The sequence below is a fragment of the Delphinapterus leucas genome, chromosome 11, assembly GCF_059928025.1.
Source record: "Delphinapterus leucas isolate spDelLeu-1000000601 "Yukka" chromosome 11, BTC_Dleu_Yukka2, whole genome shotgun sequence".
Classification (NCBI taxonomy): Eukaryota; Metazoa; Chordata; class Mammalia; order Artiodactyla; family Monodontidae; genus Delphinapterus; species Delphinapterus leucas.
Window position 1 is genome coordinate 53,370,111 of NC_143139.1, and position 72,089 is coordinate 53,442,199.

Here is a 72,089-nt window from a genome sequence, read left to right on the forward strand (position 1 = left end):
TTAGAAAGTGAGATAGGGGAGGTGAGAGGCATTCCAGGTAGGGAGAGGCATTCCAGTACAGAGGTTTGGAGTATGGGCTCTGAAGCAACACTGCCTGGGTTTTCATCCTGACTGCTCTTTATCGCTGATCTTTGGCAAGTTACATAACCAGTCTGTGCCTCTCATACTTAAAAAGCAGATTAAATTAGTTAATGCAGCACCTCACCTATAAGTAAGTGCTTATTATAATGATGACCGTAATGATGTACAAAAACTTGGAGCTGGGTCTTTGAGGTACTCAAAAAAATTGACCCGAGCAATTCCTATACTGTATTAGAATAGTGGGAGAAAGATCAGAAAGGGTTAGGGACAGATGAAGGAGGTCACTGATTGCAAACATTTGGACTTTATTTGGTAGCAGAAACCTGCTGAACTTTTAAAACTGGTGAGTAGCCCTATAAAAACAATGTTTTGGGAAACTCTAAACTGGCTATGTAGGATGGTTTGGGATAGGGACAAGACTGAGAATGTAGTGATAATAACAATAGCCAACTTTTATTAGATGTGTTCCGTGACCTTTGTAAGTATGCAAAAAAATTAGTTATAAATATTATTATTATGTTCTGGACAATGTGCTGAGCACTTTATATGGGATATCTGTTATGGACTGAATTGTGTCATTCCCGCCCCCCATTCATATATTGAAGCCCTAACCTCCAGTATGACACTATTTGGAGATAGGGCCTTTAAAGAGGTAATTAAGGTTACAGGAGGACACAATAAAGGCTAAATGAGGTTAAAAAGGTGGGGTCCTAATCCAGTATGATTGGTGTCCTTATAAGAAGAGAAAGAGATACCAGGCTGTGGGTGCATAGAGAAAAGGCTTTGTGAGAACAAAGGAAAAGGTGGCTGTCTGCAAGCCAAGGCCTCAGGAGAAACCCACCTTGCTAGCTCACTGACCCTGGACCACCAGCCTCAAGTGAGAAAATAAATTTCTGTTGTTTAAGCCACCCAATCCGTGGTATTTTGTTATGGCAAACCTGGCGGACTAAGACAATAGCTAATTTGACTCTTAAAACAGCTCTATGAGGAAATACTCTGATGATCATTGTGTTACCCATGAAGAAAGAGAGGTTCAGAGAGCTTAAAATGAATTGCCTACGACAGCTAATAAGTGGCAGTAAACAGGATTTATATTTAAGCTAACTACAAATATTATAGTTCAGTTGGAAATTGATAAATGAAAGATTTGTACATACAAAAGGAAAAAACATGACTTGGTTCTCATTAGATTCAGGCTAAAAAAAAGGGTTATCACTAGATGATTGAGATTTTAGGCCTTGGGGTTCACACAAGATAAATGACTGGCTTGTTTGTGTGTGATGTGTCTGGGGTGTGTGTGTGTATAGTTTATATTAAATACTGTGAAAAGGTTCAGAGCAGAATGGAATTGTGGCTGAAGCACTCATGGAACCTAATAATAGCTAACTTGGGTAAAGTACAGGATACATGTGGGTAAACGAGTAATGAGGGGAAATTTAAATATGAATTATTAGGTCAGAAAGTGTTTCATCTATTTTGTTATTGCCTATAACTATGCCTGTCTTTTCTAAGACACTAAATAACATTTGGTGAATATAGGAAAGAACAAAGAAATGTTGAGATTTAATACCTGGAAGAAAGGAGCTATTTAAATTCTTTTTTCCCCCAACTAGAGCAATAACAGATTTAGACTGAATTTTCCTCGTCTCTTAACTGGGCTTTCGCTCTCTCTCTCTTTTTAAATTTTATTTTTAGGAAGGCCAGCTCCAATTCGAATGAAGGAGATAAAAACATGGATACTGAAACACATGATTCGGTATCTCCGATTGCTGTCTGTGTATGTTTTAGGGAACAATAAAATAGCTGCAGGATTATTAATTCCACAAATGCTGAATACAGAGAGTAATCATTTAGCTATTCCAGATAAAAGGAATAAGCCCTGAATACAATCATCGGTCATCGGCCCTTGGTCTTACTATGGTCCTTATTGCTTTAGGGGGCTGGCTCTTCAATGCACGTTGGGAGTGCCCAGAAGAGGCTCAGCTGCCTTCAGAGGATGAGGCGACCATCACTCTCATGGATTAGTGCTAGGAAGCCGCTACTAGGCCTCCGCCAAGAACATCAACTCATCCGCAATGCGCCTGCCCAGACCGCAGCAGCCTAGCTCTGCACACACCCCACAACAGCCAAAAACAACTGTAAGAGAAAATTCGAATCTGCTGCAGAAATCTAATCCACCGTACTCCGAAGGATTTACTCAACACAGCTGCCTCGCCAGACTACAAATCCCAGCATTCAGGCCTCCCATGGAGCCAATGAGGAAGCTACAAGTTCCTTCAGCCAATCATATCTTGACCCAGTGTAACGTGCGGACTGAATTCTGGGATTTGTGGTTTTCACGTGGCAACTTGCACCATCGTGGTTAAGGCAATGCAGGCCACGCGTCCAATTCAGAACGAAAGCTCCTTCTAATAACTCTTCTGTTCGCCCCGAGTCTAACCTGTTAATTAGCTTTACTCCTAGGCCTTATGCGCCTTAAAAATCGTAATCTTTTTCTCTTACTGTCGAACAGGAAAAACAAGTCATTTTCGGATGAAGGTATCCTCCTCCCACTGGCCCCCAATCCTTTAACCGCCGCTTTCAAGTCTCGCGAGAACAGCCCCTTTTGGCCGTTGTCATGCCTCCTGAAGGGCGGGTCACGCGAAGATTGACACAGGCTTCAGCCAACAGGATTGTCCTTTACCTAGCGTCTCAGCAGCGTGCGTGGGGAGACTTCCTTGAACCCTGACCTCAGCTTTCCGTAGCGTCCCGCGTCTGCCGCGCCCTCCCCCGGAGCGAAGGAGGCGGGTTTTGGCCTCTTGCCTTAGGGAGCGAGTGCGGAGGGAGTGGGAGTGGGACTGCCCCGAGTGGAAGTGGCTGCCTCTCCGGAGAGAGCCTGCTGTACTCCTCGCTGCTCATGAACTCGTTTTCCGGCGAGCAGCGCCGTCGTTAGGCCGGCCCCGTAGCCTCTGCTTCCCCCGGGACAGGCCCACGCCTCGCCGGGGAGGGGGCAGCCCGTCCAGGCGCCTCCCTTGTCAGCGTCTGCGTCGCGCTGCGACCCTGGAAGCGGGAGCCGCGGCGAGCGAGAGGAGGAGCCCCAGCGGCGGCGGCGGCGGCGGGCAGCAGCACGAGCAGCGCCGGCGGGCGGGATCGAGGCCGGCAACATGGCGAGCGCCTCGTACCACATTTCCAATTTGCTGGAAAAAATGACATCCAGCGACAAGGACTTCAGGTGAGGCCGAAATCCGACCCTCAGCTCCCCTCGGGGTCCCCCATCCGCGGCCCTGGCCCTCACACAGGCCTTGCCCCACCCCTTTGGCCTTAACTGGTTGCTCGGCTTTGCGGAGGTCTCCAGGCCACCCTCCGCTCCCCGATCCCGGCAGGTCCCTTTCCTCGCCCACCTTCTAACCCCCTTCCCCCGTTCTTTCCTCTAGGCCGTTGCCCGTCTCTGGTCCTAGGCCTCTTCTGCGTCCCCCACCGCATGCTCTGCCCTCCCAGGACGTGACTTTCGCGTCCCAGGTAGCGTGAAGGAGCGAGATCACGCACCATTGTGAGCAAGGGAGTCGCTCTACGCTTGGAGACCCGGAGGCCAGGCCTACCCGCCGGCCTGCCCGAGGCGCTAGGCCGCCCTGCTCCCGGGGCCAGAGCTGCTGCTGCTGCCCACTCGGGGTCCCAGCTGCCGCCTCCTTTCTCGCAGATGTGAGCGGGCCTAGGTGCATTCAGCTCGAACGATTTGCTTTCTTTTCCAGCCCTTCGGGGATTGGGCTATAAACTTTCTTTGGATTATCCCTTTCGTCAAGGTGGGAAGAAGGTGGAGGGGGAGCCAGGAGGGTGGAAACTTGACTCGTAGGGTTTTCCCGCCAGCATTTCTTGTCATTTTCCCTCGTCAGGCAAAAACCCAAGCAGGATCTCGGGGTTTCAGTCTCATTTCTTTATATCCAAAATTACTGCCAGAAAGGTGAATTACTGAACCTGAAACAAAAAGGTGCAACAAGCAAATGGGTCTTATTGAAAGGCGTTTTCTAATATGGGGATGGTGAATGTGAAGGTTTGTTATAAAGTTCTGTTCCAGGAGACTTGTACGGTTGGTTCCAAACCTTGGTCACATGCATATTGAAGAATTGTTATATTTTCACGGGTAATCTTGGTTTCTCTCCCTCTTTTTTTTTTTGCACTACAGTAATTGTTACATTCTTTCCTTCCCGCCTTCTATCCCATCACAAAATCAATCAACTCCCGATCTAATTAGCTTTTTATAGCTTGGATACTTGTTTTGTTCTCTAGTGGTTTTATTTTCTGTGCATTTTAAAGGGAAGAAAAAATAGTCTTCAATTTAAATTGTGGCTGACGGGCTTATTTGGTTTTTTTGTATGAACGGTACGTTTTAACATCTGAAAACACGCCCAAACCTTATGTACTGGGGAAATATTTTTTGATTTGTGAAAGGAGAACCAAGAAAAATGTAATAATCTGTTCCTAATTAAATTAATATGCTGGCATATTAAAATAGCCAATGAAATACATTTTGGTTCTGTGACTTCATAGCCAGAAATGATTCTCAAAAAGTTTTGCAATCTAGGGAGTTTTTAAGTATTGTATTCAAAAGTTTTAAAATTAGTTTGCTAATAATAAAGGTTCGAGTGTTCGTTTTTGGAAGAGACGTGTTTATTTTGGGCATTAATATTTTTAGATTTGTGAGTTCTAGGGTCAAAATCAAGATTAAAATAAATAAAAGGTTTTGTTTGTTTTTTAAAGGATTAGAATGCTGTTTACTTCCCTTTGGAGCTTTGCTTGCTCCCAATGCAAGCCGTTAAAATTTAAATAAACATTTGAATGGAACATACATAAAAAACTTTAAGTAGGTAGAATGTGTGGTGTGATTTTTACCCCCTGCCATTTCTGTCAGTTTGGCTCATTCTGTAAAAGTACTGACTTTCATTCTGATTGTGTTCAGTTTTAGTCTAAAGATAGGACTTTCCCTATAATAGTACAGTTTTGTTCCACTAGTCAGACTTGTGCGTGGATAATATGTTTAGAATAAAGAAGTCAAGTCATGTGATAATACTGCATATGTGATTATTGACTGAAGCTTTCTTTCTTACATTTCCTCTAAAGGAAAGGTAATACGTACGTGCTTGAGGAGTTTTTTGTTTTTTCTAATTATATGGAAGAGTAATGCTCTGATGTTAAGGTATACTAGTGTTGAACTTGATAAGGATTTTCTACCAATTTGGGCTTGAATAAGTTAAAACATTGCTTGGAGGATTACTCCTAAAAATGTGATACTGATAATATTTTTAATAGTTGGTGAATATTATAGAAGATATGCCTAAGAACAGTAAGTGACTTCCAGTAATTTGTCATTAAGATATTTTTAACAACTAAGTTTTTAAGACTTAATACGCTCAGACCATTCAGTAATAGACAAGTCTTGGGAACCAAAGCACTATATATATTAAATTACTGACACTTAAGAGATTAATTAAAATAACGTTTGCGGTCAAGTGTTTTGAAGATTTTTCCGTATTTGAATACATGTGTTCTATTTTTAAATGATGCTTTCGAATTTCTCGTTAGAAATTTATTGTTTATTTTGCTGTAAATATCATAGTTATTGTTACATGTTTTAAAATACCTAGTGCTAGAAGGATCTTGAGGACAAGATTAACGTTATAGAAAATCTAACATGTGCAGACCACTCTACCTTGTGCTAAGGGGAGAAGAAGATATTACATCCAAAAGGAAGAAAAAACCATTTTTCTCATGGTGGAATCCAAAGGGAATATGACCTACCAGTTACAAATATGGGTTCTAGTCCTGTAGGATTCTTTGCTGTGTACTATCTGATATCTTGGACAGGCTACTTAGTTTGGGATTAAATTCACTTTTGAGAGACTTGTACATGGGTAATTACAAAAGGTCCCTTATAGGCCCAAATTTTCAGGTCTCTGAATAACTAAATAGATTTTTAATGTAAAGAAGGTAAAGAAATGGATGCAGACTTCAAAATTTTGGAATGTCAACGTTTTTAAAGATTTTTTTTTTTTTTTGGTAGGACTTAAATTATAGGCGCAATTTATTGGGGGGAAAAAACCTAGTGTCCTTTTTTCTTTCATGTTTTAGTGTTCTTCGAAGGTAGGATACTATGGTTTAGTGGCAGTAAGTAGTGATTCTGTAGATAACAGAATGAAAACTTTAATGTGTATAAACAAAGTGAATGCTGCACCTATAAATATTAATACTGAATATTCAGTGGGTTGAGGTAACTAATAAGGTTCTGCTTTTATTTCATATGCTTCATCACCAGCTTTTATTTTCATATGCTTCATCACCAGCTGAGTTCCAGTATTCCAAGGAATCAAGAGCTAAAAAAATTTTTTTACTGTTCTTTTATTTCTCTGTACATAATTGTTAATGCTTACTGTGGACTTTATACACTTGATCCTTACAACTTTAGTAAAGTGGATACTAGCAATCTCTGTTTCAGCTGAGGAAACTTCAATCTGGTGATGCTGAGTGCTTGCCCAAGGCCAGTTAAACAGTAGTAGATCAGGGATTTCCAGATACCCCCAGAGCATGAACTTTAAACTACCATATTCTACTTCTGCAAGCTTTTGACTAGGGTACATTAAGAGTAAGACCTTAAATTTCAGTTCCCTCTAAGTTAGGCTTAGGGAGTATTTTGTGCTAGAAGATTAAATAATTCCCTGAGAGGGACGACAAAAAGTTGAAGATAGTGCTTGCCTTCAGTATTCTCTGCATGCTTGTTGAGTGGTTAAGGCATTTGTAAAAACATAAATAACCCAGGGCAGTATGTAGTGTTCAGGCTTAAGTGGCAGAGAAGATGAAAGCAGGGAGATTCATTCATGTTCAAGGAGTGATCTGAGCTAGGTCTTGAAGTTCTAGGTAGGTGTGAAAGCACACAATACAAACAGCACTCTTGGGGTGGGGATAGGAACGGTAGGGACCTTGTCTTACTGAACTGGATCCTCCACTTTATTCAGTGCCTTGGCCATGTGGGTTCTCAATAGATAACTTGTTTTAAATTCCAGAGTTAAAAAAGCATGTAAGGATTGGGGAAGTTTAAGAAGTCATTGTAAAATCTACCAATCTATTATTTTTAAATACCATTTGATACAATCTTAAAATAATTCACTGCATTGTAGAATTTCCTAGCTTGATTATGGTTTATGTCACCAAATATATTTATGTGTTTTGACTATTGGAAGGCATTTGCCCTTGGAAACTGTTTAAAATGCTAATAAAAATCTCGGGCCTGTTACAGAATCATCAGTTTTCAGAGTTGGAAGGGAGCTTAGAGATCCCATAACATAGCTGAAAGTACTGTATGGGCATTTACAATAATGTAACAGGAAAGACTACATTATCTGGACTGCTTGTGCTTGAAGAAAAGTAAGTTTAATCCGAAGAAAAAGATTTGCAGAGATTAAGAAGGTGATTTCTGAGCATTTTCTAAGTTCTTTGTACATTGATGGCATTAAGTTACACGATTTCACTTGTGATTTGGTGGGGAGGGATACAGGTATAGTACTGCTAATGCTCATTATCAGCAATGATTAGGGCTCACTACTGAAAAAGAGGAGAAAGGGACCTCATTGAGGAAACTGAAGAAGAAAGATGACTAAAAATTAGTTTTATTTACGTGAACGATATTAAGACTGTCCCAAGTTAATTCATAACTCTAAGAGAATAAATGAGACAGCAGTGTGGTGTGTACAAGATATATGAAAGATAATTGGTTCACTGGGTGATGCAGTTGGCCCATAGCATTTAGCTTTCTGTTGGAAACAAGGGTAAAATTGTGTTTATATATTAAGGGAACGGTTTTGGAAACCACTCTGTGCAGTACAAAGGATCTATTTCTACCATTATTATTTTTTTTAACATCTTGATTGGAGTATAACTGCTTTACGATGGTGTGTTAGTTTCTGCTTTACAACAAAATGAATCAGTTATATATATACATATGTTACCATATCTATTCCCTCTTGCTTCTCCCTCCCTCCCACCCTCCCTATCCCACCCCTCCAGGTGGTCACAAAGCACCCAGCTGAGCTCCCTGTGCTATGCGGCTGCTTCCCACTAGCTATCTACCTTACGTTTGGTAGTGTATATATGTCCATGTCTCTCCCTCGCTTTGTCACAGCTTACCCTTCCCCCTCCCCAAATCCTCAACTCCATTCTTTAGTAGGTCTGTGTCTTTATTCCTGTCTTACCCCTAGGTTCTTCATGACATTTTTTTTCTTAAATTCCATATATACGTGTTAGCATACGGTATTTGTCTCTCTCTTTCTGACTTACTTCACTCTGTATGACAGACTCTAGGGTCTATCCACCTCATTACAAATAATTCAATTTCGTTTCCTTTTATGGCTGAGTAATATTCCATTGTATATATGTGCCACATCTTCTTTATCCATTCATCCGATGATGGACACTTAGGTTGTTTCCATCTCCGGGCTATTGTAAATAGAGCTGCAATGACCATTTTGGTACATGACTCTTTTTGAATTATGGTTTTCTCAGGGTATATGCCCAGTAGTGGGATTGCTGGGTCATATGGGAGTTCTATTTGTAGTTTTTTAAGGAACCTCCATACTGTTCTCCACAGTGACTGTATCAATTTACATTCCCACCAACAGTGTAAGAGGGTTCCATTTTCTCCACACCCTCTCCAGCATTTATTGTTTGTAGATTTTTTGATGATGGCCATTCTGACTGGTGTGAGATGATATCTCATTGTAGTTTTGATTTGCATTTCTCTAATGATTAGTGATGTTGAACATTCTTTCATGTGTTTGTTGGCAGTCTGTATATCTTCTTTGGAGAAATGTCTATTTAGGTCTTCTGCCCATTTTTGGATTGGGTTGTTTGTTTTTTTGTTATTAAGCTGCATGAGCTGCTTATAAATTTTGGAAATAAATCCTTTGCAGTTGCTTCATTTGCAAATATTTTCTCCCATTCTGAGGGTTGTCTTTTCACCTGGTTTATGGTTTCCTTTGCTGTGCAAAAGCTTTGAAGTTTCATTAGGTCCCATTTGTTTATTTTTATTTCCATTTCTCTAGGAGGTGGGTCAAAAAGGATCTTGCTGTGATTTATGTCATAGAGTGTCCTGCCTATATTTTCCTCTAAGAGTTTGATAGTTTCTGGCCTTACATTTAGGTCTTTAATCCATTTTGAGCTTATTTTTGTGTATGGTGTTAGGGAGTGATCAAATCTCATACTTTTACGTGTACCTGTCCAGTTTTCCCAGCACCACTTATTGAAGAGGCTGTCCTTTCTCCACTGTACATTCCTGCCTCCTTTATCAAAGATAAGGTGACCATATGTGCATGGGTTTATCTCTGGGCTTTCTATCCTGTTCCATTGATCTATCTTTCTGTTTTTGTGCCAGAACCATACTGTCTTGGTTACTGTAGCTTTGTAGTATAGTCTGAAGTCAGGGAGCCTGATTCCTCCAGCTCTGTTTTTCGTTCTCAAGATTGCTTTGGCTGTTCGGGGTCTTTTGTGTTTCCATTCAAATTGTGAAATTTTTTGTTCTAGTTCTGTGAAAAATGCCAGTGGTAGTTTGATAGGGATTGCATTGAATCTGTAGATTGCTTTGCGTAGTTGAGTCATTTTCACAATGTTGATTCTTCCAATCCAAGAACATGGTATATCTCTCCATCTATTTGTATCATCTTTAATTTCTTTCATCAGTGTCTTATAATTTTCTGCATACAGGTCTTTTGTCTCCTTAGGTAGGTTTATTCCTAGATATTTTATTCTTTTTGTTGCAGTGGTAAATGGGAGTGTTTTCTTGATTTCACTTTCAGATTTTTCATCCTTAGTGTATAGGAATGCCAGAGATTTCTGTGCATTAATTTTGTATCGTGCTACTTTGCCAAATTCATTGATTAGCTCTAGTAGTTTTCTGGTAGCATCTTTAGGATTCTCTTTGTATAGTATCATGTCATCTGCAAACAGTGACACCTTTACTTCTTTTCTGATTTGGATTCCCTTTATTTCCTTTTCTTCTCTGATTGCTGTGGCTAAAACTTCCAAAACTTTGTTGAATAAGAGTGGTGAGAGTGGGCAGTCTTGTCTTGTTCCTGATCTTAGTGGAAATGGTTTCAGTTTTTCAGCATTGAGGACGATGTTGGCTGTGGGTTTGTCATATATGGCCTTTATTATGTTGAGGAAAGTTCCCTCTATGCCTACTTTCTGCAGGGTTTTTTTTTTATCATAAATGGGTGTTGAATTTTGTTGAAAGCTTTCTCTGCATCTTTTGAGATGATCATATGGTTTTTCTCCTTCAGTTTGTTAATATGGTGTATCACGTTGATTGATTTGCGTATATTGAAGAATCCTTGCATTCCTGGAATAAACCCCACTTGATCATGGTGTATGATCCGTTTAATGTGCTGTTGGATTCTCTTTGCTAGTATTTTGTTGAGGATTTTTGCATCTGTGTTCATCAGTGATATTGCCCTGTAGTTTTCTTTGTTTGTGACATCCTTGTCTGGTTTTGGTATCAGGGTGATGGTGGCCTGGTAGAATGAGTTTGGGAGTGTTCCTCCCTCTGCTATATTTTGGAGGAGTTTGAGAAGGACAGGTGTTAGCTCTTCTCTAAATGTTTGGTAGAATTCACCTGTGAAGCCATCTGGTCCCGGGCTTTTGTTTGTTGGAAGATTTTTAATGAGAGTTTCAATTTCAGTGCTTGTGATTGGTCTGTTTATATTTTCTATTTCTTCCTGGTTCTGTCTCAGAAGTTTGTGTTTTTCTAAGAATTTGTCCATTTCCTCCAGGTTGTCCATTGTATTGGCATAGAGTTGCTTGTAGTAATCTCTCATGATCTTTTGTATTTCTGCAGTGTCAGTTGTTACTTCTCCTTTTTCATTTCTAATTCTGTTGATTTGAGTCTTCTCCTTTATTTTCTTGATGAGTCTGGCTAATGGTTTATCAATTGTATCTTCTCAAAGAACCAGCTTTTAGTTTTATTGGTCTTCGCTATCGTTTTCTTCATTTCTTTTTCATTTATTTCTGATCTGACTTTTATGATTTCTTTCCTTCTGCTAACTTTGGGGTTTTTTTGTTCTTTCTCCAATTGCTTTAGGTGCAAGGTTAGGTTGTTTATTCAAGATGTTTCCTGTTTCTTAAGGTAGGATTGTATTGCTATAAACTTCCCTCTTAGAACTGCTTTTGCTGCATCCCATAGATTTTGAGTCGTCATGTCTCCATTGTCATTTGTTTCTAGGTATTTTTTGATTTCCTCTTTGATTTTTTCGGTGATCACTTCGTTATTAAGTAGTGTATTGTTTAGCCTCCATGTGTTTGTATTTTTTACAGATCTTTTCCTGTAATTGATATCTAGTCTCATAGCATTGTGGTCGGAAAAGATACTTGATACAATTTCAGTTTTCTTAAATATACCAAGGCTTGATTTGTGACCCAAGACGTGATCTATCCTGGAGAATGTTCCATGAGCACTAGAGAAAAATGTGTATTCTGTTGTTTTTGGATGGAATGTCCTATAAATATCAATTAAGTTCATCTTGTTCAGTGTATCATTTAAAGCTTGTATTTCCTTATTTATTTTCATTTTGGATGATCTGTCTATTGGTGAAAGTGGGGTGTTAAAGTCCCCTACTATGAATGTGTTACTGTCCATTTCCCCTTTTATGACTGTTAATATTTGCCTTATGTATTGAGGTGCTCCTATGTTGGGTGCATAAATATTTACAATTGTTATATCTTCTTCTTGGATCGATCCCTTGATCATTATGTAGTGTCCTTCTTTGTCTCTTCTAATAGTCTTTATTTTAAATTCTATTTTGTCTGATAAGAGAATTGCTACTCCAGCTTTCTTTTGGTTTCCATTTGCATGAAATATCTTTTTCCATCCCCTTACTTTCAGTCTGTATGTGTCTCTAGGTCTGAAGTGGGTCTCTTGTAGACAGCAAATATATGGGTCTTGTTTAGTATCCATTCAGTCAATCTGTGTCTTTTGGTGGGAGCATTTAGTCCATTTACATTTAAGGTAATTATTGATATGTATGTTCCTATTCCCATTTTCTTAATTGTTTTGGGTTCGTTATTGTAGGTCTTTTCCTTCTCTTGTGTTTCTTGCCTAGAGAAGTTCCTTTAGCAGTTGTTGTAGAGCTGGTTTGGTGGTGCTGAACTCTCTCAGCTTTTGCTTGTCTGTAAAGGTTTTAATTTCTCCATCAAATCTGAATGAGATCCTTGCTGGGTAGAGTAATCTTGGTTGCAGGTTTTTCTCCTTCATCACTTTAAATATGTCCTGCCACTCCCTTCTGGCTTGCAGAGTTTCTGCTGAAAGATCAGCTGTTAACCTTATGGGGATTCCCTTGTGTGTTATTTTTCCCTTGCTGCTTTTAATATGTTTTCTTTGTATTTAATTTTTGACAGTTTGATTAATATGTGTCTTGGCGTATTTCTCCTGGGATTTATCCTGTATGGGACTCTCTGTGCTTCCTGGACTTGATTAACTATTTCCTTTCCCATATTAGGGAAGTTTTCAACTATAATCTCTTCAAATATTTTCTCAGTTCCTTTCTTTTTTTCTTCTTCTTCTGGAACCCCTGTAATTCAAATGGTGCGTTTAATGTTGTCCCATAGGTCTCTGAGACTGTCCTCAGTTCTTTTCATTCTTTTTTCTTTATTCTGCTCTGCAGTAGTTATTTCCACTATTTTATCTTCCAGGTCACTTACCCATTCTTCTGCTTCAGTTATTCTGCTATTGATCCCATCTAGAGTATTTTTCATTTCATTTATTGTGTTGTTCATCGTTGTTTGTTTCATCTTTAGTTCTTCTAGGTCCTTATTAAATGTTTCTTGCATTTTGTCTATTCTATTTCCAAGATTTTGGATCATCTATACTATCATTTTGAATTCTTTTTCAGGTAGACTGCCTATTTCCTCTTCATTTGTTAGGTCTGGCGGTTTTTTATCTTGCTCCTTCATCTGCTGTGTGTTTTTCTGTGTTCTCATTTTGCTTATCTTACTGTGTTTGGGATCTCCTTTTTGCAGGCTGCAGGTTCGTAGTTCCCGTTGTTTTTGGTGTCTCTCCCCAGTGGCTAAGGTTGGTTCAGTGGGTTGTGTAGGCTTCCTGGTGCAGGAGTCTAGTGCCTGTGTTCTGGTGGATGCGGCTGGATCTTGTCCTTCTGGTGGGCAGGTCCACCTCTGGTGGTGTGTTTTGGGGTGTCTTTGAACTTATTATGGTTTTAGCCAGCCTCTCTGCTAATGGGTGGGGTTGTGTTCCTGTCTTGCTAGTTGTTTGGCATAGGATGTCCAGCACTGTAGCTTGCTGGTCGTTGAGTGAAGCTGCATGCTGGTGTTGAGATGGAGATCTCTGGGAGATTTTCGCCGTTTGATATTATGTGGAGCTGGGAGGTCTCTTGTGGACCCTTGTCCTGAAGTTGGCTCTCCCACCTCAGAGGCACAGCATTGACTCCTGGCTGCAGCACCAAGAGCCTTTCATCCACACGGCTCAGAATAAAAGGGAGAAAAAGTAGAAAGAAAGAATTAGTAGAAGAAAGAAAAAAAGGAAAGAAAGAAAGAAAGGAAGGAAGGAAGAAAGGAGGGAGGGAGGGAGGAGGGAAGGAAGGAAAAAAAGAAAGATAAAGTAAAATAAAATAAAGTAAGATAAAATATAATAAAGTTATTAAAAAAATAATTATTAAGAGAAAAAACAAAACAAAACCGGACGGTTAGAGCCCTAGGACAAATGGTGGAAGCAAAGCTATACAGACAAAATCTCACATAGAAGCATACACATGCTCACAAAAAGAGGGAAAGGGGAAAAAAATCATAAATCTTGCTCTCAAAGTCCACCTCCTCAATTTGTGATGATTCGTTGTCTAAAGGAGGGAAGGAAGGAAAGAAAGAACGAAGATAAAGTAAAATAAAATAAAGTTATTAAAATAAAAAGTAATTATTCAGAAAAAAATTTTTCAAAATACGGACGGATAGAACCCTAGGACAAATGGTGGAAGCAAAGCTATACAGACAAAATCTCAGAAGCATACACAAACACACTCACAAAAAAAAAAGGGGAAAAAATCATAAATCTTGCTCTCAAAGTCCACCTCCTTAATTTGGTATGATTCGTTGTCTATTCATGTATTCCACAGATACAGGGTTCATCAAATTGATTGTGGAGCTTTAATCCACTGCTTCTGAGGCTGCTGGGAGAGATTTCCCTTTCTCTTCTTTGTTCTCACAGCTCCCAGGGGCTCAGCTTTGGATTTGGCCCCGCCTCTGCATGTAGGTCGCTGGAGGGCGTCTGTTTTTCACTCAGACAGGATGGGGTTAAAGGAGCAGCTGATTCCAGGGCTCTGGCTCACTCAGGCCGGGGGGGGGGGGGGGGCACAGAGTGCGGGGCGAGCCTGCGGCAGCAGAGGCCAGCATGACGTTGCACCAGCCTGAGGCGCGCCGTGCGTTCTCCCGGGGGAGTTGTCCCTGGATCCCGGGACCCTGGCAGTGGCGGGCTGCACAGGCTCCCCGGAAGTGGGTGTGGATAGTGACCTGTGCACGCACACAGGCTTCTTGGTGGCAGCAGCAGCAGCCTTAGCATCTCATGCCCGTCTCTGGGGTCCATGCTTTTAGCCGCTGCTCGTGCTGTCTCTGGAGCTCCTTTAAGCAGCGCTCTTAATCCCCTCTCCTCGCGCACCAGGAAACAAAGAGGTAAGGAAAAGTCTCTTGCCTCTTCGGCAGGTACGGACTTTTCCCCGGACTCCCTCCCGACTAGCCGTGGCGCACTAACCCCCTGCATGCTGTGTTCAAGCCGCCAACCCCAGTCCTCTCCCTGCGCTCTGACCGAAGCCCGAGTCTCAGCTCCCAGCCCCGCCCGCCCCGGCGGGGGAGCAGACAAGCCTCTCGGGCTGGTGAGCGCTGGTCGGCACCGATCCTCTGTGTGGGAATCTTGCCGGTTTGCCCCCCACACCCCTGTTGCTGTGATCTCCTCTGCGGCTGCGAAGCTTTCCCCCTCCGCCACCCGCAGTCTCCACCCGCGAAGGGACTTCCTAGTGTGTGGAAAGCTTTCCTCCTTCACAGCTCCCTCCCACTGGTGCCGGTCCCGTCCCTATCCTTTTGTCTCTGTTTATTCTTTTTTCTTTTGCCCTACCCAGGTACGTGGGGGGGTTTCTTGCCTTTTGGGAGGTCTGAGGTCTTCTGCCAGCGTTCAGTAGGTGTTCTGTAGGGGTTGTTCCATGTGTAGATGTATTTCTGGTGTATCTGTGGGGAGGAAGGTGATCTCCGCGACTTACTCTTCCGCCATCTTCGCTCATTTTACCATTATTTTTGCTTCTCTAATTGGATTTACTAAAGATGAATAAGTTCTGTCCTCAGTGAACTTTCAGTCGCCAAGTGTGTGTGTTGCAGTCTGACTGTCTTGCTCGTAAGTTTTTGCAGAGCCTGGCACAGTTTCTAATGATGGTACCTCCAAAATACTTGAATAAATCAATGAGATGGCACTGCCTGTAGGTTAATCCACCTGGGACTCCCATAAAAGTCTGAAAGTTAACAGCGTAACTTCCTCCTCTCCCACCTTAAACCTTTTTTATTCTTATTTTGTTGTGTTATATTACCATCCACCAAATGTCCGAGTTGGAAAGCTTGATGTCACCCTTTCCTCTTTACCTTAGTTCCCTGATGAGTATTTCTCAAATTAGTCTCTCTCAGGCCTCTTTTTAATCCAGTCTTTTGGTAATTTTTCCATTAGAATTTTCTTTCTAAATATCACAGCTGATTGTTGCCTTCTGCACTAATTCCCATAGACTACGAGATAAACTCTAAACTTAGAGGTTGCCCTCCTAGGCTTATTGAAATTACTCTCCCTCAAATCCCTCACAATCTCCAGGTAACTAATTTAGTGGGTGTTTTCTTTGCTCTTTTATTTGATATGTAATGTAAGCACTGTTTACCACTTTTTTTCTTCTTGATATTCTCTTATATGTCTAGATGTCCCTCACAGGTTTGGTTTGTTACCATGTAGTGAGGGAGAACACATACTATGGGATATCTCAGTAAGAGGGTGTTAGGACCTATTTGGGTAATTTTGGGAAGGAAGCAGAGGTTTGCTTTAGATTGGATGTTGTCAGAAAGGGGTAATTTTTATTTTTTATTTTATTATTACTTTTTATACAGCAGATTCTTTTTAGTCATCAGTTTTATACACATCAGTGTATACATGTCAATCCCAATCGCCCAATTCAGTACACCACCATCCCCACCCGCCGGGGTTTTCCCGCCTTGGTGTCCATATGTTTGTGCTCTACATCTGTGTCTCAACTTCTGCCCTGCAAACTGGTTCATCTGTACCATTTTTCTAGGTTCCAGATACATGCGTTAATATATGATATTTTTTATTCTCTTTCTGACTTACTTCACTCTGTATGACAGTCTCTAGGTCCATCCACTTCACAAAAAATGACTCAATTTCGTTCCTTTTTATGGCTGAGTAATATTCCATTGTATATATGTACCACATCTTTTTTATCCATTCATTTGTTGATGGGCATTTAGGTTGCTTCCATGACCTGGCTATTGTAAATAGCGCTGCAGTGAACATTGGGGTGCATGTGTCTTTTTGAATTATGGTTTTCTCTGGGTATATGCCCAGTAGTGGGATTGCTGGATCATATGGTAATTCTATTTTTAGTTTTTTAAGGAACCTCCATACTGTTCTCCATAGTGGCTGTATCAATTTACATTCCCACCAACAGTGCAAGAGGGTTCCCTTTCCTCCACACCCTCTCCAGCATTTGTTGTTTGTAGGTTTTCTGATGATGCCCATTCTAACTGGTGTGAGGTGATACCTCATTGTAGTTTTGATTTGCATTTCTCTAATAATTAGTGATGTTGAGCAGCTAGCTTTTCATGTGCTTCTTGGCCATCTGTATGTCTTCTTTGGAGAAATGTCTATTTAGGTCATCTGCCCATTTTTGGATTGGGTTGTTTGTTTCTTTAATATTGAGCTGCATGAGCTGTTTATATATTTTGGAGATTAATCCTTTCTCCCTTGATTGGTTTGCAAATATTTTCTCCCATTCTGAGGGTTGTCTTTTCGTCTTGTTTATGGTTTCCTTTGCTGTGCAAAAGCTTTGAAGTTTCATTAGGTCCCATTTGTTTATTTTTGTTTTCATTTCCATTACTCTAGGAGGTGGATCAAAAAAGATCTTGCTGTGATTTATGTCAGAGTGTTCTTCCTATGTTTTCCTCTAAGGATTTTTTAGTGTTCGGTCTTACATTGAGGTCTGGAATCCATTTTGAGTTTATTTTTGTGTATGGTGTTAGGGAGTGTTCTAATTTCATTCTTTTATACGTAGCTGTCCAGTTTTCCCAGCACCACTTATTGAAGAGACTGTCTTTTCTCCATTGTATATCCTTGCCTCCTTTGTCATACATTAGTTGACCATAGGTGTGTGGGTTTATCTCTGGGCTTTCTATCTTGTTCCACTGATCTATGTTTCTCTTTTTGTGCCAGTATCATATTGTCTTGATTACTGTAGCTTTGTAATATAGTCTGAAGTCAGGGAGTCTGATTCCTCCAGGTCCGTTTTATTCCCTCAAGACTGCTTTGGCTATTTGGGGTCTTTTGTGTTTCCATACAAATTGTGAAATTTTTTGTTCTAGTTCTGTGAAAAATGCCAGTGGTAGTTTGATAGGGATTGCATTGAATCTGTAGATTGCTTTGGGTAGTTGAGTCATTTTCACAATGTTGATTCTTCCAATCCAAGAACATGGTATATCTCTCCATCTATTTGTACCATCTTTAATTTCTTTCATCACTGTCTTATAGTTTTCTGCATACAGGTCTTTTGTCTCCTAGGTACGTTTATTCCTAGGTATTTTATTCTTTTTGTTGCAATGGTAAATGGGAGTGTTTGCTTAATTTTCTCTTTCAGATTTTTCATCATTAGTGTATAGGAATGCAAGAGATTTCTGTGCATTAATTTTGTATCCTGCAACTTTACCAAATTCATTGATTAGCTCTAGTAGTTTTCTGGTGGCATTTTTAGGATTTCTATTTATAGTATCATGTCATCTGCAAACAGTGACAGTTTTACTTCTTCTTTTCCAATTTGTATTCCTTTTATTTCTTTTTCTTCTTTGATTGCCGTGGCTAGGATTTCCAAGACTATGTTGAATAATAGTGGTGAGAGTGGACATCCTTGTCTTGTTCCTGATCTTAGAGGAAATGCTTTCAGTTTTTCTCCATTGAGAATGTTTGCTGTGGGTTTGTCGTATATGGCTTTTGCTATGTTGAGGTAGGTTCCCTCTATGCCCACTTTCTGGAGAGTTTTTATCATAAATGGGTGTTGAATTTTGTTAAAAGCTTTTTCTGCATCTTTTGAGATGATCATATGGTTTTTATTCTTCAAAATGTTAATATGGTGTATCACATTGATTGATTTGTGTATTGAAGAATCCTTGCATCCCTGGTATAAATCCCACTTGATCATGGTGTATGATGCTTCTAATGTGTTGTTGGATTCTGTTTGCTAGTATTTTGTTGAGGATTTTTGTTTTTTTGTTTTTTTGTTTTTTTTGTGATGCGTGGGCCTCTCACTGTTGTGGCCTCTCCCGTTGCGGAGCACAGGCTCTGGATGCGCAGGCTTAGCGGCCATGGCTCACGGGCTCAGCCACTCTGTGGCATGTGGGATCTTGCCAGACCGGGGCATGAACCCGTGTCCCTTGTATCGGCAAGCGGACTCTCAACCACTGCACCACCAGAGAAGCCCTAGTTGAGGATTTTTTCATCTATATTCATCAGTGATATTGGTCTGTAATTTTCTTTTTTTGTAGTATCTTTGTCTGGTTTTGGTGTTAGGGTGATGGTGGCCTCATAGAATGAGTTTGGGAGTATTCCTTCCTCTGCAATTTTTTGGAAGAGTTTGAGAAGGATAGGTGTTAGCTCTTCTCTAAATGTTTGATAGAATTCACCTGTGAAGCCATGTGGTCCTGGACTTTTCTTTGTTGGAAGACTTTTAATCACAGTTTCAATTTCATTACCTGTGATTGGTCTGTTCATATTCTCTGTTTCTTCCTGGTTCAGTCTTGGAATGTTATACCTTTCTAAGAATTTGTCCATTTCTTCCAGGTTGTCCATTTTATTGGCATAGAGTTGCTTGTAGTAATCTCTCATGATCTTTTGTATTTCTGCAGTGTCAGTTGTTACTTCTCCTTTTTCATTTCTAATTCTGTTGATTTGAGTCTTCTCCTTTATTTTCTTGATGAGTCTGGCTAATGGTTTATCAATTTTGTTTATCTTCTCAAAGAACCAGCCTTTAGTTTTTTTGATCTTTGCTATTGTTTTCTTTGTTTGTATTTCATTTATTTCTGCTCTGATCTTTATGATTTCTTTCCTTCTGCTAACTTTTGGTTTTGTTTGTTCTTCTTTCTCTAGTTCCTTTAGGTGTAAGGTTAGATTTTTTATTTGAGATATTTCTTGTTTCTTGAGGTAGGCTTGTATAGCTATAAACTTCCCTCTTAGAACTCCTTTTGCTGCATCCCAATTGGATCGTCGTGTTTTCATCGTCATTTGTCTCTAGGTATTTTTTGACTTCCTCTTTGATTTCTTCAGTGATCTCTTGGTTATTTAGTAATGTATTGTTTAGCCTCCATGTGTTCTTATTTTTAATGTTTTTTTCCCTGTAGTTCATTTCTAATCTCATAGTGTTGTGGTCAGAAAAGATGCTTGATATGATTTCAATATTCTTAAATTTACTGAGGCTTGTTTTGTGACCCAAGATGTGATGTATCCTGGAGAATGTTCCGTGTGCACTTGAGAAGAAAGTGTAATCTGCTGTTTTTGGATGGAATGTCCTATAAATATCAATTAAATCCATCTTGTTCAATGTGTCATTTAAAGCTTGTATTTCCTTATTTATTTTCATTTTGGATGATCTGTCCATTGGTGTAAGTGAGGTGTTAAAGTCCCCTACTATTACTGTGTTACTGTCAATTTCCTCTTTTATAGCTGTTAGCAGTTGCCTTATGTATTGAGGTGCTCCTATGTTGGCTGCATATATATTTATAATTGTTATGTCTTCTTCTTGGATTGATCCCTTGATCATTATGTAGTGTCCTTCTTTGTCTCTTGTAACATTCTTTATTTTAAAGTCTGTTTTATCTGATATGAGTATAGCTACTCCAGCTTTCTTTTGATTTCCATTTGCATGGAATATCTTTTTCCATCCCCTCACTTTCAGTCTGTGTGTATCCCTAGGTCTGAAGTGGGTCTCCTTTAGACAGCATATATATGGGTTTTGTTTTTGTATCCATTCAGCAAGCCTGTGTATTTTGGTTGGAGCATTTAATCCATTCACGTTTAAGGTAATTATCAATATGTATGTTCCTATGACCATTTTCCTAATTGTTTTGGGTTTGTTTTTGTAGGTCCTTTTCTTCTCCTGTGTTTCCCACTTAGAGAAGTTCCTTTAGCATTTGCTGTAGAGCTGGTTTGGTGGTACTGAATTCTCTTAGCTTTTGCTTGTCTGTAAAGCTTTTGATTTCTCCATCAAATCTGAATGAAATCCTTGCTGGGTAGAGTAATCTTGGTTGTAGGTTCTTCCCTTTCATCACTTTATCATGCCACTCCCTCTGGCTTGTAGAGTTTCTGCTGAGAAATCAGCTGTTAACCTCATGGGCGTTCCCTTGTATGTTGTCTGTCATTTTCCCCTTGCTGCTTTAAGTAATTTGTCTTTAATTTTTGCCAGTTTGATTACTATGTGTCTCTGCGTGTTTCTCCTTGGGTTTATCCTGTATGGGACTCACTGTGCTTCCTGGAGTTGGGTGGCTATTTCCTTTCCCATGTTAGGGAAGTCTTCGACTGTAATCTCTTTAAATATTTTCTCAGGTCCTTTCTCTCTCTCTCATCCTTCTGGGACCCCTGTAACGCGAACGTTGTTGCATTTAATGTTGTCCCAGAGGCCTCTTAGGTTGTCTTCATTTCTTTTCATTCTTTTTTCTTTATTCTGTTATGCAGCAGTGAATTCCACCATTCTGTCTTCCAGGTCACTTATCCGTTCTTCTGCCTCAGTTATTCTGCTATTGATTCCTTCTAGTGTAGTTTTCACTTCAGTTATTGTGTTGTTCATCTCTGTTTGTTCGTTCTTTAATTCTTCTAGGTCTTTGTTAAATATTTCTTGCATCTTCTCGATCTTTGCCTCCATTGTTTTTCTGAGGTCCTGGATCATCTTCACTATCATTCTGAATTCTTTTTCTGGAAGGTTGCCTATCTCCACTTCATTTAGTTGTTTTTCTGGGGTTTTTATCTTGTTCCTTCATCTGGTGCATAGCCCTCTGCCTTTTCATCTTGTCTATCTTTCTGTGAATGTCAGAAAGGGGTAATTCTGTCATTTGACGTCTTAATAAATGTTATAAGGAGGGCATAGTAAAGCAGAGGGAAAGCTATAATTGGTAAAGAAGTAGCAGTCACTCATTTAGTTAGGAGGATGTTTGGTATTTTATGTTGCTAAGTGAACTTACCTGAAATGGATGTTCTGTGTGTTTATGCCCAGGAAAAAAATATGCTTTCCCTGAAAGCATCAGATCTGTTTGGGTTATTCATTTGGATGTTATCATTGAAGTTTAGGTATGAGCCTTAGAACAGTTCCTGGACTGTAGGGGCTGCTGTGTCACCCCCCCCCCCCCACAGTCCTTACTTTTGGCCAAGGGCAGACAAAGTTGGTCTGCAGGGCAGCAAGTCACGTTGTTGATGTCTTCAATTTGGTTGGGATTTTGCTGATTAGGATCAGAGGAGTGGCCATTCAGCATAGTCTGTAGTTGAACCAGACTTGTTAAATCTCTCTTCCTGTGTTGTAAGATGAGTGGTTGAACCGTCTAATGTGTGACAGTGGTTATTCAATAACACTAAGACTGGACAGAACGTATACTGACTATAACACCCAAGTCCTGTGGTTTCCCTTCTACTTCTTTGTCCTTTTCCTAACTCATCCTTTACCATCCCCATATCTAATCCATTTCAAAGACCTATAAACTTTAACCTTGTAAATCTCAAATAGGGTTTGTTCTCATTATATTATTCGCAGTAGTTACTTATCTAACATGTACTTTTTCTGGAAGACACATCATGGCCTTCTTGTATTTAGGAACACTAGATAGCACTTCAACACCATGCTTGTGGGTCATTTTAAACAGCAAAATTACCAACAGAAAGCACAAACATGCAAAAAAAACGAAAAAAAACCACGTGGCTCCAGATAGACTGAGAAGAGGATGCTTGTTTACAGTATGAGAGCTGAAATAGGCAGAGTGTCACCTGGTGCAGTGTCAGCTGGGAGTGTGTACAGAATGTGTGCTTTGGGTGATTCACATATTTCCTGGTTCTTCGCATGTCTGCACATGTCATGAAAGCGCTGGAGAATTGATTTGGGGGTTACAACAAATTTTACTCTGCTAATAATGAGAACTGACTGTGTGTACATTTTTTCCATCTCCATTTATTGTCATAACCCTAATTCTGGCTACCATCATTTCTCACTTAGACTGCTGCATAGCTCTCCTAACTGTTCTCTATCCAGTCTGCTAAATGAAGTTTGGTTCTCTCAAACTGTTTTCCACAGTGTAGATGGAGTAATACTTCTGAAATGTAAATCTGATCATTCCATTTACTCTCCATCTCTACCTCAGATGAGTAGCTTTCCATCACTTTTATTTTATCATTATTATTATTTTTTAATTTTAAAAAATTGTCTGGCCACGCTGTGCAGCGTGTGGGATCTTAGATCCCAGACCAGGGATCGAACCTGCTCCGTCTGCATTGGAAGCGTGGAGTGTTAACCACTGGACTGCCAGGGAAGTTCCTCCCATCGCTTTTATTTATTTATTTATTTTAAAACATCTTTATTGGAGTATAATTGCTTTACAGTGATGTGTTAGTTTCTGCTGTATAACAGTGAATCAGCTATACATATACATATATCCCCATATCCCCTCCCTCTTGCGTCTCCCTCCCGCCCTTCCTATCCCACCCCTCTAGGTGGTCACAAAGCACCAAGCTGATCTCCCTGTGCTATGTGGCTGCTTCCCACTAGCTATCTATTTTACATTTGGTAGTGTATATATGTCAATGCTACTCTCTCACTTCGTCCCAGCTTACCCTTCCCCCTCCCTGTGTCCTCAAGTCCATTCTCTGCGGCTGCGTCTTTATTCTTGTCCTGCCCCTAGGTTCTTCAGAAACATCCTCCCATCACTTTTAGAATAAAGACTAGAATCCTAGTAAGATCTTCAAATCTCTTTAATCTTTTGGCCCCTGCCTACTTGGCCATAACCTCCCCACCCCCCACATACAGTTTCCTTTTCATGCTTAGGATCTCAGTCTTCCCTGATACACAACTTTCACTCCAGTCTAGGTCATGTTACTTTGTTATCCCATTATCTTTTCTTTATGCCATATTCCTTTCCTTCATAGCATTTATCTCAGGTCATAACTACATATGTAAGTACTCATGTATGTAGTTTAAAAAAATCAGTATGCCTCTATTCAGCTGTTATGTAAGTTCCAAGATAGCAGGAAACAACTGTGTTTGCTTTTGCCAGCCCTTGTATCCATAGTACCTAGCACAGTAACTGACAAATAAAAGGTTCTCAGTACATAGTGAATGAGTATATACAACCTTTCCCATCTTGACCTCAGCCTACATTTCCATCTTCCTGTTAAGTTTCTATTTCCCTGTGCCTCAGACACACTGAATTGCTTCACTCTGAGGTATTATGCCCCTTACCACCACCATGCACACAAATACATTTAAGATCCCGAACCAGCTTTCCCCATGCAAGCCCTGGTAATCCTTTGAGATCCAAACTAACTGTTGGTTCTTTGGTGTGATCCTTGCGAAACACCCTTGAGTGTTTTAGAAAATTTGTGTGAGATTCTTCCATTTACCTGTCTGCTGTGTTAGATGAATAAGTTAAGAGGGGACTGAGTATAAATTTATCATCTCAGCCCTTAGCCCCATACCTAAAGCAGTAAATGCCTAAGAGACGTTTTACAAATTGACTTTTGAATCTTCCATAGACAGCTTTCAAACTGGTCAAACAATTTCCTTATAAAATTTATAGTGCAAACCTTTTAACACATGAACAGAAGGAACTTTCTGGTTTCAGGGTCACAATTAAAAAGTAGTTCTTCTTATAACCTCATACTATCTCAATCCAGGTTTTCTGAGTTTAAAAAATATTATCTGTTGCTAATTTTGCCGGTGCTCGTTTCAACTTTTAAAAAATGTTTAACCATTAATTATTGATTTTTGAAAATCAGTAGACTTGTTTATTAGAGTATAAGCTCTCTGAGGCTAGGAGTCAAGACTTATGTCTTACCTGTTCTTTGCTCATAGTGCAGCCTTTGTAGCATCATAACAGGCAGTGAATAAATAATGGTAAATAAAGGAAGGAATCTGTGTACCAGTATAGTTTCTTCAGAACTATAAAGTAACTTTTTTTTTTAATTGGGATTACATGCTTTTTTACTTAAATTGATGATCACTATGTTTTTTCTTCAACCAGATGATTAACATTTCAGGGGTTCTTAGAGGTCCTAACTGGTATGGTTGTTTAATGGATTTTATCTAAGTAAAATAGTTAAGGTGCTTTTCATGCTTTGTGTGTAGAAGTGCCTGCATTAGTGTTCTATTCAGTTGTTCTTTTAACTTTCTGGAATATTGTGTGGTTTTAATTTCATTTTGTCATCGTATAAAATGGGGAGGGGCTTCCAATTAGGAGAACGATGTTAATTTTTAAAAGGCCCATGCTTAATTTACCTTGTATTATCCCAATTTGAACATATGCTTTTCTTTATAAGCAGTTTAATAAGACTTGATAAGAATTGTGCTTGCGCATAGTTTAAAACTTTGTCCTTTGGTAGTGGTTCTTAAGGAAAGGGGGCTGGATGTCAGTTGGAATAACTTTTGGAATCACCTCTTCATCGTTTTGAAAATACATTTAATCCTGGTTGTGGGAGTTGGGGTGGAGGTGAGAATTTGCATTTTGGAATTTTCCCAGTGATTTGTAATATGTAACTCCCAATCCAACACAACAGTATTACACAGGAAGGTATTCTTAATGTTAGTTAAAGACTTCCTAGATAAAATTCAAATCACATGCAACGAAAAAGTAAAGAGGAGCTTTTCTTCCCCTAAAAGCAGTGATGCAATTACAGCTGACCCCTGAACAATGGGTTTGATCTGCACGGGGGTTCACTTATATGGGAAATTTTTTCAATAATTATGTACTACATGTACTACACGATCTGTGGTCAGTTGAATCTGCAGATGCGGAAGTGCAGATGTGGACGGTGACTGTAAAGTTATACATGGATTTTTAGCGAGGTGGGGGGAGGGTGATCCCCTTGACCGCCACGTTGTTCCGTGGTCAACTTTATTAGAATGAAAGAGCATTCATTGAAGGTCCGGTCAGTAAATTTGAAATCAACACTAACCCGGGGAAAATAATTTTAGCCAATGATACCTTGTTTAGAAGACTAGATCAGGACTTAGATATGAATGATAGCATTGGATTTGAAAACTGTGATTTTTTTTTTATTAGTGCTTAAAAAATTTTAATTACCAACAAATTTTAATTTTTTGACAGGTTTATGGCTACAAATGATTTGATGACAGAACTGCAGAAAGATTCCATCAAGTTGGATGATGATAGTGAAAGGAAGGTAGTGAAAATGATTTTGAAGTTACTGGAAGATAAAAATGGAGAGGTACAGAATTTAGCTGTCAAATGGTAAGTTGTTTTTTACTTGCTTCCTACCGCCTTCACTTTCCTTTAAAAAATTCAGTGTAATAACTGGTAAATTATCTTAGTCTTGTACTATGTCTTTCTGGAGTTTTTCTTTAGAATTTGTAGGTGATTTGGTTTAGTATTTGTACTTGGTACATGAGACATATTTCCTTATATGTAGTTTCTGTATTGGCTGGACATGTTATTTTGATTTTTATGAAATACATGTAGGAAACTCCAGAAAGAGTAATTCTCTTACTTGTTTGGCCAGGTTTTTTAGCTAGGTTAAAAGGCCTATCCATCTCTGTATTCCGGGGAGGAGGGGTGGTTTTAAGAACCAATGACAAGGAAGTAAAAAATAAGACTTGATAAAGGATAGCAACAGTTAAAACCATAGTTTAATTGACACTGATGATACAGTAGTTACAAAGAATCTCCTAAAAATTGAGAATTCCAGTTACCTTTGTGTGTATGGTGCATTGACAGCATCTTGTTAGGTGTGATATTGACCACTGGACTCTTATTCTTAGTTAAAGGTACAGAATTTGAGTTCTTGGTAAATTGTATTAGTGCATCTATTTAATTTATGCATACCAAATATTAGAAACCCTTAAAAATTTACAAGTAAGTTATTAGTAAGTATAACTTCTGGTTTCATATAAAAATTAAATTATAGAATTTTATGTCATTTTGTATGGCATATAATATCTGGTATCAGTTTAAATAAAGTACTGTCTCATTTGTTGGATTTTCTTATAAAGGTTTTACATTTATTTTAGGCTAAGGTTTTACATATCCTCTGTAAAAAGAGGCAAAAGTATGAGAAATCATTGGTCAGCATAGAATTTCTAGACATGTAGTACAACTTTCTTTAACTTGGGACATTAGCAAGTTTAAAATCAAATGGGTCTTCAAAAAATGGTAAGTTGCAGAATAATGCGAACGAGTCTAGTTTTACTTAAATAATTATTTTTCATCTTTTGTTTCTTTTGCCATGTGCTTATTAATAAACAAAATTGTTTGGTTCAAATTATGTGCTGAGCAATAAGCAGCCTTTAAAAATGATAATAAAATGTAGGCTTTGTCCCAGATTGAGAGGTGAGAGGTACACAGGTCTTTATTCACTTGAGTATGAATCTTGTTAGAAACCTGATTGTTTGAGCTTTTGATGATCTTTTATACTTAAAATTTAACAGGTTGGGGGGGAAAATGACGTATATTCAGGAAAATAAGAAAGGAATTAAGATATTAACAAAAGTAATATATTAGGTGATAAAACCCAGGAACTGATTCTTGGAGGAGGGAAAATCCTAATAGATAGAAATTGGAAAATTTATCAAAGAACTCATCACCCAAAAGAAACTCATGCCCAGAAATCTTTCACACAACTCTGAAACCTCGAAGAGCAGGTAATTCCAGTATAGATAGTTTTTGAACTATTTCAGAACATAAAGTATGAAAACCTTCCAGTCTTATTTTTAAACCAAATACTGATGATAAATTCTGACTAAATACAACACTAAAAAAGAAAACTACACACCAGTTTCATTTAAATGTTCAAAATAAAATCCAACAATACATTAAGTATAATATACTTTGACCAAGTGAGGTTCATTCATCCCAAGAGTATAAGGACCGTTTAATATTATGTGCTTTATTAATATTTTTATTCCATCATGTTAAAGATCAGAGGAAGAAAAGAATAATGTAAACAGTAAGAATTCAGTGAAGGAACTGGATGTAAAATTAATGAACAAAAATAAGTAGCCTTCACATAAGCAAATAAGCAGTTAGAAGATATGGAAGCAAATGTCCATTTATTATAGTAACAGAAAGACAAAATGCCTAGCAATAAATGTGACAAGAAATGTTACAGTGGTGACTTTGGGTGAGGGTGTTGCATGGTTTAAGGTAAGTTTACAATTTTCTTTTTAAAAACTTTCTTTTATAGAAGAAAAACTTTACTCTTGACCAATAACAAAAACATACTCGCAGAAAAGTGTACTTGGAACCAATGGAAAGACATCTCAGGTCCTTGGATAGGATAACTCAACAGGGTTGTCAGTTCTCTCTGGGTTATTTTAATGCTAACTTAATTCTAAAAATCAGTAAGTTTTTTCCACAAGCTAGACAAGTTGATTCTAAAGTATATTTTCATGGAAGGGAGAGAAGAGGGACAGGGTATTTGCTCAAGATAGACAAAAAATTCCCTGAAAATTTCTGGAGTTGGAGGTGTGTTGGCTAGCCCTACTAGATACGAAAACATACTATTACGTTTATCTAATGAAAGCAGTGAGGTAGTGAGGCATTAATAGACCAGTAGTGTAAAATAGAATGGAAAATATTCGATACATGATACAGTTGGTGGCATCATGAGAAAAGCTGGACCTTTTTTCAAAACACTGGATAACCATTTGAAAAAGATAAAATTGTGTCCTTACCTCACAACTTCCCTACTTAAGGTCAATATTGTTCACCTTAAATTGGTTTTATGTTGGATGTATTAGTGTTTTGTGACTTTTTATTACTGATTAGTAGTTCACTGATCGCACAATGATATCTTCTTAGGTTTGGCTATTGTGAATAAAGAGACAGTGAACATTCTTGTGTGAGTCCTTTTCAGGACATGTGTCTTTATTCCTTAGGAAGAGTGAAATTGCTTTTGTCCATTTAGATTTTTAAGAAACTGTGGAATTGTTTGCCAAAGTATTTTTACATTTTACGTGAAAGTACCAGTTGTTCCACATTATCATCAGCAGTTGGTTGTGTCACTCTTCTTTTTTTTTTTGGGCCGCGGCATGCGGGATCTTAGTTCCCCTACCAGGCGTGGAAGCCTGTAGTCTTAACCACTGGACCACCAAGGAAGTCCCGGTTGTGTCACTCCTTAATTTTAGCTATTCCAGTTGGTGTATAGGTGTAGTTTTAATTTACATTACCCTGATGACTAATGATGTCTAATGTCATTTTGTCTATTGGCCATTTATTTATTTTTTTGTGGACTTTTCCCTGTTTTTAAAATTGAGGCTGTCTTTTTACTATTGAACTATAGGAGTTCATATATTCTGGATATAGGTCCTTTGGCACATATATGTCTTATAGTATTTTCTCCCAATTTGATGATCTTAAGTTTTTAATTTATTTTAAAATTTAGTTTAGTTTGATTTAATTTATAAATTAATTTCAACTTTTATGGTTATTGCTTTCTGTGCTGAAGAAATCTTTATGTTGCAAAGATTTTTCTCTTGTGTTTTCATCTAAAAGCTTTGTAGTTTCAGCTTTTATTTTTAGTCCTGTGATCTAGAATTAATTTTTGTGAAGTAGGAATTGAGCTATTTTTTTTTCTATATGGAAATACAGTTGTTGAAGTACCAATTTATTGAAAACATTTTCGTTTCGGTACTGAATTGCTTTGACATCTCTGTCAAAGTCAGTTGACTATAAAAGTGTAAGTCTATTTCTAGACTATTCTGTTCCGCTGATCTATTTGTCTGTTCTAATGCCAGTACCATACAGTTTTATTAGCATAGCTCAGGCTTTTTCAGGCTTGGCGCTGTTGAGTTTTGGGGCCAGATAATTCTTTGTTATGGCAAGGTATCTTGTGTATTGCGTGTGTTGTTGGATGTATAGCAGTATCTGAGCCTTTACCCACTATTTTTGCCAGTAGCATTCCTTCATCCTCCAGTAGGAACAACCAAAAATGTCTCCAGACTTTGCCAAATGTCTGTGGAAGGGCAACAGTCACCCCTGGTTGAGAAACGCTGGTGTAGATCTGTAGAAGTCTGAAGTAAGGTAGTGTAAGTTCTCTAGCTTCATTCTTTTCTCAAGAGTATTTTGATTTTTTAAGTTCTCTGTATTTCCATGTAAATTTTAGAATGTTAATTTCTGTTTTAAAAGTAAGCTTGCTCAAATTTTGATTGAGATTGTGTTGAAGCTATAGAAATATTAGGAGAGAATCAACAATTAACAATACTGAATCTCGTAACTGCAAACCGTACTATCTCTTAATTATTACGGTAATTTTTGTTGATTCCTGGGGATAGTCTATCTAAACAATCGTCATCAGTGAATATCCCCCTCTTTTGATCCTGATTTTGGTAATTTGTGATTTCTCTTTTTTTCCCCCCTCAATTCATTTAATCAGGGATTTACCAACTTTACTAATCTTATCAAAGAACTGACTTTAGGGTTTGTTATTTTCCCTATTGTCTGTTGCCTTATTTAACTGATTGCTTCTCTTTTATTATTCCTTTCTTTCCACTCATTTTTTTCCTTTCTAATTCTTAAACATTTAAAGGTATATATTCTCCTCTAAGTAAATTGTGGTATTTTTATTATTCAGTTTGAAATATTTTTAATCTCCATTGTGATTATTTAGAAGCAATTTTCAAATATTTGGAGACTATCTAGATCTTTATTTTTATTTTTAATAGTTTCTAATTTAATTGCATATGGTCAGAGAACCATACTCTTTAAGGTTTCAGGGAGGTTTATTTGTTTTGGTTTCTTTTGTCTACTCATTGAGATTGGTTTTATGGTTCAGCATATGATAGGTCTTGGTGGATGAGGATGTTCCCTGTCCACTTGAAAGCGTATTCTACAGTAGTTGGGTATGGTATATTATAAATGTTAGGTCAGGGTAGCTGATAGTGTTGTTCAGATTTATACCCTTTGTGATTGTTTTTTCTTTTCTTAATATTAAATACTGAGAAAGGAGTGTTAAAATTTCCAACTATAATTGTCAATTTATCTGTTTTTCTCTTTAATGCCAATTTTTGCTTCATGTATTTTAAAGTATGATTAGGGGCATACGCATTTATAATTATGTCTTCCTAATGTTTGATGTTTTTATGAGTATAAAATGTTTCTTTGTAAATATATTTGGAATATATTTTTTCTTGGAATATATTTTTTCTTATGTTCATATAGCTGCTCCAGTTTTTTTTTTTTTTAAGATTAGTGTATCTTTCTCTATTTCAGTTTTTAATCTGTTTTTATTTGTATTTGTTTATTTTTTGGCTGCATTGGGTCTTTGTTGCTGCTCGCGCGGGCTTTCTCTAGTTGAGGCGAGTGGGGGCTACTCTTCGTTGCGGTGCACCGGCTTCTTTCTCATTGCGGTGGCTTCCCTTGTTGTGGAGCACCAGCTCTAGGTGTGCGGGCTTCAGCAGTTGTGGCACGCGGGCTCAGTAGCTGTGGCTCACGGGCTGTAGAGCGCAGGCTCAGTGGTTGTGGCGCACGGGTTTAGTTGCTCCGCGGCGTGTGGGATCTTCCTGGACCAGGGATCGAACCCATGTCCCCTGCATTGGCAGGCGGATTCTTAACCTTTGTGCCACCAGGGAAGTCCTGTGTTTTAAAATTATGCGTCTTGTAGACAGCAGATGGTTAGGTCTTGCTTTTTTTTCTTCTATTTAGTTTCATAATTTCTTTCCTTTGATATGAGTGTTTTAGTCCATTGTTGTTTATTTTAAGTATTGATGTAGTTAGATTTAGGTGTGCCATTTTACTTTTTTTTTTCCATTTGTTTCTTTTGTTGTGTGTTTTTTTGGGGGGAGTTTGTTTTTAATTGTTTTTTTTCATGCCTTCTTTTGGGTTAATCAAATATTTTATAGCAGCAGTTCTCCAAGTTTGATTTGGGGGTCCCTGGGACATCTGTGACCACGAAAGTTCAAAACTTAATATGAGTAATACTAAGGTGTTATTCACCCTTTGATGCTCATTTTCCCATAAGTATACGGTATAATTTGCTCATTTTCCCATAAGTATATGGTATAATTTCCACAGGCTACATGACACATTATATCACAAAAAATTGAATGCAAAAGCAGATGTGAGAATCCAGTTATTTTAAGCCCAAACATTAATTTGCAAAAATGTGAAACAGCTATTTTTCTCATTTTTTGTTTTTTGGAAAATATAGTTATTCCTTTAAAATGTTAAATTTATGTTAACATGTGCCTTTATTATTGTTACTTTTAATTTTTAATGTGGTAAGCATTGACAGATACAGCCCACATAAAGAAAAATTCTTTGGTGTCTTCATTGATTTTCAAACTGTTAAAAGGGTTCCTGAAACCAAAGTTGGGAAGTGTCTTGTTTTATAATATTTAATTTTGATTTCGTCTGTTGACTTTTCAGATACATCATCTTTGTGTTATTTTAAAAATTGTCACTCTAGGCTATGGATTATAAATTGCATCTTAAATTTACCACAGTCTTAAAAGTTAATATTGTACCACTTGATATAAATTATATAAACCTTGAAATAACATTTTTCCATTTACCTTCCTCCTGGCTATGTGCTACTATTGTTTTTAAAATTTGTGTGTGTGTGTCCATAATACAGTATTATTGATAGTTGTGAGAAAAAATATATAGTCTCTTAAATGTAGCCTTTTAGGTATACACACATTTACCATTTCTGGTGATCTTTATTCCTTTCTGTAAATCTGAGTTATCATTTGGTTTAATTTACCTTTAGCCTAAAGAACTTCCCTTGGCAATTTCTGTAGTATAGGTCTGGTTGCCACGTAGTCTCAGCTTTTATCTGAAGTTTTTAATATAAATTTTTATTATTCTACATTTTTAAAGGGTGATTTCACGGAATATGGAATTCTAGGTAGACACTTTTTTCCATCTGTTTTTAGTTCCATCATTATGCATTCAAATTGTTGTTTTCTAAAATAGAGTTTTAGAGATTTTGTAATTGTTATCTGCAGGAGGTTTAGTCCAACAAAGCTATTTTGCCATTTTAGAAGCTACAAGTCTTTAAATTCATTTTTGGAATTGCTTTTATTTTCAATCCCAATTTGTATTGTTTCACATTAGGTCTCTGCATATATGCCATGTTTCTTATTATCATTTCCATCCATTTGGATTGCGCTGTTTTTGGATTTCTCCAACATTTCTATTTATTTTTCTTCTTTCTTTTAAATTTATTTTTTATTTATTTACATCTTTATTAGAGTATAATTGCTTTACAATTGTGTGTTAGTTTCTGCTTTATAACAAAGTGAATCAGTTATACATATACATATGTTCCCATATCTCTTCCCTCTTGTGTCTCCCTCCCTCCCACCCTCCCTATCCCACCCCTGTAGGCGGTCACAAAGCACCGAGCTGATCTCCCTGTGCTATGCGGCTGCTTCCCACTAGCTATCTACCTTACATTTGGTAGTGTATATATGTCCATGCCTCTCTCTCACTTTGTCACAGCTTACCCTTCCCCCTCCCCATATCCTCAAGTCCATTCTCTAGTAGGTCTGTGTCTTTATTCCTGTCTTAACCCTAGGTTCTTCATGACATTTTTTTTCCCTTAAATTCCATATATATGTGTTAGCATGCGGTATTTGTCTTTCTCTTACGGACTTACTTCACTCTGTATGACAGACTCTAGGTCTATCCACCTCATTACAAATAGCTCAATTTCGTTTCTTTTTATGGCTGAGTAATATTCCACTGTATATATGTGCCACATCTTTATCCATTCATCCGATGATGGACACTTAGGTTGTTCCCATCTCCGGGCTATTGTAAATAGAGTTGCAATGACCATTTTGGTACATGACTCTTTTTGAATTATGGTTTTCTCAGGGTATATGCCCAGTAGTGGGATTGCTGGGTCATATGGGAGTTCTATTTGTAGTTTTTTAAGGAACCTCCATACTGTTCTCCATAGTAGCTGTACCAATTCACATTCCAGCAGTGCAAGAGTGTTCCCTTTTCTCCACACCCTCTCCAGCATTTATTGTTCGTAGATTTTTTGATGATGGCCATTCTGACTGGTGTGAGATGATACCTCATTGTAGTTTTGATTTGCATTTCTCTAACGATTAATGATGTTGAGCATTCTTTCATGTGTTTGTTGGAAATCTGTATGTCTTCTTTGGAGAAATGTCTATTTATGTCTTCTGCCCATTTTTGGATTGGGTTGTTTGTTTTTTCGTTACTGAGCTGCATGAGCTGCTTATAAATTTTGGAAATTAATCCTTCGTCAGTTGCTTCATTTGCAAATATTTTCCCCCATTCTGAGGGTTGTCTTTTGGTCTTGTTTATGGTTTCCTTTGCTGTGCAAAAGCTTTGAAGTTTCATTAGGTCCCATTTGTTTATTTTTGTTTTTATTTCCATTTCTCTAGGAGGTGGGTCCAAAAAGGTCTTGCTGTGATTTATGTCATAGAGTGTTCTGCCTATGTTTTCCTCTAAGAGTTTTATAGTGTCTGGCCTTACATTTAGGTCTTTAATCCATTTTGAGTTTATTTTTGTGTATGGTGTTAGGGACTGATCAAATCTCATACTTTTACGTGTACCTGTCCAGTTTTCCCAGCACCACTTATTGAAGAGGCTGTCCTTTCTCCACTGTACATTCCTGCCTCCTTTATCAAGGATAAGGTGACCATATGTGCATGGGTTTATCTCTGGGCTTTCCATCCTGTTCCATTGATCTGTCTTTCTGTTTCTGTGCTAGTAGCATACTGTCTTGATTACTGTAGCTTTGTAGTATAGTCTGAAGTCAGGGAGCCTGATTCCTCCAGCTCTGTTTTTCGTTCTCAAGATTGCTTTGGCTATTCGGGGTCTTTTGTGTTTCCATACAAATTGTGAAATTTTTTGTTCTAGTTCTGTGAAAAATGCCAGTGGTAGTTTGATAGGGATTGCATTGAATCTGTAGATTGCTTTGCGTAGTTGAGTCATTTTCACAATGTTGATTCTTCCAATCCAAGAACATGGTATATCTCTCCATCTATTTGTATCATCTTTAATTTCTTTCATCAGTGTCTTATAATTTTCTGCATACAGGTCTTTTGTCTCCTTAGGTAGGTTTATTCCTAGATATTTTATTCTTTTTGTTGCAGTGGTAAATGGGAGTGTTTGCTTAATTTCTCTTTCAGATTTTTCATCCTTAGTGTATAGGAATGCCAGAGATTTCTGTGCATTGATTTTGTATCCTGCTACTTTGCCAAATTCATTGATTAGCTCTAGTAGTTTTCTGGTAGCATCTTTAGGATTCTCTATGTATAGTATCATGTCATCTGCAAACAGTGACACCTTTACTTCTTCTTTTCCGATTTGGATTCCTTTTATTTCCTTTTTTTCTCTGATTGCTGTGGCTAAAACTTCCAAAACTTTGTTGAATAAGAGTGGTGAGAGTGGGCAACCTTGTCTTGTTCCTGATCTTAGTGGAAATGGTTTCAGTTTTTCACCATCGAGGACGACGTTGGCTGTGGGTTTGTCATATATGACCTTTATTATGTTGAGGAAAATTCCCTCTAATTCCCCAGATCATACTGCCTACTACTTTTCTAGTCAGGCAGTCAGCTGTTATTTATTGAGAATCTGTATGTGAAACAATGATCTGAGCATTTATCAAATTAAATTATTTTCATCACGTCACTAATGCTTGAGAAGATGCATTGGCTCCCAACTTTACCACATCACATTTAAATTCATTGGCCTAACTTTAAAGATTCTCCTTAATATCCCAGGTGTTTGCCTTTCCTATTTTGTGTTTCATCTGCCTTTTGCATCAAGCAATTCTTTGACTTCTCATTTCTTTCAGCATGTATTCTGTTCATTCTAGTCTCTCATTTGAAGTGCTCTTTTTTCTAACTATACCCCATAAATACAAGTACCTAAAAATCTGTCTCCAAGGTGCAGTCTCCTGTCTGTAAATAAATACTAACATTGAAATTAAAAGTTGTTTTCTTTTTTTTAATTGTGCAGAGTAGTGAATGCCTGCATCATTTCTAAAGTAGTTATGTGAGTTCCTTACCTCACCAACCAGATGGTAAAGTTTTGAAGATAGGGGCCATACTTTTGTTATTCAATACAGTCTTGAATACAATGGCTCCTCAATGAATAGTCATGCAATAAACATTATCTCCGATGTGCTAAATTCTGTGGCAAGGACACGGTGGAAGAGCTTTTCCCAGTTACTTGATACTTTCAAAATTTAAACAAGAAAATAAAAAGAATATAAATTTTTTGGTTCATGAGTTGGAGTTGGTGATGGTAGGAAGGAAGGGTCACAGTTGGGAAAATGTGATACACTGGATGGAATTTCTATTGCAGGTAAATCATAGGATCCATGTTAGGAGCAGACTCCTAATTAGCCTTCTTATTATTAAAAGATGTTGTGTGTATTTGAAGGGTTTGTCGGGAGAGGATGAAAGCATCTTCGAGTTTCATGATACTGTGATGAAAATAAGTGGGAAAAAATTGGAAACTGCAAAGAGCTTATTAAGAATTTTTTAACACTCTTATTCATATACTATCTATGTTACAGGCATAGCATTTATTTCGTGTTGACAGTTGCTAGGCAGAAAAGTTAATGTTTTCACTCATCTGTTTTTCTGTTTTTGTTTATCTAGATTAAAAAAATGTTTTTTCTTCCTTATGTTACAGTCTTGGCCCTTTAGTGAGTAAAGTGAAAGAATACCAAGTAGAGACAATTGTAGATACCCTCTGCACTAACATGCTTTCTGATAAGGAGCAACTTCGAGATATTTCGAGTATTGGCCTTAAAACAGTAATTGGAGAACTCCCTCCAGCTTCCAGTGGTAAGCAAGAATGCTTTTTTCTCCTATTTCCCTTTTATAAATGGAGGTATTTCTCCTCCACCGTTTTGGGTTTTTTTCCTCCTGACCAGGGAGGGAGAGAGGTATCTATCCCTAAAAGATCTTTGTAAAAAAAAGTCCGGAGTCTTATTTTTGCTTAAAAATATTATTTTGATTGAATTTAAGTATCTCTTTGGAATACCAGTTCTGAAGGATTTTTATGTTGGAATAAGATTTTATATTGTATTAAATGTGACTTGCAGAATAGAGTTAAAGCCAGCCTATGCAATGAGAGAAAAGATAACCAAAATCATGAGTTATTTCTGATTAGCTTTCTATTTTCAGTGTTAATTTTGCTTTGCTTTAGAATTTATGATGTAAAACTTAGCACCATTAAGACAGCTGTGAAAGAGTTCAGTTTACTAGTATCTTTAATTAAGGCTGAGCCTTTTATAGCTACTTATAATTTTTTTAAAATTTAAAACTACAATTAACGAATTTGTCAAGTAATTAGCTTTTGACCTCTGACAGATGTTTATGTAATGTAAGTTTTAGAATTTGTCTTGACTGCCAAGCTACAGGCTAAAATTTCAGGCTAAAGTTACTGTCTCATCTGCAAATGGGGTGAAATTACTCTCTTTCATGGAAAGAGGTATATTGGTAATAATGTAGTCTTAGTATGTAGTTTTCACTCATTTACTTAATAAATATTTATTATTCTCTATGCTAGGTATCATGCAAGATAGTGCGTGTATATTATTTCACTGTCTAAAAATGTCAGTCATATGGGAGGTCTTAAATGTAGATTGTTGATAAGGGAACTGAAATTCAGAGATTAAGTTAATTCATCCAAAGTTTTGATTACCTGGTTGGATGAAGATTCATACCCATTATCTTTTAATCCAAAGGTGATGGTTTTTTTTCACTGTATCATGCCAATGTTACTTTATTTCACCAACTCTGAAGTATGTTATTTATAGTTGTATTAGCTACATTGATATTTTCCTCATTTTTTCCCTCTCATTGAAACATGTTTGTTTTTAGCTGATTTCTGGCTCTAACAAGAATTCTATTAACCATTCAGATTTTTACTTTCACAGTTTCTTGTTTCCTTTTTTTTCTCCCTGGTCAGTAACAACACAGATCTACTTTAAAATAGCCATAATCTTTATTGATGAGTCTCCTGGAACAACATTTCTACTTTGTTTGGATTGGAAAGGATCTTATTAGTTTACTAGTAAAGAGGACTTAAATAGAGAAAAATGTCATCACTGCTTTCCAATCTAGAGGTGTAAGCACTACAGTTACTATTAGCTCCATAGCTGGCATTCGTGCCAGTGCACAGAAATAGTTGTCCAGTAGACTTTACTGAATCGATACTGTTTTCCCTGTGTCGTGTACTCCTGCAGCGGGGTCTGATTCTTATGTCTAATAAATTATTTGATTGAAAAACAACCTGTTTTGAAACATGTTTTTCTTCTTTAAGATTTTTTTTGATGTGGACCATTTTTAAAGTTTTTATTGAATTTTTTACAATATTGCTTCTGTTTTATGTTTTGGTTTTTTGGCCTCGAGGCATGTGGGATCTTAGCTCCCCAACCAGGAATCGAACCCGTGCCACCTGCGTTGGAAGGCGAAGTCTTAACCACTGGACCGCCAGGGAAGTCCCTTGAAACATATTTTTCTGACATGGATCTCTTGAGTCAGTTTTAAAATCAAGTTTAGAGTTGCTGAGTATTTGCTAACTAGCATGAATATAAGGTGGAATTCAACATACTTGCCTTGAAATCATAATCGGTTTCTTATTCATGCAGGCTCTGCATTAGCTGCTAATGTATGTAAAAAGATTACTGGGCGTCTTACCAGTGCAATAGCAAAGCAGGAAGATGTCTCTGTTCAGCTAGAAGCCTTGGATATTATGGCTGATATGTTGAGCAGGTAAACATGACTTGTTTGTATTATTTATAATACAAATATTTGTGCATTTATTAAGAACCCTTTCGGATAAATATAATAAAACTTGGTCTAAAATTATTCATGTTTAAATTGTGTCTGTTTTATAAATGTGTGTGGTTAGGAGTGAGGGAAGAAAAAACTAATTATATTATCATGTAACACTGCATAGCAAGCATATTTCTTGTAGTTTTGAAAAATAATAAAATTTGTGACTTAAACATTTCAGCAGAGTTTTTATATTTTGTTTTACTCTTTGATGTTCTTGAATACAATGATCTACTTGGATAAGGAGATGTGCTGGTAGGAGTGGCAAGTTTTCCAGTTAAAATAATGCTGGTATTCTTCAGCAGCCATGTTTTTTTAGAGCATGTGTTGTGAGGGTGGAAGGAACTTGGCTTTATATATTTGTTGCTTTTCTACTTTTCCTCTGGAAGTCAAACTTGGGAATATAGAAAGAGATCTAAGCAACTCCAAGGGGGAAGTAACCTTAAAAGACCTGTCAGCATCAGTTTGTCCCTGATTCTTATAATCATTATACGTCATTATTATTTGTCTGTTATTTGTGGCTAATTCACTTGAACTTGAAAATAATCAAGTGCCTTCATGTGGTACAAATATATAGTAAAAGTGAAGAGCTATCATCCTAGCCCACACAGAGCTTATACTTTGCTATAGGAGGTAAGAACACAAATGGCTATAATGTAAGGCAGAATTGGACTAAATATTAACGGAGAGTATAGTGTATTTGGGGGTTTAAAATGGAAGGATCCAAGAAAGTTTGTTATGGAAACAGTGGCATTTGAATTTAGTTTTGAAAAGTGGGTAGGGCACAGGTGTCTATGTTTAAACATAGAATATATCAGAATATGTAAGTAGTCTTGAGTTGGGAAACATTGTATTCTAATTTTCCAGAATATAGAATGAATAGAAAAGTGGTAGGAGATCATTTTGATACATTGGAGTCTTGTTGAGGAGGGTGAGGAATTTATGCTTAATTTGATAAGTAGTGAAAATTCAGTTAGACTTTTTTTTTTTTTTTTTTTTTGTGATACATGGGCCTCTCACCGTTGTGGCCTCTCCCATTGCAGAGCACAGGCTCCGGACGCGCAGGCTCAGCGGCCATGGCTCACGGGCCCAGCCGCTTCGCGGCATGTGGGATCTTCCTGGACCAGGGCACGAACCCGTGTCCCCTGCCTTGGCAGGCAGACCCTCAACCACTGCGTCACCAGGGAAGCCCCTCAGTTAGACCTTTTGTCCTGTGTGTGACTTGATCACTAGCACTGTCCTGGCAGGACACAGACGTTTGACTGCTATTGAGTCATTGAACTGCACATGTGAAATGATTTGAAAGAGAGGGTTGGACCAACAAGATCGTTGAAACTTAGTGTGTAGATTTGTAGAGGAAAGACAATAGGGAGAAGGGGTAATCAAGAGATGGTCAGAGGGCAGACATTTCAGTAGTACTTGGACATTTTGTATTTATTTGTTTTCTTTTTATTTTATTTTAAGGCAAGGAGGACTTCTTGTTAATTTCCATCCTTCAATTCTGACCTGTCTGCTCCCCCAGTTGACCAGCCCTAGACTTGCAGTGAGGAAAAGAACCATTATTGCTCTTGGCCATCTGGTTATGAGCTGTGGAAATATAGTTTTTGTTGATCTTATTGAACATCTGTTGTCAGAGTTGTCCAAAAATGATTCCATGTCAACAACAAGAACCTACATACAATGTATTGCTGCTATTAGTAGGCAAGCTGGTCATAGAATAGGTAAGAAATATTTATGTATTGAAAAGTTTTCTTTAAAAAATATTAACGAATGTTTATAAGAACTAATATGCTTTTCTTAGGTGAATACCTTGAGAAGATAATTCCTTTGGTGGTAAAATTTTGTAATGTAGATGACGATGAATTAAGAGAGTACTGCATTCAAGCCTTTGAATCATTTGTGAGAAGGCAAGTTTTTAAGATCTATATTTTTCAAATAAAAATTTTTCTTAATAGAGTAATAATTAAGATGTAGATTAGGTGGGTGAGGAGAAATGGGTTTTAATGACAGCTGGGATTGAGTTTTGGATTTCAAATGTGTTTTAATTAAGTTTTTATTAAATAATAACTGATAACCAATACAGTATTTGAAGTGAATATCATCTTTATTTTAAAATACAATCCTTACGTTTATTTTGAAATGTTTCCTTCTTATTGTTAGGACTTTTCTTAAAGAGCTTGGGAAAGGTATTTATAATTGTCTTTCAGTTTACTTTAATGATGTAGTCTTTATCCTGAGAGAGTACCAGGATAAATTAATTATCTGGTCAGAAATGTATACTAGTGAGTTTCATCTCTCTTCAACAGTTTTTGAGATGTGTTACAGCCATTTTGCTAGGGCAGTGATTCTCAGTTTTGGAACCTTGGTTCTAATAATAAAAACTGTATTTATGTACAAGAAGGCCATACTGGCTAAGTAGTGAGATTTGGGGTTTTTTTTTTTGCTTTTGGCTAGAGTTGACAGTGTAGTAGCACAGTGTCTTGAGACTTCACTGTTGTTATTTGCAGTAATTATAAGTAGTTATTTGCCACTCGTGGTTTTTGATAAGGAGCTTTTATAGTCATATCAGATTGTTAAAATCAGAAATTGTGGGATGCATTTCTGTCCTTTTAATTGAGAAATACAAATTATTTCTTTATTGTTGGGCATTTATTATATGTTCTGTCTTTTCTCAACATAAAGTTAGAAGACCAAGCCTAGATGAATGTACACTGGCATTTTCTCCAATAATCCTAGTTACTGAAGATACATTTATCTGGGCTTGGTGTTATAGCCGTGTGTTGAGAAGATAGAGCGTATACAGATTTCTCTGTGTGACCCCACACTAACTACGTCATACCATTTATTATAGGAATCATCTGACTTCAGAGATGTTAAAGTATGGGGGGGGGTGTGGAGTTCACCTTAAAATTGATTAAATAAGAGTAATTTGAAAAGTAAATCTTTTTTAAAACATGAAGTTAGTGGGAGGGAAAGATGAAGGATCATTGGTGTTGAGGGCTGGAAACCACTTTCCTATACTATGTTAAAGGGAAGGGAAAAATATCTGGTAATAAAGCAAAATTGGCAGATACTGAATCAAGGAGAAAAGTATAATTATTCAAGGCAGCTTTTGTTTTTTTCTTCAGATGTCCTAAGGAAGTATATCCTCATGTTTCTACCATTATAAATATATGTCTTAAGTATCTTACTTATGATCCAAATTATAATTATGATGATGAAGATGAAGATGAAAATGCCATGGATGCAGATGGTGGTGATGATGATGACCAAGGTATTTCAAATTAAGTAGAAGGAATTTGTTACATTTTCATGAAAGACCCAGTGTTATAGATGGAGGTGATTCTTACCCAGGTTGTGCTGTGTTTGTTTGTTTGTTTGCTTATGATAGTGAAAGTGGAAATAACCACAATATTCAACAAGAGCAAATTGATTAAAAAAATTATGGGGCATCCATGTATTGAACTGCTATGCAACATGTTCAAAATCATGTTCCTGTTAAAGCAGTTAATAAGTTGAATGAAAAGTGGGTAGCAAAAATTACTGTCCCAGTTTTATTTTTTTAAACATGGTGAAAAAAATGTTACTAGTGTTTTTCTCTTGGCAAGCAATTATAAGTGACTTTTGTTCTTTATTTTTCAAATTTTCTACAAAGTGTTTTTGTAAGGAGGGAAATGAATGTTATTTTAAAAATTGTACCTATAGATAACATATTCATAGCAGTTTGGTTGGTTTCATAGTTACTTTAATGAGAAATCCTAAATATTGTTTGAGGCTCCATTTAACTTTCATGAATAATTTAAGCATTTCTGAGGCTCGTATGATTGATGTCATTGTGCTGTGATTTGTGGTATTTACTCTGGAAAGGAGTAGCACTTCAAGGACACAGGGTTGCTCATGTTTAGTTGTTTCTGCTAGTATTAAAAGAATCATAATAGAAATGTTTAAGTTATTGGGTATATGCATCGGTGGATTTCCTGTTAGTTATACTTTTAAGTTTGATTCTTTGAATGAATTTAGGTAATGACTTTGCTCTAAAGTCTGTAGTAATTTCATCCATCTTTTTTTTTTAAAAAAAGGGTGGAAAAAACCTCTCTTAATCCCATTTTAGAGTCAAGCAGGTACTGCCCAATTTCTCTACACTACAACAGAACTCTTCAAAAGAATGAATGCTCTCCAACTCCTTTTTTCCTCTTTTCTCTTAAATCCAGTCTTCCAGTGATTGCCAGTGACCTCAAATGTTTGAGTCTGCCTATTCCTCAGTTCTCAGCAGCATTTCTGTATTTAACTTCCAGGATACCACACCCTCCTATCTTTGTGATTACTCCTTTTCAGTCTCTGTGCTGGTTCCTCTTCATCACCCTGACCACTATACTTTGGAGTATTTCCGGGCTTAGTCCTTGACTTCTCTGTTATGTTCTTATGATCTTGTTGATTTCATCTAGTCTCTTAGCTTTAATATCAATATGCTGAAAAGCCAAATTTTACCTTTATCCCAGACCTTTCCTGTGAATTCCAGGTTCATATATGCAACTGCTTAACTGATTTACTGCTTAGATGTCTAAAATATCTTCTCTCCGCCCTTCCCCCACTGCCTGCCCGAACCTGTTTCTTCTTTAGACTTCTCCATCTCAGAATGGCACCTCCATTCTTCTTAGTTTTTCAGGCCAAAAACTTTGGGGTTATACCTGATCGCTTCTTTTACACACCCTCCTCATCCAGTCTCCCATCTCAGGGCTTTCCCCTTACTTCATACTCATATCTATCTCCCTTTGCAGCATTTTTATTTTCTTCATTACACCTAATCATTTTCTGATACACTGAAATTATTTTCTACCGTACCAGGATGTAAGCTTCATGAAGGAAGAGATTTTATTTTAGTCTTTCTTTATCAGTTGCTTTATCCCAGTGCCTAGGACAGTGCTTGACACACATTAGACACTCAGTAAATGTGTTATATTAACGAAGGGAAACCTTAGCTTATAATAGGAATATCCTTTGAAAAAAGGAGTAGCATTTTATGTTCCAGATTTTTTGATTGTTGGTTTTTTTAGTGTGGTAAGTACCAATGTTGAATAACAAACCAGGTCCTTTGGCTGCTTTATCAGGTACATGGATTATACCTAATAAATATCTTTTTATCATAGTGTTATTGTAACTTATAAAACCAACATAATTTTCGTGATTAAGCTGTTTAATTTTTTATAACCTTTAAGTATATTCCTGTAAAGTAATTCCTATAGTTGGGTTGCCATTGGAAATTTTTCATTTATTTATGTGCTTTAAAATAATCTATTTGGTAGTACACCCTATAATTTTTCTTCAAATAGGTATTGGTGAATAAATCAAACGCCTTGGTTTAGCAGTATTTGGTTGGGTTTTACTATAAACTGCTAAGATGAAATTAAGTAAGGCTTCTGGAGATTGGAAAATTTTCCAAGGCATAGTTGGCTACATTTAGCTGTCACTAAGCTAATTGGAATATAAGCCAAAGAAGTGATGATATCTTTTTTCTGCCACTGAGGAATCATTTCAGGACTATAGTTCTTATATCTAAGAATAACGAAATTATTGTTAGTAATTTTAGACTGTCCTGAGAACTGCTAATATGTAGGCCATCCTCCTGACTTCATGTTACCCAACTGATTCGGCTTGATGTTGTTAGAAGGAAATAATTTTCAGAGATTTCACACACACAAAAGTTAGCAAGAATAGTAAGTGAGAGAGAATTGTTAATGCTTATGCTTGGAATATTGCTTTAATGTTTAACAGGAGTTTGGAGAAGCTGGTGCTCTGTTATGTGGGCAGAATTTTCTTGTTATAATTGAGAAAGTATAGTTTATTTAAGCTGTATTAAGATAATATCTTGAAAGGCTGAGAATATGCATATTCGTTCCTAATAGCCCATCAACAAATTTAGTGAAAAGCCTTGTAGTCACAAAGAAAGCTGATGTCAGGATTCTTTTTCTCCCCTGAAAAATTAGTTTCACAGCATGACCTGGGATTGGTGATCATTCTTTTTATCACATCATCTATATCACAAATCTATTTTATAGTTTATCTTATAAACTCCCCAGTTTGTTTGATTTTCCTGTAGTGTCAAGTGAATCTTTTGAATTGAACTTCTATTCACATTATTTTAAAAGGCTGGGACATTTATGATTTTACAAATATTTATAATCTGAAGAAGTTTAATATGTTGATAAATGATTTTAAAGAGTTAATAAGCAGCTCATTACCCATAAATGAGAAAATGTTTAACAAATTAAAAACGCAATCAGATAATTTTTCTTTAGAGGTTTGTTTATGTGTAAATTTTTATAAGTAAATTCTGCCTCCGATTTAAGTACTAGTTCTTTTTAAGCCTATCTATTGCCGTATATCTTAGTGGAAAGTTAGAAAACTATCTTAGTTGTGAATATCAGTTCACTTTCTATATTAAACCTTTCTTACGATTAATAGCCTGTTAACATTAAAACTTCTCTTTAGGGAGTGATGATGAATACAGTGACGATGATGACATGAGTTGGAAAGTGAGACGTGCAGCTGCTAAGTGCTTGGATGCTGTAGTTAGCACAAGGCATGAAATGCTTCCAGAATTCTACAAGACCGTCTCTCCCGCACTGATATCCAGATTTAAAGAGCGTGAAGAGAATGTAAAGGCAGATGTTTTTCATGCATACCTTTCTCTTTTGAAGCAAACTCGTCCTGTGCAAAGTTGGCTGTGTGACCCTGATGCAATGGAACAGGGAGAAACACCTTTAACAATGCTTCAGAGTCAGGTCAGTTTAAAAGCGTGTTTTAAAAGTCATGCTAATAAATGTGATCTTTTAAAGTGGTGTTTTTATATGGAAATATGAGTTCCAGAATAGCTTTAGAGAAACAGTTCTGGGATGTGTTTGTATAGTAGTTTATGGATGCTCATATTACATTACTTGTAAATAATTTATTCTGATCGAAGTTTTCTTGATTCTTCCTGGCTAAACAATATTAGCTTTAAGATTCAGTGAAGTAGTCTTTATCTTTGATTAATGGAGAAGTCTTAGGGCAGTGGAATTAGACAACTTGTGTTCATAGCTTCCTTCCCTCCTAATTTAGCTGTGTGATCTTGGACAAGTTATTTAGACATTTTATTAAGCCTCACTTTTCTCATTTGTAGTAAGGGTTTACTTAGAACTGTCTACCCAAGGTAGAGATGATATGATCTATGTAAACATACAGTGAAGCCTGCTACATAGTATTTATATATACCAGCTATTGTTATTGATAAAATACATATTATTTTCACTTGAGGACATCTTTTCTAAGATCCTAAATGTTAGCTCTGTATAGCCCCCATTTGTTGAATATTTAGTACGTGCTAGGTATTTTCCTATCTTATATGCAGTCTCTACAGCAGCCCTATGGGGTACATATTTGTCCATTTTTGTAGATTACAAAACAGATGTTGAGAGGGACTAAACAACTAAACCAGAGGAGGGGATGTACATGCCATATCTATCTTGTTTTCAAGTAGTAAAAATTTTAAAAGTTTGTGGTGAACTTAAAGGTGAACACTGAAGATTAATTGTAGAAGGAAAAGATAAAGTGTATGGAGGACATAAGCAATTGACTAAGTATATGGAAAGCAGATAAAAATCACAGGAAATTTTGATGATGCTGTGGTGAATTAATTAGATAGATGTTTTCTTTTGCCTCTAGTTCTCTCACATCATTGTTCGATATGGTATGTGTCTGTATCCTGGCATCCATAAGATTTATTGGTAAATTCCCTGTTGAGGATTTACTGACTGACATTAGGAAGTTTAGAAGCAGATGTCTTTGAATCTTGTTCCTGCCACTTGTAACTACATTTGAAGTGAGGTTGAGTTCATTGTAACAGCCAACGAAAAGCAAACACAAGGACCCATTTAATGGTTTCTTTTCTATAATTTGTCTTTTTTCTTTAATTGCTTGTATGTGCTATTTCAGTTTCAAAAACCATTTATAAATTATGCTCCTAAAGTTTTGGTTGAAAATTATTTTATTGTTTAGATCTCTATTTAGTCTTGTGCATTTCATAAGTAAAATTAATCAAGGAAGACTTTTGTTGCTCTGTAGAAAGCTAATGATAGCTTTTCTCTGCTCTCTTATTTATCAGTTATCAAGCAAATATAGTTTCAAGAGAACATATATAGTAGATGCAACAAAGTTTGTATTGTACAAATTGTTGACAGTTAGTGGAATTAGGAATTTGACCAAAAAAATTCTTCCATTTGTCCCCAGCCCCTGTAATTTGTGTTAAGTGTACTGGGGAAGTACCAGTAGCTGAACCAGCTAATGAGCACTTGATAATTACAGGTTCCCAACATTGTTAAAGCTCTGCACAAACAGATGAAAGAAAAAAGTGTGAAGACCCGACAGTGTTGTTTTAACATGTTAACTGAACTGGTAAATGTATTACCTGGGGCCCTAACACAACACATTCCTGTACTTGTACCAGGTATGAAAGAAATAGTAAATCACTTTTGGGACTTATTATAGACTTTATTAAGACTTAGATAAGCTTAAATAATTGTTTCCTTGAAAAGGATAATTTGTGACAACTTTGCACATGTAACTAACTTTTTTACAGAACCATTGAATACCTAAAGTTAAAAGTTTAAAATCGTACCCTAAAATTTTTTACTTTAATATTTATCATAGCTTGTGGAATTTCGACTGCTTTAGAGATAATATATAGTGGGAACTTTAGCAATCTTTTAGGGATTCGTTTTAAATTTTAAAACTAGCTTTAAATTCATAAAGGTGCCATGGATAAAAATACTGGATTTTTCTTTTTTGGTTGGGTTTTAGGAATCATTTTCTCACTGAATGATAAATCAAGCTCATCAAATTTGAAGATTGATGCTTTATCCTGTCTATATGTAATCCTCTGTAACCACTCTCCTCAAGTCTTCCATCCTCATGTTCAAGCTTTGGTCCCTCCAGTGGTGGCTTGTGTTGGAGATCCATTTTACAAGATTACATCTGAAGCGCTTCTTGTTACTCAACAGCTTGTCAAAGTAATTCGTCCTTTAGATCAGCCTTCCTCGTTTGATGCGACTCCTTACATCAAAGATCTATTTACCTGCACCATTAAGAGGTTAAAAGCAGCTGACATTGATCAGGAAGTCAAGGAAAGGGCTATTTCCTGTATGGGACAAATTATTTGCAACCTTGGAGACAATTTGGGCTCTGACTTGCCTAATACCCTTCAGATTTTCTTGGAGAGACTGAAGAATGAGATTACGCGGTTAACTACAGTGAAGGCGTTGACACTGATTGCTGGGTCGCCTTTGAAGATAGATTTGAGGCCCGTCCTGGGAGAAGGGGTTCCTATCCTTGCTTCATTTCTCAGGAAAAACCAGAGAGCTTTGAAACTGGGTACCCTTTCTGCTCTAGATATTCTAATTAAAAACTATAGTGATAGCCTGACAGCTGCCATGATTGATGCAGTTCTAGATGAGCTCCCACCTCTTATCAGCGAAAGTGATATGCATGTTTCACAGATGGCTATCAGTTTTCTTACCACACTGGCAAAAGTGTATCCCTCCTCCCTTTCAAAGATAAGTGGATCCATTCTCAATGAACTTATTGGACTTGTTAGATCACCTTTATTGCAAGGGGGAGCTCTTAGCGCCATGCTAGACTTTTTCCAAGCTCTGGTTGTCACTGGAACAAATAATCTAGGATACATGGATTTGTTGCGCATGCTGACTGGTCCAGTTTATTCTCAGAGCACAGCTCTTACTCATAAGCAGTCTTATTATTCCATTGCCAAATGTGTAGCTGCTCTTACTCGAGCATGCCCTAAAGAAGGACCAGCTGTAGTGGGTCAGTTTATTCAAGATGTCAAGAACTCGAGGTCTACAGATTCTATTCGCCTCTTAGCTCTACTTTCTCTTGGAGAAGTTGGGCATCATATTGACTTAAGTGGGCAGCTGGAACTAAAATCTGTCATATTAGAAGCCTTCTCATCTCCTAGCGAAGAAGTCAAATCAGCTGCATCCTATGCATTAGGCAGCATTAGTGTGGGCAACCTTCCTGAATATCTGCCATTTGTCTTACAAGAAATAACCAGTCAACCCAAAAGGCAGTATCTTCTGCTTCATTCCTTGAAGGAAATTATTAGCTCTGCATCAGTGGTGGGCCTTAAACCATATGTTGAAAACATCTGGGCCTTATTGCTAAAGCACTGTGAGTGTGCAGAAGAAGGAACCAGAAATGTTGTTGCTGAATGTCTAGGCAAACTCACTCTAATTGATCCAGAAACTCTCCTTCCACGGCTTAAGGGGTATTTAATATCAGGTGGGTACCTAGATTTTCTTATCTAAAAAAATTTTGTTTATTCGCAGTTGTTGCCTGGAAAGATTGCTAATGCTGAAGTTAAAACATTTCTGTATCTTGTTATATGTAGAACCTATTGCCTTATGTTATTGATATGGAGCCATATTCAAATGACACCTTGTTGTTTAAAAGGATAAAGAGTGTAGTTAGATAATGATTAAATAAATCTGTTGTAGTTTCTAGTGTTTAATGTATTTTAATGTTACTCTTGTCTTAATGTGGGACAGATGTCTCTTGAATTAATATAGCCAGAGGAGCTTGCTAGAATTAATTACAGTACTAAAATTGGTGAACTAACCTGGTTCAAATGAAAGATTCTAGAAGAGTTTTCAGATTACCAGTGTCAACCCCTGTTGTCCCAGGAGAAGATACTAAAGGCTGTTCATCCTTAGAAATTGCTTTCATTTTTAATAAAAATCTTCACAGTCATGTAGTGGTTTAACCAGTTCCCTTTTGTGAGGGATAGAGCCTCCACTGCTGGTCTCGCAGGCTGCCTCCTTCCTGGTAGAAATTGTTCCTTTTGAAATCTAATGGAATTACGTTTCATAAGATGAGTAAACTTTGCTTCATTAGTATCCTGGAAGTAATAAGAAATACCCCTCTTGACCAAAGAGAGGTGTTTTTTTTTTGTTTTTTATTATTTTTGGCTGTGTTGGGTCTTCTTTGTGGTGTGCGGGCTTCTCACTGCGGTGGCTTGTCTTGTTGCAGAGCACGGGCTCTAGGCACGCGGGCTTCAGTAGTTGTGGCACATGGGCTCAGTAGCTGTGGCTCGCGGGCTCTAGAGCACAGGCTCAGTAGTTGTGGCGCATGGGCTTGGTTGCTCTGTGGCATGTGGGATCTTCCCGGACCAGGGCTCGAACCCGTGTCCTCTGCATTGGCAGGCAGGTTCTTAAGCACTGCGCCACCAGGGAGCCCAACCAAAGAGAGTTTTAAGGAATTAAAGACCCTGGTGTTATTTGAAGTGGTTTGAAAATGATAAAGGTGTCCATGGATTTTAGTTGACTTAAATACCAATAGACTTAAAATTTATTTTTAATTAGGCTCATCATATGCCCGAAGCTCAGTGGTTACAGCTGTGAAGTTTACTATTTCTGATCATCCACAGCCTATTGACCCCCTATTAAAGAACTGCATAGGTAAGTGGAAATGAAGATGAATATAGTGAATAACTAGTTAATAGTTAACTGTCACAAAACGAATCATTTCAATAGCTAAATATATCACCAAGGAACTAAAATGCTTTTAAGGGTCTGGTAATTCTTTCATAAAAAAAATAATTTTGCAAATAGCTGAAATTTAGTAAATATGCTAGGATGTCTTTAAAGTCAACTACACATTCGATAATCATATTTTGGGAATGACGTAAAGTAAACTAATGGGTAAAGGAAAAAGATATATGATCTATCTGACTAATCTGAAGTTCTTCCCAGTTGTAAATGAATCACATTTGAGCTTGTGATGGCCCCAGTTCTTCGTTATTACTTGTATCTCTCCAGCTCCCAAGGGGATCTTTGGAGGCTTTTAAATTTAAGGTAGAAATTTAAGAATAAAAAAGATAATTCTTGTGGTAATTAGTTCTACCAACCTAAGAGGAGCTATCCAAGAAAGAAAAGGGCCATCTCTTTCTATGAAGACAAGAATTAGCTTTTTAGTGTTATTTTCCATGATTTTATAACTTCCCTGTGTTGTTTTCATCATCAGTTTTCCTAGAGCTTTTAGTAACTAAACTCTCTGGTGTTTTCTTGAAGACAAGAATGGGGATACCAGCAGAGAGGATAGAGGGATATGGCAAAGAAGCTTTGCAGTTTCGTGCCATTTAAAAAACACAGTCTAAAAGAAAAGAACTACCGAAAGGGATTACCAATTCAGAGTAAGGGGGACATGGGGGATAAATGGGTGCCAGCGCTGAGACCTAGAATTAATTCAAAGAAAGTGTCTATCAGAAGATTCTTGCCTTTGTTCCCCTCGCCTCTTTTTGCTTTGATAGATTTACTCACATTTTTGTCATTGTACAAGATACAGCAAAGGAAGAGACCTGTGCCAGATCTTTAGAGACATCTTTCTAGGTTGACAACAGTCAACCAGTGTGCATCATTGGTATAGTTATTCAGTCAGATGATTATCATTCTGTTTGTTTAAAATTGAAATTCCTAGACCAAGTTGTTGGGGACCACTGATCCTAGACCACGTCACCATTTGTCTATCATAATAGCAACACTGTTTGTGCTTTACTGAAAGCAATTCACCATGATAGTAATTCTAAGCAAACAGAGGTGAGGAGGTTTAGTCTGGTACATTTAAATTCTTTTTGAACCCAAGCTACCTCTTAACCTTTTTTTGTAGTCAGGACTTTCCTGGGTGGTCAACCTTGAGTTTACCAACCTATGGTGTCTGAAGTATTTTTTTTCCCCCTCCCATTTCTTCAAATTGCTGTTGTGATACATTTAAGTCTTCTCATACCTTTTTTCCCCTGTGTATTCTAAAAGATTGCTTATGGTAGGGTTGAGATGACATAATGATGAGTAGCTCTGTGTGAATATCACATGTGTACCAGACACTGTGTTCAGTAATGTACGTATAAAATTCTCATTTTATAAACTGGGAAACTGAAGCTCTTGCCTACAGTAACTTGCCAGAAGTTGGTCATACAGTTGACAAGTGAAGCAGTGTGGATCACCGTCTGTATGACTCCAGAGATCTTTGCACTGTAATTTCTTTCCCCTGTGTGGAAGAACAACCAGACTTATATCTGTGTTTAAAGTGGCTAGGTGCTTTCTTTAGCTTTTTGTCCTATGGTAGGTTTCAGTTTCTTCCTTTTTGTATTCTTAGACCTCTTATCTATTTCTTGTTAAAGATAAAAATAGGCTTTGGGAGGCACATTTCTCCGTCATCTGATAAATTATATACTTGTTAACAGTATTCCATCTTTATCAGGCAGTGGATCTGTCCCCACCTTGCTTATCTTTTGAACTCAGGTTTTTAAATTTCACTTTTGGAAATTAAAATTTAAAGTAAATATAATGTAAACTTCGTCTGAGCATAAATTTATTTGACTTGTCCACAGCTGTATCCCCACTGCTTCATGCCATAAATGCTCAATAAATGTTTTTTGAATGAGTGAAAAAAAAATTCCATTTTTGTTGGTGCTTTTTTAGTGCAAGTACTAATTTTGAATTTTAAGGAGAATCATTCAAGTTACTAGGTCTTGTGGTTGCTGGCTCCATCACTTTTCTATGTCACCCACCTGTTAAATCAACTATCTATAAAAGTAATGGGGAGCTTTTGGGGCTCTCACTCCTTACCTTTTGCATTTAAAGGTGCTGAGAACAGGTTTATCAATTAAGTCCACTCACATTCAGACATAATAGTTTACCTGTTGTCAAAAGAAATTATATAGCTCACTTAGGATTTCATCATATTCCATGACCCACATTGAAGGAGTAACAATAATAAACTGTCAATTTAGGAAAGTAATATAATGCATATTTTAAGCTTACCATAGCTCTTGCTTCTCTTTCAATTTTTCAGGTGATTTCCTAAAAACTTTGGAAGACCCAGATTTGAATGTAAGAAGAGTGGCCTTGGTCACATTCAACTCAGCAGCACATAATAAGCCATCATTAATAAGGGATCTTCTAGATACTGTTCTTCCACATCTTTATAATGAAACAAAAGTTAGAAAGGAGCTTATAAGAGAGGTAAGTTAGATTGCACTGTTTACCTAAGCTTGTCTTTTACTTTCTAGTATATCTACATATTCTGTTTTATTTCAACAGGTAGAAATGGGTCCATTTAAGCATACAGTTGATGACGGCCTGGATATTAGAAAGGCAGCTTTTGAGTGTATGTACACACTTCTAGACAGTTGTCTGGATAGACTTGATATCTTTGAATTTCTAAATCATGTTGAAGATGGTTTGAAGGACCATTATGATATTAAGGTAAGATGTTTGTGCCTGTTTATAGAATGTTTTAGCAGAAGACTTTGCTAGTGACTTTCACCTTTGTAATCTACTCTTGTTATTAAGCGAGAAAGATTGGTTTGCTTGTCATGATTTTAGTGTGTTATAAACTAATATGCAAAAGTAATAGCGATGCAATGTGACATCAGTTGACATACAGGAAAAATCCAGAAACCTTTTCATTGGAGGAGGAAGTCAATATCAAGAGTTTTGTTAAAGGATAAGAGGAAGAACTGTTTTCAGATACACAAAGCAATCTGTAGAAGCAACCATAGAGAAATTATACTTCATGCTTCTTACGTTTAGAGCATGAACTTTGCTCATAACTGCTTTTTGTTTTCCTGTTTGCCTAAGTCCGTTTAAAATGTCAACTATAAAAGGGTGATTTGAAAAATCTTTTTCTTCTAGTCAGGACCTTTGGTCAAGCAGGGCAAAAGTGGTAGTTGAGCAGTAACTCATCCATACTATCAGAACTCCAGCTTTCACGTTTCCATAATGTAATATGGAATAACTTGACCCCTCCGGAACTCAATGAAAAGAGCCCTGAAAGAATAGGATCCTTTTATTTCTACAGTTTATGGTCTAAGAGAAAAGATTATGGGTTACTGGACTTTATGGATTAATCTGAATAAGCAGGCTTTTTGTTTTGTTTTTTTAGTGAAATTTGCAAAGACAGTAGAAACTTCTTATAAAGCTTTTCTTCTAGTTCAGTTATTTTCTTATTCACTGATTGTTCCATCTGGTGCACATGAGCTTTTTAAAAAATACTGAGTCTGTGGCCCTATCCCGATGAGTGAAGTAAAAATAGGTATATTTGTTAAGCTCCCCAGCTGTAATGTGTGGTCAGGATTGAGAACCACTCTTTTAGTTCTGTACTCTAGGACCGTGACCATCTGTCATGATAGATAAGGTAACTCTAGTACTTGTAGGTAAAATTCCTTAGACAAGATTTGAGGCAATTCTGTGTGATTCCAATGGCAGATTACATTAAAATGAAATTTAATGGTACAGGTTAGTCATTTTCCTTTCAAAAGCTTTGTCAGAATTTGGGATTTGTCTTTAGAAAATAATGCAAAATCTAAATTTTGTCTCTTTTATTCATAATAGATGCTCACATTTTTAATGTTGGTGAGACTCTCTACCCTTTGTCCAAGTGCAGTACTGCAGAGGTTGGACCGACTTGTTGAGCCATTACGTGCTACATGTACAACTAAGGTAATGTTGATGTCATTGATTTAGGCCAGACTTAGTATGTTCAGGATCCCTAGTTGATTCTATACTGTGGTTTTCCAAATTTAACTATGCTAGCACCCTTATGTAGCAGTTTGTTTCAAAAGTTAACTTATTATTCCTATTCCTCACTTCCTTCAAATGTGGATGTTTTAGAAAGCTTAGTACTGTTAAATGCTGTTCTTAAAAGTTTGTTATAACAATCTGACACATATTTTTAAAGTACTGATATGGGTTAAATAGTGTGATAGGGCCACAAAAGAGGAGGAAATGTTTAATTCTGGTGGAGGAGGGGGTGGGGGGGGGTCACAGAAGGCTTCATATGCACGTGACAGCATTTAAAATGCACCTTGAGAAGTCAGGATTGTTTTAGGTCCAGAAGGTGAAACAGGACTTTTCATACAAAAATAATTATATGAATTAAGGCACAGAGATGTCAGTACATGACATGTTTGAATAAACAAGGTAGCTAGAGGGGTAGTTTCTTGATAGAGGACAAAGTAGGACTTGCTAATAAGCAGATCCCACTCTTGGTTTTTATAATGGGCCTTGTATAGAATATTCCCTTAAAAGGAGATACATAGCTACTACTAAAAAGAAGTTTCAGAGCAACTCTGCTTGAAGAATAATGTGCCTTTTGGATCTATGAAAGAGTAGCTTTGCTTTATTTATATGTGCTTAAATTTTGTTTGTATAAGAACTGCCTTTTATAGCATGTAATATAAATTTACTCATTGTTACAGGTAAAAGCAAACTCAGTAAAGCAGGAGTTTGAAAAGCAAGATGAACTAAAGCGATCTGCCATGAGAGCAGTAGCAGCACTGCTAACCATTCCAGAAGCAGAGAAGAGTCCACTGATGAGTGAATTCCAGTCACAGATCAGTTCTAACCCTGAGCTGGCAGCCATCTTTGAAAGTATCCAAAAAGATTCGTCATCCACTAACTTGGAATCAATGGACACTAGTTAGATGTTGGTTCAACCTGGGGACCATTACATTGACCATATGATGCACTGAATTGACAGGTTAATCATAAGACATGGAAAGAGAAGTAAAGCTTCAAAATGTTCCACTTTTTTTTTTTCCTTCGTGGAGACAGTTTGACTTTCTTCCATTGTTGTTTTTGTAGCATTTATTTCAGAAATACGTATTTCCATAATCCAGAGGTTGTAAAACCACTAATGTTTTAGTGGTTAGGGCAACATTTAAAATGACATCTAAAAGTTAGGATTGATGGAGATAGGGTCCAGTATCTATTTACCCTGTAATGTTTAGGATTAAAATGTTAAAATTTTGTGACCATGAATTTTCTTTCTTTTATAAATTTTCTCTTATTTAAAAATCAAAAATTCTGCAAGACAAAAAACCATGTTTCTTTTTCTTGTATAACTTTTTGTTTCAGCAGCACAAATTGATTTTTAGCTGTGGCAGACAAGAATACCTGTGTAAGATTTGTTACATTTCGGAGGGGTTGGCAGTTTAAAAGAGATAATATCATTTTTTTTTAGGTATGGGGATTAACAGTATCCCTGTTGCGCACACTAATTTTGCATGAGCAAGTTTACAAATATGTATTGTCTGTAAAGCAGCATGTGCAGATTATTCATAATACAAAAGTAAAAATAAGTATTATTGTATTAGTGCAATTTTCAGATATTTATTTTTGCACAGAAAACATATCTGGAGAGAAAGAGAGAGGAGTAAATTTTTGAAACTTTGGTTTTCTTAATGCCAGTGTGAATTTGCAGATGTTTTCAGCAAATCAAGTCATGATAACAATTCGCCACTTCTTTTTCTATTATAAATTTTCATATACATTTAAAATTTGAATATTTAAGTACTCAGTTTTTCTCAGTTACCCATTTGTGTGCGTGTGTTTCCACTTAGAAATTCTTAAAGCCAGATTTTTCTTTCATTTCCTTTGTATCTCTACATTCCTTATCGAAAGAGTCAAATAACTATACGCTTTTGAATTTTACTTTTAGGAAAATTCTGAAGCTGGCTATCACAGGTTTGTTAGCTAATAATAGTATTTTCTTTTAGTTGAGTTAGATTTTCCCCCTTTCTTGGAGAGCTAATTTACATATTGTATTCGGTAAGCGTTGACTACTTTTCCTGATTAAAGGGTCTGTGCTTGGGGGAAACAGTACCTTATATTGTAGTTAAGATTTTATTTAACATATCCTTCAGTGAGCTCATTTCACACTGTAGCCTCTTCCTTCAAATTTGTGGTGCTCCTGTAACAGTAAGAACTAATTTCTGAAATAAAAGACATCTCCTAATGCTGTGCAAACATAGTTTACATGTATTGAAGGAGGCAGTTGTTAAATTGAGTGACCAATTTTAAGCATTCAGATATTTGAAAACTGCACCCTTTATTTTTGAAACTGTGAATTAGAAGTATTTTTCCTGCTGTATTGCTTAACCTGCTTTAACATCCAAATATGCGGTGATTTTAATTGGTAACATACTGTGGTTATTAGATTAACAGCTTGACTTCAGATATTCAGATGATAATGCATAAGACATCATTACCAGTAAGGATTTTGATTAGGACATGGACCATTACATGAAGTTGGTGCCATTTCAGAATGTGGCAGGTGATAATCATACCATAATTTGCATAAAACTGTAATAGAAATTTATTTTGAGATGTTGGTATATTATGTACTATGCATTACCGTGATATAGATGTTGTGGATATATTTAAGTATTTGGTTACATCATTTCACAATAAATTACAATACTGCAGGCTCTAGGACCATATAGGAGACTGACATGCATATGTTGTGTGAATGTCTTAGTTAAGTGTCTGAAGTTAAATCCATATACTTTTCATGTATTGGATTTCTCCATTCTTTAACTTCTAAAATGCTTACAGTTTTTTTTTTTGTTTTTTTGAGTCTTGCAAAATGGCTAACTTTTCTAATATAGCTGAAATTCTATCTTCTAACAAGAAAGATTCTGCTCTTTTCTAGTAGTAGATATGGTTTTAGTGTTTATATATATATAATATATATTATATGTATATACTCACATAAATAACAAAATTAGTAAAAGTAGGATACTCAGATTTTAAATGCTGAGTCATACTGATTAACTTCATACTTCTAGTGGTGATGTCCTGATATTGGAATGGAAGTTGCAAGGTGTGGCATTCAGTCATAATCTGCCACTCATACTGCTTACTGGTCTTTTAAATATTAGGAAGTTCTGCTTAGCAATTCTGCATATGTAGGTTCCTCAGGAGATCTACAATAGTAAGAGAACAGCTGCTCTCTGATTTTCTTGAGAACGTTTAAATTGTTTAGATCTACCCAATTTCTTTTTATTTTATTATTTTATTATTTTTTATTTTTTTGTGGTACGCGGGCCTCTCACTGCTGTGGCCTTTCCCGTCGCGGAGCACAGGCTCCGGACGAGCAGGCCCAGCGGCCATGGCCCACGGGCTCGGCCGCTCCGCGGCATGTGGGATCCTCTTGGACCGGGGCACGAACCCGTGTCCCCTGCATCGGCAGGCAGACTCTCAACCACTGCGCCACCAGGGAAGCCCCCCAATTTCTTTTTAAAGAAAGCTCAGTATGGGGTTGTGTTTTTAGGTTACGTTATTTTATGAAACTAAGGCAGAAAGGAAATTTGCTATGGCAAAGACTAAACTAAAAATTTTAAATCAGTAGCACTGAATGATTTTTTAAATGTGGTCATGTATTCATTAATGATATCTAAATTTGCTTAACCCCTGGGAATTAGAATTCTTAAAATATTGGAGTATGGAGACTTCAACAAATGTTTGAATATTTATATAATTTTTATGTAACCATAAGTAACCAAATCATGTTTTTTGTTTTTTTACACTTCTGTTGGGTAAATGGTAAAGAAATAACATATGGGCATATCTCATTTAACCAGTTTTAAGGGATATCTTTATATCTAGCTCAGTCTCAGATATATGAATATGATTATATAGGCATGATTGAAGTTTAAAATGATGAAATATACAACATCCTCAGTCACTGAAAAATTCAGTTTACTGGTTAACTAATAAACCTTGTAAGGTGTGTTTAGCCACATGTCAAATACTTGACAATTTTTTAGAAGTTGAAATAACATTTTCTGCCCAAATCAAAAATTTTACCAAAAATTTCAGTTGTTAAAATTAACTGCCAATCTCTAGATATATTATGCTTAGTAAATATTTTGATATTAAAGAGCTTAAAAATTTCAGTAAATGTTGATTCTAGCTCTGTCTTAAATACTGAATCCCAGTTTTCAAACTACTGCCACCCCAGATTGACATCTGTTTTTGAAATCTTAATTAATCCTCTGTGAAATGGAAAATGGACAATAACGACAACAGTTCATTTTACTGTTTGGGAAAAGGATATTCTGGTTTTAGCTGATTTTTTTCCAGTTAATTAAGTAAAACTCCTCTGATGCCTTTGGCTGCAAAATGCAACACATTGGAAGTATTACGTGGCAAGCTGCCAAAATCTCACCAGATATGGCCATTTTCTTAAGAAATATGTACAATGAAATTACATTTTCCCTTTACAATATAGTAAGTTGCTTATTTTCCTATTAATACTAGAAAAATAGGACTTTGTGAACACCTACACTGTAATTTAGGACAAGAGTTACCAGCAACATGTTTTTGGCTCTTTGTAACAACTTTGAAAGTTAGCACTTTTCATAAAAACCAACTTCAATTAAAACTAAGGAGAGTATTGCAGATAATTTTACTTTGTTAGACTCTGTAATGTTAATGTGTCAGTATGCTTTTTTAGTAGTGGGAGTCTTAATACCCTGACCGCTTTGTACTTTAGTTCTGATGTTAAGTGATTGTCAGTGATTTTGGCAAATTGAATTGTTTCACTTAAGTCTTAGATGAGAAAAAGCTATCTGTGAACTGAAATTCTTTCTAGATTAGGATGTATTGGAATTAGTGTATTTAGCCATTATCAGTAAATAATGGCTGATGCACGCTGAGTGATTTTATTCTAGAGTGCTCTCTCACAAGAAAAATCTGAAGAATTGTATTTTAGAACTGGTTAATGTATGATAACCACGATAACCTCATGATTTAGTAGCCCGTAATAATCCTGTTACTTTGAAAAACTATTTTACTTGTTTCATAGACATTTCACTTTTAATATAAACCCAACTGCTTACTTAGGTAAGAGCAGCTAAATGTGTGTGGTGGTATTTTACTGTAATCCTAATGTAGTATTTTTAAGACACCAAATGTGTACTTTACTTGGAATCCTTACCATCCATGAACTAAATCAGGCTTTCCTAAAAGGTCTGGAAATAAACACCTAGTTTCTTGTTCTAGAAATAAAACCCATGCTTTCCTCCAGACTTGGTACTTAAGTAGAAAAATGCATGTTCTTTTTAGATCAGGATTTCTCAACCTAGCACTATGACATTTTGGACTGAATAATTCTGTGTCATGGCAGCTGCCCTGTGCATTGTAAGATAACAACATCCCTCGCCTCTACCCACTTAGATACCAGTAGTACCATCACCACCCCCAGTTGTGACAACCAAAATTGTCTCCAGATATTGCCAAATGTCCCCAGTGGAGTAGGGGAAGAGGGAGAGAGTGCAAAATTGCCCCAGTTAAGAACCACTACTCTAGAGAGCTTTTTCTTGTTTCTTGTTAGTAGGTAAAACCAACTGAGATTCTATACATGCAGAAGTTTTCAGACATTCTTAGTGTCAGTTCTTCATCTTCCTAACTAAATTTAAGTACTGTTTTTAACCTATTTTCTTCCACCAGTTAATTAGAACTATCATGATTTAGTGAAAATAGGTTTCTATTTCTATATATTACCTCCTCTGATTTAAATGGATGGTCTTTATTAAATCCCTTAACATACTTTTTTTTTTTTTCTGGCTATAAAATGCTTTCTCTTACTTAAAGAAATATGAGTATAAAGGGGGCTTCTACTACACAGGGGAATATGAGGCAATGTGAGTGCTTTGCAATTGGGGTACTGTATAAAAAGGCAACTAGTACATTTTACTTGAATTCTTGAAAAAGAATAAGTGGATTTTCAAAATTACTCATTTACATTCTCTTCAAGAGAACAGTTCATTAATTTACTTTCTTGAACTAAAGACTTGCTTTCAGTACAGTTAATTTCCTGTTTAGCTGTAATATTTAAAGACATGCCAAACAGTGATGGGGGGGTATTAGGTATTATTTCAAAACTATATATTTGAGCTTTGAAAGTAAATTGTAAAAGTAAAGGTGACTCTAGCAGATTTTTGCTATTTTTCTAGGATTAGTTGATGTTTAGAGACAATAAAATCCTTCTTATGAATGTTGATAACCACCCATGAGATTTTAAAGACTGAATGGTGGTAGGCAAGTGGCAGGAAAACTTATCACAAATCAAATTGCTTACTCTTTGAAATAAGACCATTGAATGAGTCATCTTTCAAGCTTCTGAACCATTTTAGTCCCACTTAGCAGAATTGGCATAAACAAAAATAAAAGTTAATTTCCTTTTACATGATGTTTTTTTGAAGTATTAAATGAGGCTGATTGGTCAACAGTTTTAGTAAGTTCAGAATGCTGAGTTTGGAAACCTTGAAAAATCATAGTCTTTAAAACCTGCATTTAAAAGACTTTTGAAATTTGTTTCAGCATCAGTTGCCCTCTGAAGCAGAGTCAAGCATTGTCAGATGACCATGTGTGTATGAGAGGCCCCACTGCTGACCTGCATTGCTGTAGCCCCTGCTCACCATGCTCTACCTGTCAAGCGTTACCGTAAAACTTACTGCCACGCCTCCATCCTTGTAAACAAAGGCAAAGCTAATTACCTTTTTCCCTCCTTCCTTTGGTGCCTCTCTACTCTTTAGTAGTATGTGCTTAACACTGGGGACAGTATGGGGGAAACACTACATAATTACTGTTAAGTAGTGTTTCAACAGGGGAGATACCGTTAGGGCTCTGTATGATTTGTGGCACAGATTCCTGGTCTGGGGATCAGGACAAGCCTAAGCCAAGGGTGCCGTGTACTCCATGTGGTGGGAATAGGATTAGCAACAGCATAGGGACAAGAGGTCATGCTGTATTCAGAAGCTGAATATGGCTGTAGTCTGGAATATGAGGGAGAACAGTAAGAAGCTAGGAAGGGCAGATTATAGAGGGCCTTGTAAACGTTTTGGATTTAACTTCAGGGATGATGGCAAGCCTAGAAATACTTAAAAGCCAGTCATGTGATCAGATTTGTAAATTTTGAAAGATTAGCTGCCGTATAGAGAATGGACTGGAAGGAAGGAAAGACACTTGGTGAGTTAGGATGTTAATGGAATAATATATGTGAAAGGGAATGTTGTGCTGAACCAGTGTAGATTTGGAGGGGAAGTCAGGGTGTTCGAGATAAAACTGACAGGACAGCAACTGACTGGAGGTTGGAAATACGGACAATTAGGCTGCAATACATACAGTCCCCCAAACAGGTGGTTTAGAATACATTATCCTACATAGCTATGGTGGATAGCACGGGGGTCTGCTTCCCACCTCACTGGGACCCTGGATAACGAAGCTGCCACTGGGAATGTGGTCAGTTGCTGTGGCAGAGGGAAAGTGAGAAGTGAGTCACATCTGTCACACAGTGCTTTTGCTTGACAATGACACACACCACTGCTGATCACATTTTGGTGGCCAAGAAGTCTTACGGTCATACCTAACAGCTGAACACTCATTCACCAGGCACTGGTAAGAACAGTCAGCTCCGTTGAGCTGTGGAGTGGTCCTTTTTTAAGAGGCGAAATGTGGGCAGAAGAGTTAGGTCACATTGCACACCCCACTGCAAACAACTCAAAATTAGACGTTCCCACCGATTCTTACAAGTTCTTTTCAACCACTCTGCCACTGAGTTTCTCCTAGGCTCCTTCTCCACTCACTGTCTGCCTCCTCTCCTTCTTTCATCTCTTCTTTCTTCCATACCCTCCTATAACCATCCTCACACCTTCCACAGTAGCAATCAAATTTTGCTAGCAACTTTTTAAGCTGTGGCACCCAGGGCCATGGGAAGTGCCTCATCTACCTCAGGCATTTACCCCCACCCAGAGTTCAGCTGTATTTTTCCAAACAAAAACAGCAGTCTCCTAAAAGTGCCAGCAATTTTGATATTTTCTGAAATGTACTTATGTAGGTATCACTCAATATTCCAACCCTATAATTGTTGCTTTTATCAACCTTTATCTCTGCTATTTCGACCGACCACTCTGAAGGCTACAAGCTAAGATATTTTCATCCAGAGCTGTTTGAAACTCTAGTATCCTACTCTTAACTATAACATCAAGCTCTGCCCTAAACTGATTTTTGACCTCACAGAGTCCTGTGATCGATTTTTCCCACCATTTTCTCTCAGTTTCTTTTAGCCTTCTGTCATTACCTAATCTGGATCTCCTGGTTTTTGTAAATGATCTATTCATAAAATTACTTGTCCTTTTACTGCATATAGGGATGCCCCCTCTCCCACTCCCTAAATCTTCCTTTAAGTGTTACGCTTAACCCTGCCTCCATACTCAGTGGACTACCTACCATTAACATCATTTTGTCAATAAAATTAAGGCCATTATTCTTGTCCCTCCACCTAAGAATCTCATATCCATTCCCATCCTCATGTCCTCATCTCAGAGGCTGAGTTGGTTGTTCTTTGCTCAAGTCCAACCTTTCTCCCAGAGCCCAGCTTCCACTAGCCTCTCCCAGGTTTCCGTTAAATTGGTCCTCCATCTCTTCCCCTTTTCCTCAATACCACTTTCCCTAGTTCCATCTGCTGGACTCTCAGAAATACACTGAAGTCTCGTCTAAAAAGACAAAAAAAAAATTTTTTTTATTGCATCTTCCACAAGATGTCATCTCTCTGTAGAGAATTAGATATGCTTTCCCAATTTCTTGCCTTCTTTTCACTTCTTAACCTGTTCTAATCTGGCTTTCATCCCTCTGTAGGTGGTCATAGCAAACCAATTTCTGTGACGTCCTTTATGCCAAAATGGCCTTCAGTCTTTCTCTTACTTGAACTCATTGATATCAATACTGCTGATCACTCCCTCCATGAGACTACCTGTTCCCTTGGCTTCTAGGATGTTACCGTCTAGGGGTTTCCTTATACCTGTGAGACCACTGCATCTTAGTTTCCCTTAAATATTGTTCACCAGGGCCTTCAGTTCACATGTCTTCTCATTTATAATCCTTCCTGGATCATCTCATCCATTTCTCATGGTTTACATGTTGATTTCTAAATCTGTATACCCAGCTCAGTCATGTATTTCAGACTATTATATCAAACCACTTGCTGGACACACTATAAATATATCCCAAACACAGCATAGCTAGAGCTGAACTCAGCGTCTTCCCCTGGTTTTTCCCTGTCTTTATGTCTTTGCTGATGGCACCCCATTTACCCAGTCACTCAAGCTGGAAATCTTAACACAAATTTGGAGGCAGAAAGTATAAATAACAAAGAACATAGACATGTCTGCTGCCAGACATCGTCTGGGTTTGAATCTCGGCTCAATATTAGCTATTTGACTTGGGTAAATTACTTAGCCTCAGTTTCTTCATCTAAAACACGGGGATAAACGTAGTAGCTACCTCACAGGATAATTGTGAGGATTAACTAGGTATACTCGTAAAGCACTTAAAACTGCCTGGTACATAGTTTGTGCTATATAATTGTTAGCTCTTGTTAACATTCTGCCCATTTTATTTCCTAAATATTTCTCATGTCCATCTCCAGTACTCTTCTGGTTCAAGACCTCATTTCCTTGCCTATTGATTGGACTACTACAAATGCCTCCTAACTAGCATTTAGGTTCATTCATCCAGGAAGCTAATTTATTAAGTACTTTGCTAGGTCCTGCCAGACCTGCAGAGCCAGGTGAGAGGCCATACCTGACATAAAGAAGTGTGCTGGTTACCAGGAGAGACCTGACATGGGAAGCACCATAGAGTTCTACTGTATGCGAAGTGTATTCAGGAGACAGAGTAGGTGACAGTGGAGTATATGATGGGGCAGGAAAGGTTCTTGGAAGAGATGAAATGTCTTGAGATAAGAGGTATTCTACCTTAGAAGAGTTGTTTTCAAATGCGTGTGCAGGGCCCAATAATCGCTTTTTTGGTGTTTTTTTTTAATGTTCCCAGGTCCTGATGCCTTCCCAGACCACACTTTGGAACCCGCTGCCTTAGGATACCCAGAGAGCATGCATTCCCAGGTCCTCTCAACTGCCAAAACGATGGTCTTGACCATTTCATATTCTTGCACTACATCCTTCAGTCGCTCCTTTTTGCCTTATAGGGCAAGTACAAGCTCTAGATCTGGCTACTGTTTGCTCCTCTAGCCTCAGCATCTGTCACAACCTAAGACTGACCGTTATCCTCAGGCGAGAGTGAAATATTTCCCTCAGCCACCATGCTGCTCCTAACCTTTACACCTTTGCTCAGGTTATACCTTTTGTCTGGAATATCTTGCTTTTTCTTCCCTTTATGTAGCTGGCTGCTACTTTGTAAGCTGAGTCAAGGATTTCAAAAGCCTCCCATGATGCCAGGTGACAAGAAGGACATAATCTAGGGGCCAACTCCCATCTTTAAAGCCTGTCCGCTTTTCATGCATGTAATATAATCCAATTTCTTTAAAAAGCACCTCTCTGTTAACATTGTACAGATATTGCTGAGTGGGGGAGGGTAGGTGGGAAGAGCTGACTGGTCCAACTGTTCACAGACAGCCCTTTAAGTAAAACTCAGTACTGCCAGCAACCCTGTCCCTCTCTGTACCTAATGTCTCACAGGTTGGAGTCCTTTCTGGGGCTTGGCTGGACTAAAAGGATCCCTGCTTTTCTGGTTTGTGACTTCTCTAATGCCTCCTGCTTCTTGTCTTCTAGGAATTTGTCAGAATTTTTGAACTACGTGGGCCTTCCCTTCTGCTCTCTATACTATTTTGGATTTATTTCCATTAATAGACGTTTACTGTCATTTCAGTGAAATTTGGAGACTGAATAAATAGCACACTAAATTTGTCTGCCATCTTGAAGCTTCTGTTATTTTTTGATCTTCTCTAATGCTTTAATGAGAAACATTATAATATGGTTGTTAAGAGTTCAGGCTCTAAACCTGGGTTCAATCCTACCACTTCTCAGTTGTGGGACTTTGGGCAAATTGTTAATGTCTTTAGATCTGTTCTCTCATCTGTAAAATGCAGTTATATGTGCCAGCCTCAAAGAATTAAGAAGGCTAACACACATACACACAATAAAGAGGACGGTACGTAATAAGCATTCAAATATATCTGGAGAATATATTAATTCATGAAGGACTGACTGTAGGAGCTTAACAGTCCGCTCAGATTTTTCCCATCTTATTCTCAATGGTTAATTTGGCTTCTTCCAGAGGGGAGAGAGGGATGTTGTGAAATGTACATTGAGAGAAACTTTTTACCCTATATGTTGAGAATGCTAGGATGACTCAATGTTAGAAACTATCAGCATAAACTTAGTAAACTAAAGTAGTAAAATTATGAAGAAGGGTTATCAAAACCCAATAAATAGTATCCTAAATGGTGAAACATTAAGCCAATTTGATTTAAAGCCAGATGCTAGACTGCCAGCATTATTATATACCGTGTCTTGGAAGTTTTCAAAAGGCAAAACAAAAAGTAATGAGTGACATGAATTCGAAGCGGTACAGGAGGGCAGTCCAAGATGGCAACACAAGAAAATCGTGGACTTAGCTCCTCCCACTGACACGCCAAGTCTCCAGCTACCTATGGAACAATTTCCTCTGAAAAAGACCTGAAAACTAGCAGAGCAGCTCCTTCACACGGGCAGATGAGAAAAGGGTCACGTTGAGGTGGGTAGGAGAGGCTGAGACATAGTCGAGCCATCCTGGTATGGTGACCTACAGTGCGGAGGGAGCTCAAACCTGGAGCTCTTCCCTGGGCCACCCCACATCAGGCACCCCAACTTTTAAAGACCTGCACCTGAGACAAGCCCCCAAAACACCTGGCTTTGAAAACCAAAGGGGCTTCACGAGAGACACAGGGCTGTCGTGAACAGAATCACTCACCCCGGGGTCCAGCGAAAAAGCAGCTGTTTGAAAGTGCCTAAACTTGATGTGAAAGAGAATCATTAGCTAATCTTAAAGCAACCACCAGAGGGACAGGGGCCTGCAGGGATACTTTTCCAGGGACAGAGGCCCTGGCAGGTGCCTTTGTTTTTTCTTTTCTTTTTCCTCAGTGGGTGCCACCCTCGCCTTCTCCCTCTGGCCCGCTCCACGGCACCAGTATCTCCCAGAAGGGAGCCTTTACACATGTCTGGTGCCCCAGTTTTTGTGGCTGGAACCCAGAGAATGCCCCTGATCACCTGGCTCTGGAGGCCAGGGTGGGGCTTGCATTCCTGAGTCCCATGAGACTGTGACAATCGAAGAGACAGTTCTTGGAAAACTACCATCCCCAGGGCACTCTGCAGACTGAAAAACACCCTGTCTTTCTAAGAGGCCCAAGGGGCAGGCTTCTGGGCTGACACTTCTAGAGGCCAAAGAGGTGCTCTCAGGGAACAGGGGCTGGTAGACCCAATCTTTGTGCTTTACCTTGGCCTTGCTTCAGCTCCCAAAATTCAGCTTAGACCCTTATCTGGTGCCCTCATTTTTGCAGCTGCTGCCCTGGGACACCTGTGCATGGCCCGGCTCTGGTGGCCAGCAGGGCTTATGCTCATAGGTCCCACGGGACGGTAACAAAGAGAATTCTTCAAAAGCTACCATCCTCATGGCACAGCATGAAGCAAAGGATCCAGGGGTTCAGTCTTTCTGTGAAGGAGGCCGATAAGCTAATCATCATGACTGCGGCCTGAGGCGCAGGCTTCTAATTAAACACAAATCAAAGGGCTGACTGTAAAGCTTTCCTGAGACTTTGGAAGGTGACGCTATCTTTGTACTCTCCCTCTGCCCGGCTCCAGAGCACAAGCATCTCTTGGAGGGGAGTTCTCACACGTGTCTGATGCCCTGGTATTTATGGCGGGGGCCTGGTTCGTGTGGCTGCCGCCCAGGAGCCACCCTTTGAACAGCTGGATCTGGTGGGCAAGGGGGTTTGTATTCCTGGGTCTCATGTGGACTGTACAATCAGAGAGAGAGTGCTTGTCAGAGCACTGCACAGATGGCAGACTGAACCACACCCCTAGGCTTTCTGTGAAAGGCGCCTATTGGCTTGTCCTAGACTTTTGACCTGAGAGGCAGACTTCAGGTTTGACAGACATCTAGAGGTCTACAGAGGTGCTCTCAGGGAACGTAGGGCGGGGGATGCCATCTTTGCACTCTCCCTCTGCCTTGCTACAGCTCACCAGTATCTCTCAGAAAGAAGCTTATCTACTCACCTGGGGCCCCAGTTTAGGCGACTGTAGCCCAGGGCACACTTCCAGATTGCCTGGTCTTGTGGCCAGGAGGGCTTACACTTGTGGTCTCACAGGACTGTATTTATTTGCATACTTTAAAAGCTGCTGCCTGAATGTCTGGCTTCTAGTCAGCCTGAATCTAGGTGCTGACTGAGAGCCCTACCCTTTTAGCACATCCACAAGTGGCAGTGACTAAAAATAAAATAGACTGCTTGGACAATCACAAAGGTTCTAGAGACAACCAAGAGCTAAGGTGAGGTTGAATAAGTTCAACTAATACATATGACCACTCCTTCAAGATTAGGAGAGATGGCTGTTTCATCTAATACATAGAAACCAACACAGAGACTCAAGAAAAATGAGGACATAGAGGAATATGTTCTAAATGAAATAACAAGATAAAACCTGGGTGGGGGGGAACACTTATGATACAGAGATAACTAATTTACCTGATGAAGAGTTTAAAGAATGGTCATAAATATGCTCACTGAACATGGGAGGAAAATGGATGAACACAGTGAGAAATTCAGCAAAAGACAGAAAATAAGTATCAAAGAGAAGTCACAGAGCTGAAGAATACAATAACTGAACTGAAAAATATGCTAGAGGGGTCCAATACAGGCTAGCTGAAGCAGAGGAAAGGATTAGTCAATTTGAAACCAGGGCATTGGAATTTACCTAATCAGAGTAGCAAAAGGAAAAAAGAATGAAAAAGTGAAGATAGCTTAAGGAACTTATGGGACAACATTAAATGGACTAATATTCATATCATAACGGCCCCAGAATGAGAAGAGAGAAAAGGACAGAAAACTTATTTGAAAAAATAATGCTGAAAGCTTCCCTGACCTGGGGAAGGAAACAGACATCTAGATCCAGGAAGCCCAGAGAGTTCCAAATAAGATGAACCCAAAGAAACTCACATCAAGACACATTATAATTAAAATGTCAAGAGTTAAAGACAAGGAGAAAATATTAAACTGCAAGGGAAAAACTACTTGTTACATACAAGGGACCCCTCATAACAATGAGCAGATTTTTCACCAGAAACTTTGTAGGCCATAAGGGATTGACATGATATACTCAAAGTGCTTAAAGAAAAAAAATCCTTCTAAGCAAGATCCCACAAAGTTATAATTCAGAAGTGAAGGAGAGAGTTTTTCAGACAAGTAAGGGCAAAGGAATTCATCACCACTAAACCAACCTTATCATAAATGTTAAAAGGACTTTAAGCTGAAGAGCACTAATTAGTAACAAGCAAACATATGACAGTATAAATTTCACTGATAAAGGTAAATAAATATATAAAGCTAGCATGAAGGTTAAAAGACAAAAGTAGTAAAATAACTATAATTACAAAATCAGATAAGGAATACACAAGATAAAATAATGTAAAATGTAACATTGAAAACAAAATGTGGAGGGGGAATAAAAATGTAGAGCTTTAGAATGCATTCAAACTTAAAATAGACTGTTTTAAATACAGGTTATATGTAAGCCTCATGTAATCACAAAGCAAAAACCTATGGCAGATACGCAAAAGATTTTTTAAAAACCTGTCTACATGCTGCCTCCAACAGATTCACTTCAGATTTAACAACATACACAGACTGAAAGTGAAGAAATAGAAAAAGGTGTTCCATGCAAACGGAAACCAAAAGAAAGCTGAGGTAGCTATAATTATCAGACAAAATAGACTTTAAAACAAAGACTCTAATAAGAGACAAAGAAGGGCATTATATAATGATAAAGTGTCAATCCAGCAAAAGGATATAAAATTTGGAATATTTATGCACCCAACCTAGGAGCACCTAAATATATGAAGCAAATATCAACAGACCTAAAGAGAGAAAAAGGCAATAATGGTAGGGAACTTTAATATTCCATTTATATCAATGGATAGATCATCAAGCTATAAAATCATAAGGAAACATCAGCCTGAAATGACATATTAGACCAGGTGACCAGGTTAGACCAGGTTTCTTTGCATGTATTTTCTTGCCATACATAGAAAATCCCACCCCAAAGCAGCAGAATACGCATTTTTCTCAAGTGTACATGGAATATTTTCCAAGATAGATTATATGTTAAGCCACAAAAAGTCTAAATAAATGTAAGAATATTCAAATAATATCAGACATCTTTTTCAACCACAACAGTATGAAAGTAGAAATTACACAAAGGAAACTAGAAAATTAACAAATAAGTAGAGATTAAACTACATGCTCTTGAACAACCAATGGGTCAAGGAAGAAATAAGAAATTTAAAAAATACTTTAAGGCAAATGAAAATGGAACTAAAACATACCAAAATTTATGGGATACAGCAAAAGCAGTTCTAAGAGGGAAGTCCATAGCAATAAATGTCTACCTCAAGAAACAAGTCTCAAATAAACAACATAGTTTTACACCTCAAGAAACTAGAAAAAGAAGAACAATGAAGCCCAAAGTTAGTAGAAGGAAGGAAATAAAGCTTAGAGCAGAAATAAATGACATAGAGACTAAAAAGATAATAGAAAGGCTCAGTCAAACTAAGAGCTGTTTCTTTGAAAACAGAAAAACAAAACCGACAAACCTTTAGCTAGACTAACCAAGAAAAATAAAACTCAAAATCAGAATTGAAAGAGATGTTACAATGGATACCACAGAAATACAAAGAACCATAAGAGACTACTATGAACAATTATATGCCAATAAATTGGACAACCCAGGAGAAATAAATTCCCAGAAATATACAATGTCTAAAGACTAAATCATGATGAAATAGGAAATCTGAATCAACTGATAGTAAGGAGACTGAATCAGGAATCAAAAACCTACCAGTAAACACAAGTCCAGGACCAGATAGCTTCCCTGGTAAATTCTACAAAACATTCAAAGAATTAATACAAATTCTTCTCAAACTCTTCCCCCCCCCCGCAAAAAGAAGAGGGAACTCTTCCAAATTCATTTTGAGGCCAGAATTACCCTGGATCCAAAACCAGACAAGGATGCCTCAAGGAAAGAAAATTACAGGCCAATATTCCTGATGAAGATAGATTTAAAAACTCTCAGCAAAATATTAGCAAACCAAATTTGACAGGACATTAAAAGGATCATATACCATGATCAACTGGGATTTATCCCAGGGATACAACAATGGTTCTACATCAGCAAATCAGTCAATGTGATATGCCCCATTAACAAAATGAAAGATAAAAGTCAGATGATCATCTCAATAGATGCAGAAAAAGTATTTAACAAAATTCAACATCCATTTATGATAAAAACTCTCAACAAAACGGGTGTAGAGGGAATGTACCTCAACATAATAAAGGCCATATATAACAAGCCCATAGCTAACATCATATTCAGCAACAAAAAGCTGAAAGCTTTTCCTCTAAGATCAGGAACAAGACAAGGATGCTCACTCTCTCCACTTTTACTCAACACAGTATTAGAATTCCTAGCCAGAGCAATTAGGCACAAAAAATAAAAGGTATCCAAATTGGAAAGGAAAAAGTAAAACTGCACTGTTTGCAGATGACACGATATTATATGTAGAAACCATAAAGACTCCATCAAAAAACTGTTAGAATAAACATATTCAATAAAATTGCAGAACATAAAAATCAACACTTAAATAAGTTACATTTTTATATACTAATAACAAACTATCAGGAAGACAAATTAAGAAAACAATATCGTTTACAGTTGCATCAAAAACAATAAAATACCTAGGAATGAATTTAACCAAGGAGGTGAAAGACCTGTATATATTGAAAAGTACAAGACATTAAGGAAAGAAATTGAGGAAGACACAAATAAATGGGAAGATATTCTATGCTCATGGATTGGAAGAATTAATATTGTTAAAATGTCCATAATATCCAAAGCAAACTATAGATTCAATGTAATCCTTATCAAAATTCCAATGGTATTTTTCACATAAATCGAACAAATAATCCTAAAATTTGTCTGGAACCATAGCCAAAACAATCTTGAGAAAGAAGAATAAAACTGGAGGCATTATGCCCCATGATTTCAAACCATATTACAAACCTATAACATTTAAAACTCTGAGGTACTGACATAAAAACAGGCACATAGATCTTGAAACAGAATAGAGAACCCAGAAATAAACCCACACATATATATCGATTAATATTTGACAAAGTAGCCAAGAATATATAATGGAGAAAAGACAGTCTCTTCAACAAATGATGCTGGGAAAATTAGACAACCACATGCAAAAGAATGAAACTGGACCACTATTTTACACCATACACAAAAATTAACTCAAAATGGATTAAACATGTGAATGCAAGACCTGAAACCATAAAACTCCTAGAACAAAACATAGGCAGTGGACTTCCTGGTGGTGCAGTGGTTAAGAATCTGCCTGCCAATGCAGGGGACACAGGTTCAAGCCCTGTTCCAGGAAGATCCCACATGCTGCAGAGAAACTAAGCCCGGGCGCACAACTACTGAGTCTGTGCTCTAGAGAGCCCATGTGCTGCAACTACTGAAGCCCACATGCCTTCTCCTGTGCTCCGCAACAAGAGAAGGCACTGCAGTGAGAAGCCCGCGCACAGCAACGAAGAGTAGCCCCCGCTCACCGCAACTAGAGAAAGCCTGTGCACAACAGCAAAGATCCAATGCAGCCAAAAAAAAAAAAAAAAAAAAAACCATAGGCAGTAAGCTCCTTGACATAGGTCTTTGTGATGATTTTTTGAACCTAAAAAAGCAAAGGAAAGGCAACAAAAGAAAACAAA

The 72,089-nt window shown here is 37.5% G+C and overlaps 1 protein-coding gene across 2 annotated transcripts; it reads left to right on the forward strand.

The window, feature by feature from the left end:
* Positions 1 to 2,861: 2,861 nt before the first annotated feature.
* Positions 2,862 to 55,239, forward strand: CAND1 (cullin associated and neddylation dissociated 1). 2 transcript variants are annotated; one of them, XM_089920973.1, is made up of 16 exons: positions 2,862 to 3,292; positions 3,495 to 3,579; positions 25,696 to 25,839; positions 36,229 to 36,383; positions 38,195 to 38,318; positions 39,846 to 40,102; positions 40,183 to 40,288; positions 41,510 to 41,655; positions 44,871 to 45,163; positions 46,722 to 46,863; positions 47,217 to 48,710; positions 49,790 to 49,885; positions 52,278 to 52,447; positions 52,526 to 52,690; positions 53,819 to 53,926; positions 54,685 to 55,239. In XM_089920973.1, the coding sequence occupies exons 3-16, from the start codon at positions 25,700 to 25,702 to the stop codon at positions 54,907 to 54,909; spliced, it is 3,621 nt and encodes a 1,206-aa protein (XP_089777099.1). In that variant the 5' UTR covers positions 2,862 to 3,292; positions 3,495 to 3,579; positions 25,696 to 25,699; the 3' UTR covers positions 54,910 to 55,239. The 2 variants fall into 2 exon arrangements, with proteins under 2 accessions (XP_089777099.1, XP_022427306.1); XM_022571598.3 differs by lacking the exon at positions 3,495 to 3,579.
* Positions 55,240 to 72,089: the final 16,850 nt, after the last annotated feature.

Excerpts from the sequence above, each read along its gene's own strand:
- CAND1 (XM_022571598.3), top strand. The coding sequence starts at position 3,225 with ATGGCGAGCGCCTCGTACCACATTTCCAATTTGCTGGAAAAAATGACA. Across the intron at positions 3,293-25,695 it reads TCCAGCGACAAGGACTTCAG|GTTTATGGCTACAAATGATT; the intron begins GTGAGGCCGAAA and ends ATTTTTTGACAG. Across the intron at positions 36,384-38,194 it reads ACTCCCTCCAGCTTCCAGTG|GCTCTGCATTAGCTGCTAAT; the intron begins GTAAGCAAGAAT and ends TTATTCATGCAG.